Raw genomic sequence first — 66,380 nt, 5'->3', positions numbered from 1 at the left:
TTCTTTTATGAGGAGAGGTCTTGTCATGAGTCACACTTTAATAAAAAGCTGTAAAATGTCCTACGTGCACGCCTGCAAGCACTTTGTAACCCAAGGTGTCATTTTTATAAATGTCTCGATGTCCTTAATACGAATGGAGCACTTTATTTCATACACCGCATTTCATTTTATAATGAGATAGCATAAATGAGGGATTCCTCTTATTTCTATAGACCCTTACAACTCAGTGCTGCATATTTATTTAGTCATTACTATAACAATAAATTTCCTGACCTCTTTTGCGATTTAGTAAATTGCACATTTGAGTAAATTGCTTTGGTCCTGTGAGAAAAGCGCTGTGTTTTTACTGTGATGGTAAAAAAGACGATATCCCTCATCTTCAAATTTAGGCAATATGTTATGGACAACGACTACTTGAATAGCCCTTTGTTTGCCAAATCAATATTTTCATATATGGTCAACGGCCGCTTTGAAATGCCCACCGGCGTCATAAATATTTTTCAAGGAATCTAATTTTTGCAGAAAACTCTACGACGTGAAACCTGAAACCTCACATGATCTCCATAAAATGATCCAACAGTTGCCTTCCAATGTTATTTTGCCGTGATATGTATCATAAACACACATGCAGCTACAATGCGATTTGCAGAATCTTCATTGATCACAGCGGAGTACAACAAAGATGGTGGGCGACACTCTTCCTCCCCGATATTGTCTTTCTATACTGCAGCTTCCCTCGTGTCTCTCTGCGAGCTGAGGTCCAGTTTCATTGCATTATCTGCATGTCCGGAGTGTCCCAGAGGGGCTGCAGAATGACCAGTGGCCCCGCTGACCCTCAGAGCTGCTGTCACCCTTCATCACCCCGCTCTCCATCTTGGATGGTGTGGTCACCTAGCAACCGGGGCCAGGGTTCGCCGCTCATGGACCAGAGGCTATTGGGAAATCAATCGATACGCCTCGGTCCAACCTAGCGAGCTGCCTGCCTGGCTGGCTGGCTGACTCCCCCCCTCTCCTCCTTACACTCCTCCTCCCCCTCTCCCTTGTTATGGCCAAATGAAGACGATGCAGTTCTCACTTTTCCACACCTCGCTGTATGTGGATATCCTGTTTCAGGATAAGAAATGCCTGTGCTTGCCAGGGGCTCGCAGCTCTCGGGGCTGATGTATCTGTCCTGTCAACTGGCCTCCATTTCCACCAATGTTTGGATTGAGAGGCGGAGAGACAGCAATTAATCAAATTTCAGAAGAGGATTTCTTTCCTATCACGGTACCGGCCATCGAGAACTGCTGACCAAAGATTACACTGGTGCACAATTGCAGCCCACCCCACCCCTACACCACATTTATGAATTTCTTTCAGCACATTGGAGCACTCTGGTGTTTCTGAGAGCAATAACTCCACCACTCCAATCCTCCCTTGGCTCATCCTTTGGATCATTTCCACATGGGTCTATGTGAATCTAATTAGAAACCTATCAGACATGAACGCAAAGATCACTTTCATTAGCAGAACGATGATAAATGTTAAAGGGATTACAGGATCCCCAAAAATAAAGAGAGAGTTTTTTTAAGCTCATAGAAACATCTCGAAGGTCAGATCTGTAGCAGGACCTCTATTTATTATGGAGGGTCCTCCACAACCTTTACAATCAGGTTGGGGTCAGCAACCCTTGATCCCCTCCGACCACATTGGGAGGATGGGCAAAATTCGATCACCTTAAACAGTTTAAGACAGAAGGCTCGGGGAGAAGGAGAGGATGATGAAAGGATGGGGGAGGATAGTGGGTGGAGGAGGAAGAAAGAAGGGGAGGAGAAAAGGGAGGAGGAGGGGTGAGGTTAGCACTGACAACAAACCAGTGCTAATCTGTTCTCCGATCAGAGCCATCAAACTGAACGGCTCAGCTAAAAGAGAATCTGGAGGTCCATCTGGACTGCCGAGTGACCCCCTGTGCTCTTCTGCACTTTAGAGGAGAAAGCCTATTTAAAAACACCTTTAGCCTTTTAGGGATTCCACTTCAGTTGTACAGTCCAGATACAGATACAGTTATTCTCAGTGTATAGACCCATGGAAGACAGCATGTATTGCAATTAATTGACAAACTGAAAGAAAACAACAATTTTCATAATCAATGAATCAGTAAAGTTGTCTAAAATGCCACATATACTCTGGTTGTAGCTTCTCAAATGTGAGATTTTGCTGTTTTAAAACATTTTAAATTGTCTGTTGGCAATCAATCTGAAAATGTTGCGTTGACCTCTGGCAAATCGTGATGGGAATTCTCCCTATACAGCTAAACTGTACAGTAAAGGAGAGATTGTGTATATCTACAATCAATCAACAAGATCAGAACATTTGTGAGGTGCAAACACAGCACTGCATTGCATTAAACAGCAGATGCGCGCCGCACTTGATGCCAAACAGGCAGCTGCAGTGCCCCCTCCCATCTCTCTGAAGATAAGGCTGACAGATTTCTTGACTTTTGTTGTTGGTCATCTCTGCCACTAAGAAGATGATGCTTACTCTGTTGTGGGGTCTGGCAGATCCCCAGATGGTCATCCAGCACGTGGCTGGAGGTGGGCCGTGAAATGACCCCCCAGCTGGACACTGTGGCCAGGTCACTGATCTCTGAGCCTCCCTTGACCCCCCTTCCTCCTTCTCTTTTTTTAGGGCCAGCTGCCATCGCAGCAGCCCTATCCTAATGGTGTTGGATCGCCCCCCCTCTACGACCCCCACATCAGCGGCTAGTCAGACCACGGGGAGTGTCCAGCTGCCCTCTACCCCTCCTCTTGCTGCATCCACAGGCCTTTCACTGGACACAGGAGAGCCTGGGGGAGTGGGGGGGGGGGGATGTAAAAGGATGGGCTTGTCTGATTCGCACCCCCACCCCTGTAAAAGATAGGAAGAGGGGCAGATGAGAGCAATAGCCACAAGGATGGGCCATGGCCACAGAGGCATGACATTGACACGGACGAAAGAAAAGAACCTTTTAACCATAAAAGTGGAATAGTCGCCTCTGGAAATCGGAGGCGACAGTAAATGTGTTGTGAGTGCCAGGGTGTCTCACTCATTGTCCCCATTACATGTCCCATGGAGTGCAGGAGAAAAGAGGGGGGACAGGCAGAAACTAGATGAGCAGAGGGAGGGGGTGATGCTTAAAAGCATTCTCAGTGACATATGCAGACATGCATCCACACAAAAAAAATACTGTTCAGTTGTGTGCAGCTAATGTGCTGCTGCTTCCAGAGAGCCTGGTACAGTTGGATGACTTGGCATGGGCCCACCCAGCGCAGGGGGAGGTATGCCTCTGCTGGGCTGGAGCCTGGCTGCCTACTGAGAGAGGGGGCTTCTGGGTTCGCTTGCCTGGAGTAATGTCGATAAATCAATAGGACACACGTCACTGCAGGCCTAGAGAAGCCACATGAAACTGTCATTGATCGGCATGAGGTGGAGTGTGTGTGGGGGGAATGGGGGGTAAGGGAAGGGGGGAGGTATGGATGGAGGTGTTGGGATGGGAGGGGTGAGGTTGTGGGGGAGGGAGAATCCAAATGTAAGGAGCCCAAGGGTCATCTATTCCCCCTGTACTCTCTCTTCCTCCTGCTCCTCTTTCTTCCTCCTTCTCCCCTCACAATGAGGCCAGTGCATGGGTGGGGTGTCAGAGGTCAGTGCAGTGGCCAGTGGCCCCTGAACAACACTGCAGAGCCACGTGCCCATCAATAGCTCACTGTCACAGCTCACAAAACACAGGCTGCCTCTGGTGCTAGAGGACAACCGCTGTGTCGTCGTCAGTGGTGCAGCTTGCCACTCGCTGACATGCTGCACTCATGCTCCAGTTTCACTCTGCTGTCATTCAAGCAAATCCATTGCGGTTTGTGATTTGACTGCTACAGCATAGAATACACCAGAATACACCAGGACAGAGGGGGAACCCTCAAAGTTAATGCATGTAAGCTGAACGCGTTGCACTCCTGAAGTACAACACTCTCCAAAACCGCCATTTCCTCCTCTGCAGCTGTCGGCAACCACTGCAGCCTGATACAGGACCACTGACCGTAGCGAGAAGCCACAGCTGATTGCTTTCCCTCCCACTCTCTCTCTCTCTCTCACGCTCAATCCTGCGTTTTCAGCAGTAGTTTCAATTGGCGATCAATATGGCACATGATCAACACAGGCCCAAGATCATAATATCCATCCCCTTCACTTAAGGCCGACCCAGCTCAGCGCCACTGCTCTGGAGCCAATGAGCCTCTGGTTCAAAGGGGGTTGGAAGTTCAATGCCCACCACGGTCAGACAGACAGAGATTCAGTGATTGTCTGGGTGTCAAGTTCTCCTGATAGTGTGTCTGACTCGGCCTGTTGGATTTTGATCCGAAGAGAGCTAACCTCGACCAACAACGGCGCTCCCTCCCTCCTGCCCGCCTTCGTTTCTCACTCCTTTTTTGTATCTACCCTGCTATATTTCTCCACTCTTGTGACTACAGTTGCTCATGGTGAGCTAATGGCCAGCACATTGATCATGCTTGCTCGACCTCCAAATTGGGGTCAACCACAAAAGAGGCCCCGTCTCCACTGTCAGGAAATAACTGCCGATTTCAAACGGTCATCTGTGCATGTTTTTCCTGAAAATAACCCAGAACCCAGGCACCCGGATTTGCACCCGACTTGCTGCAACCTAGTTTGCCTTCGAGCGTCCTTCAACCCACATCAGGGAGAGGAGGAGGTCGACAAAATCCCTCCAGAGCCCCCGCCCTCGTTCCATTTTTCACCTCTCTTTTCCAGTAAGCTATTAACCTTTATGTAATTTCTTTAATTGTGGAAGTTGACGCTGGGCCGGAGCCCCACGTCACCTTTGCATTCATTTCCCTGACACTTTCATTATCACAATAGGTATATGAAATAGACAGGTGCAAAATGCATGGCAGCCCTCTGTCCTTGCTCGGCCGGTTGCCATGGAAACGGCTGATAGAGTAGGTTATCGATCGCTGTGTCCAGTCCCCCTCCGTTCCCCCACCCCCTGAACTGACTTTTTTTCTGCAGTGATGGGCGTGGATCAATAGCCTGTATATTGTATGCTTTTCTCACCATTCGTCCTCCGTAATGGCAAAAAAGAGAGAGGGGAATTGTAAAAATGTACGCGATAGTATTTAACGTGAAGGAAGATTTGAAGATAATGTAATAAAAATTGAAAGGAAGAACGCTTAGAGTCTAATGACATGCATATACAGTAAAAGTGTTTTCGTGTTTTGAGCACTGAGAGCCCTTTCTATTTTGGGATAAGGATGAAAAGAAAGAAAGAATGAAAGAAAGAAAGAAAGAAAGGAAAAAGGGGTCGCAGGGGCCTTTAGCCTTCCTCCTGTTTTTTTGTCAGTCAGAAATCAGCCCTTTCTTCTCTCTGGCACACTATTTACACATACATGTCACGGCACATTTACCCCCATATGTACATTTTTTTTATATCAATTTATCCAAATCTTCTCTTTTTAATTCAAAAACATTTTACAATCAACCATCAGAGAGGCGCCAATTCGTGTCTTTAAAAACGTGACAGTGAATAGAGGAGCCGCGGCGGACCTGGGGGAGCTCGTTTAAATCTCGCCTGAGGGATCCCTCCAGCAAGGGGTCATGGTTGAAGTCATGGAGCAGCGGATTTAAAGGTGGGCGCTCCTCAAGGTGTCTCTGTCGCCCCGAGGCACGGTCATCACAATTCCAAGAGAGGTGGAAATAAAAGTGCACTGAGGACACAAAGGCTTTTGGACACTTCTGGAGAAATTAGCTGGCCAGCTCACTGATGGTCAACAACCTTGGCTTAGCAACAAACCGCCCCCACCCCCCCGGTCTACCCTTCTAAATGACTTGATCCCATACATCACAATTCATCTCACCATTTCTCTGTGCAATATTGATAAAACACTGACATATGAATGTGAAACAGACAGTTTAGCTGTAATGATTCCAGGGAATAAGTCTAAAAAGCAGGCGAACAAAAGAGGATATTGTACACATTTTTACTCCAACCTGCCAAGCAATACAATATATGCATCACCACAAAACTCACAGATCCTCAGATTCTATAGGCATATTTACAGATACATGAGAAACACAGCACATGTTGACTGAGGTTTGGTCTATGCGGAGACTCACGCTGACCATTCTCCTTCTCCTTCTGCACCAGGCTGATATCATATACAGTCTCTCCCCCTACACACATATGTCAATATGTTTGGTCTTCACTGGGAGGAATGTGCCCTGAGGCTCCCATATAAAATTAGCAGACCATTCCCATGTTGGCTCCCTTTCATGCCCCCACTTGCAAAGCGGCCGACGCCACTGTATCAATAATTCAGCCACAATTTAGTTGTAGTTGGGCCACATGTTACGGGTCAGTTGTAACAGGCGCTATTTCCACAGGATGCCTGATCCGTCTGATGGACTTGTTGGGGGTTTGCGGTCAAATGGCCTGATGTCCAACCATTGTGGTTTGACTAGGCCTACATGTAAGCCTGCTGTCAGGCTGTGAAGAGCTTTGTTCACACGTTTGAGTCTTTTAAAATACAACTATGCATCATTCTCGGAGTAAAAGTAATAACCGAAAAGCATGGTCTGTTCCCCCCAATTACAAAAATAGATTTTTCTCACTTACCCCTATCAGTGTCTTAGACATGCATGTAGTTTGGTTTTATTTGCTTTTTTGAGACATTCACCAACACAAAGGCATTTTAGTTGTGGTGCTCAAAGAAAAAGCTTTTAAAACTGTTAAGACTATGTCCTGTAGATTGTCCGGAGAAACAAGGACACAGATTTGGGGAAAAGGACGATGATGATAGTGATGCATTTTAAAAAAAATGCAATTTGAATGCTTTAAGCCCCACAAATCAAACCAAAACCAGATACCACTATAAGCAGTTCATGAAGTATCCTACATTTGGTTTTAAGGTTTTGTTTTGTGACGTGTTTTTTGCTCCAGTTAATTTACAATGATTAGAGGCAGAAGAAGAGAAGGTAGCATCCGCAGTGACAACCTCCATTCTTCTTCCTCCAGGACAAAGGAAACATACTGTATACAGAAATGTAACCCCTGATTCGTTCTGAGTCGCAATGTCACTCCTAACAATATATAGTGAATAGTGTAACGACTATGAAGTGAGCCTAGAAATAAAAAAAGCAAGAGGCCTTGGGTTCAAGAGGTTAAACTTTATCAGCCTTCACGATTAAAACTTGTAAGGACAGCTGTATTTGATGTAGAGAACAAAGAAAATCCCTTACAACAATTCCCCAACAAAAAACTGTTCGTACAGTTGACACATTTAAATGTCTTTTTCCTTACGGTGCAGATCTTGCTAAATGTGAGGCCATCAAGTTGACAACGAGCTGACACTTCACAACACAGCTCATCCGAAACAACCACGTGTGTTTTGAGGATTCATCCATAGAATCCACAGCGGCCTCAAACAAGTCTTGGGGGATCTTCTCCCCCGCATGCATCCCACCAACACTGCTAGATGTCTGCCCTCCTGTCTTAAGCCAGCCTTGGGGTAGTGGAGCTGCTAATCTCGCGCTATAGCTAAAATGGAAATCCGTATGTGTATGTGCATGCTGGATGGGAGGAAGGGGCTGAGAGAGGAGAGAAGTGGCTGCCCTTGCACCTTGGCGAGATGAAAAGCTCTCAAAGCCTGGAGAGGAGGAAAACACTGGCAGGGCAGAAGTCAAACTCCCAAGGCCGTCAGCGAGAGAGAGAGAGGAAAATCCACCAAACTTTTTCTTTTGGCCTCCGGCAGATTGTGTATGTGGTCAAACTGAAGACCCAGTGTGGAAACTCTGAGTTACTGTATATGAAATGTACATTCGACACAGTTGAAAACTTCTGGGTAACTTGTGAAAGGCTGCCAGACTGCCGTGACCTGGTTTTGTGTGTTTCACTCTCTCTCTGACGCTGATGCTCACATTTCCAGTACTGTTTTAATCATTTGCCTTAGGTTTTACACCATGTAAGGCTTTTTTTATATATATATATATAATTTTGGGATTATGGACAAGCTGATAATGAAATGTTACTCTGCTCTATGTGGGTCTTGCATTCATGTGCATAAAAAAAAGTGATCTTATAAAAAAGTTTTCAGTCTCACCGTTTTATAGACAACTGAGATTGTTTTTAAGGATTTACTAGAAATCAGTGACTCCAGCCTGATTATAACGTACACAGAAACACGAACACATGAATTAATGCCCATTAAAACGTATTCTTATGTCATTTTCTTACAATAAAGATGGGCTTCTCCTCGAACACAACATAACCTTCGAAAGACAGGCATATATTGGATTCATTCATTCATCTTCAATCGCTTATCCCGGGGTCGGGGTCGCGGTGGAGGGGCTGGAGCTGATCCCAGCTGACATCGGGCGTGAGGCGGGGTACACCCTGGACAGGACGCAAGTCTATCACAGGGAACATAGAGACGAACAGAGACAGACAACCATTCACACCTAAGGGCAATTTTTAGAGTCATCAATGCACCGAACACCTGCATGTCTTTGGACTGTGGGAGGAAACCAGAGAACCCGGAGAAAACCCACGCAGACACAGGGAGAACATGCAAACTCTACACAGAAGGGCCCAGGCCGGGATTCGAACCAGGAACCCTCTAGCTGTGAGGGGACAGTACTAACCACCACCATGTAGTTCTGCAATATTGGATATTCGATCAAAAAATTTCATAAGAGATCTCTGGATTTGTATTATTCCTGTGCAGGCGATGTTACTGTAGGTATTTACGAGATGTCAAATCTGAACAAACCACCCCCCCCCCCCCCCCCCACAGTGCTGGTGTTGAGTGTTAAACTATTATTCATTTATATAATAGACAAAGTTGTTGTCTGGTTATTTAATCACATATAGGTAATGTTTCAGAGAAGTACTTCAAGTCCCCCTCCGCTTTAAAACTGTGTTAAGCTCATTGTTCCTTCACCTGGATGTTTGACCTTCATTGTGCAGAATGATGTTTGTGCAGTTTGACACTAGAAGGCTGTTTTCACATTAATCTGCTGAAGGGGAACAGTACATTTTTTAAACTCTTCCAGCACCTTACAGCTCTGCTAAATGACATATGTATGCACAGCACATATAGTATATACAATAAACTGATTATTTCACTTCTTCAGCACATTAAATTAGATTTTATTTTCAACAACTACCTTTATGTTTCGTGACAGCGCTCTACATAAGGGTGACAAATCAAAGGAAAAATCGACATGTTTGTAAGTGCACTTGGCTTCCTATATACCCTTACATTCAAGCCGTTTCAGGCACTTTATTCAAAATCCAAGTACTTTTCAAACCTTGAAAACACCACATTAAGATTCAAGTGTTTTCATAGTTTTCCAGCACCCGTAGGACCCCTGCATGTACCAAATAAATATGAAATAAGAGATTTATTTGCATAATCACTGATTCTGGATTTGTCAATTAAGGAGACAGTAGTAGATGCAATTGTACGAATGTATTTGTGGAAAAATGACACCAGACGTAAAACATTAGCAGAGTAATTTCAATGCCTTAAAACATGCCTGAGGTCTATGTTTGTTTAAGACTGAAGCCAAATTTAGTCCAAAACAACCACAAAGTTGATGCAGGTTGAGAGAGGAGAAAGAGAATAAGGTCAGACCTCCGCTTTAGCATCTGTGATAATGTTTGGTGACACCCATGCAGAGTATCGATACCATATCACAGGAGAGCACATCATGACATATCGCATTATTGATTATTTGTCGCACCTCTTTTGTAATGAGGGTTAAAAACACTAAAGTGAAGCCCTTCTTAACGCTCATTTGTTTTCTGGCAAAAACTCTTCTGGCTGGAATGCGAAGAATCAGGAAAACATAAATATAATGGATCCATTTTTTTATACAGAGCTTTTCTCAGTACTCAAAGACGCTGTACGCATAAAAAACATAAAATAGACAATCAAACAGGAAATGTGATTTCTGTTCGGAGCATTTCTTGTCACTCAGACATATTTTTAGTCTTCCAATTATAATGTTTACTTATTTATAAGTTCCCAGCCATCTCAAGTATTGCGTCTCAGTCCGGTATGGGACTAATTTATCTAATCGTCACAGTTCTTTAGATGCAATGACACGCGAGCAAGAGACTTTTACAGCCCCTGATGTTAATGATGTCATTTGTGAGCTAGTTCCTGGGACTATTTAAAATATAAGGTAGCTGATTACATTAAATTAGCCCCACATTTTAGTGCATATGCTGTGCCTCTCTCACAAATTACTTCCTGAATACTGAACCACTGATACACTCGCTTTAGTGCTAAAACCTAAAAGTTCAAATTCACTCCTGCAGCTCTGACAGTGTTGGCCATAATAATTTCTTTGTCCATTTTCTATATTTTTCAGAAACTACAGTAAATTCACCCATTTAAAACGATCAATACGGAGAAAAAAAATCCACTGCAGATGCCTGAACAGCTCTTGCTGGAGGTTAAGTGTTCCTGAGTACACATAGAGGTATGTGTGCTAAAAAAAAAGAAGAAAAAAGTGTAAAGAACAGAAATGATGTATGTCCTTAAGCACCTCGGTGTGCTTTGCTGGCACCCTTGATGAGTTGTTGCTATGATTGGGTGGAAAAACAAGTCTAAGTGATGTGGCCCTCCAGTCACCTGACCATCAGCACAGCGTGTCTGCCACTGTTGGCCCCTAGCTGGGCCGAGTCTGCATGGCACGGCGACGTATTGCGCAGGTATACGCCAGTCAGTAGTTATTCATCATCCATAATGTTAACGATTACAGCATGTCGATAACAAACCCAGGAGTTAAATGAGTTTGTGCACTCAGCTACGCCTGCGCCTTGGCGGTTCAAGGTCACTCCCTTCCTTCTCTGACAGGAGGGATGATTCCCGGGCCAGGCTGCAAGCACACACATCTTGACTCAAGGTCAAGTGTGCCACTATTTAGAACAAATAGATACATAAAACACTCAATCTTGTGGGTTGGTTAAGTATGGGCCAGGACCTTGGGCTGGGATAAAGTTGGCCGGCAGCTCGTATATTTCGTCCTGTACTTGTATTTCAGCTTGACACTTCACCCCACACCTCTCCCCCTTCTTTCTCCCCCCCTAGAAACTGCTTTAACGTTTTGAAGTACCTTTTATGTGACTGAAAGCAAAAAGTTAGCATTGATTTTTGTCATGTAAGAGCTCACCGGAGTGCAATGTGGACGGATCTCGAGCGTCTCAGGATGACAAACTGTGTTTATCATTCAGCCCGGTGGCCAGCTGAATTTAGACTCTGCAACCTCCTTTAAGCTGCTCTGTCAAACATACCATGACCAAAGCTGCTATTCACCTATGGATGCTTGGAAAAAATAAAAACACAGAGGGCCTTTGTGTTTGAGCAAGAGCAGGACAAGGCTAGGGCGCGTGGCGAGAGGATACACTTGATTTGGAGTCAGTTAGCAGCTCATGCCTATCGTAATGGACAATGGGGCAAGGGCAAGTGTCTCCCTCCCCTTAGCTTTGCTCTCTCCCTCTCCCTGTCTCTTGGCGAGCTCCCCCCAGGAGACACGAGCCGGGGGCTGGGCGCTCTGATGGCCAAGCGTGACATTTAAACCCCTGCCCTCCGGTAGCTTTGGGGGGCTTTGTGGAGGAGATGGGGGGGCGCTGAGAGGTCCATCTGAGCACAGAGAAAGAAAAAAGGGGGTACGGACAGAGGCTCACCCTGTAAACCCCCTATCCCTCGATGCACACGCATTCAGCCCCCCCCTGCAGAAATCCTCAATGTGTCAGTGCGGTGGGGGCCCCATTGTGTGCCGGCCTGCCGCTGAAGAAAAGGGCCCTTTTGGTGGTAAACAATTCAGCTGTCCACTCTGATCACAATGGGGGCACATCCCATTGCTTTGAGCATCTGTTTCGAGTAGGTATTGGTCCCCTCGCCCGCTCGACAGCGCTGACCATACATACCCGGTGAGCGACTAAATCCCTGAATCTGCTGGCCCACTACCACCTGCTCTCAGGCTCCCCTCCTTTTATCATTCCTTATTTGGATCAATACTGTTGACTCCACTGCAGTGTCTCTCAAAAGACAAGTTGAATAGCCTCGTGTTGGCTGTTTAGTGGGATCGCATGCTTTTTAAATTGTGTACAGTGGGAAGGCCAACTGTACGAGCTGATTAAGGCATGCATGAGGAGGAAGATGCTTTTTCTGTCGTGACATAAGGCAGCTGGAGTTATCTGTGAAGGCCTCATTCTTGCTGCTCATTCCATGGCTACTTATCGCCCCCTTGTGGTCTTTCAGGATATTTCATTCCTTCTTGTAAATTCATCCGTTGCTGTTACAGGTCGGGTCTTCTCTGTGTACACTAGTGGAAGAAGTATTGACATCCTTAGGTTAAAAACACCACAGTGTGCTGCTCTGTGGGTTCTTTTGAATGGAGGCTTAAAATGCTGCTGCTGCCTTTTATCAAAATACAGTTGAAACCATTCATTCATAGTTTGCAGTGTATTGAAAGTGCATTGCACTTGCTTATTTCTCTCTTCTACTACATTTGGCTCTTTCACATTATCTTTGACTTTTTATTCTGCCTTGTATTTCTTTTATATCTTGTTGTAATGTTATTTTACGTATCACGTAGAGCACTTTACGGTTGTATGCAAAGATACTTGCTTTACCTTACCGGCAAAATGTACCTCAATATTAAAAGTAAAAGGATGGACAGCTTGTATTATTGTATATTAGATAATAGATAGATAGATAGATAGATAGATAACTTTATTTATCCCCGAGGGGAAATTAGGTCAATATGTTGTATTGATGGATATACATCATCCTTTTTGGATACACATCATGCTGATGCACCACATTTTATGAGCTGTTAATATACTTTGTAAGTCAAAGTCTGATCTGCAAAGTCACTATAGCTGCAAAATAAATGTAGTGGAATCAAATGTACAACATTTCCCCCTGAAATGCAGTGAAACAGAAGTTTGAAGAAGAATAAAAGGGAAATGAAACAGGTAAAAAGTGCATTGAGGTTGAACTTACAGGACTTGAGCACTTAGTTGCTTTTAACCTCTGGTAACATACATTGTGTTGCTGTTTTATAAGTGTATAAGAGAGTATAAGAATGTTTCGTCTTCTTGAGCATTTATTTAAAAAAAAAATCTGAATTCAGTGAATGTTTGTTTTAACTTGTTTGACTGACACATTTCCTGGATTTCATCCAACGTCCCTACTTGATTCCGAAGGGTTAAGAGTGAGCGGGCTACTCTACTGGGGAAGCACTAATCAGCTCGGAAACATTTGCTGCCCTTCTGGCAAGGTCGAAGGGGTCACGGTCCCTGGGCTGGATGTCCACTCCATCCCTCGCTCTTCCCCCTCCTGTGGTGAAGCCCAGCCCCCCCTCCTCCCCTTGGGGCCTATAGGCCCTGCAGGCACAATCACCGCACCACAACTATAGGCTCAGAGAAGCTGGCTTTAATCTATATGGAGCCCTGGGATGGACTGCGGCTGTCTGTCCATCAGTGTCTTGCCTTGACCGTACCCAGGCGGCCCTGGACCTAAGCTATCGACTCAGACAGGCCGAACCCAGATTTCTGATTGGTCTGCAGAGGCGTCCGTCGGGCCCCTCCTGCTGTTTGGTCAGCTGATTGATCTGTTAACACTGGCCGCTGGACGTGTGTCCCTGAATTTAATTTCAGAATTCATTTCTGGGAGACGTGTGTGTACAGAAATGATGTAGAGTCCCGGGATCGGAGTGAAGGATTGAGGGTGGAGGCGAAATAAAATTGCAATTTAGATTGCGTTCTTCCCTCCATCGTTGGATATTTGGAACGTGCTTGACGGGAACACCGGTCTACCCTTAAAACATGATGTTGTTTTCATCTTATGTTAACTAATGTGATTGAGAGTGGCCCACATTCAAGTCTTTGTGCCGACAACTTTCTGCTCTCCAAGGGTTGCATTCCTCTGGGTGCCAGACAATTTCTCACTAAAATGTCTTTCTATCTTCCATGCCATTGGATACATTTTGCCTTTCGGGCACTGTTTATCCGTCTGTTTCTGTGATGTAGTGTTGTTGGAATGTCCAAGATACTGGTTATCTACAATACACAACTAGACCTGCAAAGGTGCCTTTACCCTCATTGCATTTCATCACTTATTCCCAGTGAACCGCCTGTTGTCAAAATAATAACAAGTGTTAAAAAATGCAACGTGCGTCAGGCTGTGAGGTTAGCTAGTCCGGATTCATTTTACAGCTCATAAAGCACAACAATGAGCGGGTGTGTGGATATTGTCCACCATGGATTTCCAAGTCCATTCTGCCATACGCTTCTCTGTTATCAGAAATACCCATAAAAAACACACAGACAATGAAATAAATGCGGTGGCCGAGACAATGCCCGCGTTAGGAAGTGAGAGCTGATTTGATGGAGTCTCTCGTTCTCCCCCCCCCCCCCTCTGGCCTGCTGCAGACACAGATAGGTGGGGGCTGCTTGGATATGCATCACAAAGGCTTCCTGCAGTATTGATCCGCAGTGGGTTAAGGCAGTCTATCAGCAAATGTCCCCCTCTCTGGGAAAAACAATAGGAGATTAAAAACACACAGCTTGCCGGGCGGGAGGCTGCCGATGGGCCCTTATCTGGGCCCAAAGGTCACTGTGTACAGATATAATCCACTTTCACTTAACAGCTTCATTTAAGGCACCTCACATGCAAATAGTGGCATTTCTTGGTCTAATCAAAGATGGAAGGTTTGTTTTACAAGAGGCGGGCGAAGCTGAATTTTCTGCCCCCCGGGGTTTTCACTGGCAGGAAGCTGAAACTGTTAAATCTTTAAAACTGTAGAAGACATCTGCATTTCCTTTTTTTACCAACCACGAAGCGAGCAAAGGTGTGTGACAGCGTCTTTGTGCCGATGGAAGCAGCAGCTAAGCATTACGACTGTGTGGCCTCAAGGCTGCACTTATCAATCAGGGTATTTTATTCTAGTACACAGGGGCAGAAAATAAATAAAACACATACTACACATCACACAGACCTATCACATACAATTATTGCAGGTAAAATGTCATTATCAACACCCGTCTTCAAGATGCACAAAGACTCCTGCTGCAGTCAGACCGAATGTGTGCAGTTCCACTATGTTCTCCATCTTCTCTTTTGCACGGGCGGTACATTTATACAAGGTCCCTTATCACTGCCAGCTAATAAAAATATGACTCACAAAATCCTGGCACGCACCGCAGCATCGTCATGGCATCACTGTAGTCTCTGCACACTGCTCTTTTTATACCTACACCATTGGTTAGATGTGTATAGAAGCATAGCAAGACCCTGTTGCTCTGAGCGTAATGTCTATATTACACATTAGGTAATTAGTAACATGATGACCATATTTGACATCGCTGCTTATTAACTTTTTCGCACTATATTTGAAATAACACGGTGATTGTTTTGGGAGCAGTGTGGCACAAAAAATATATAAGCAAATCCTCTGTGATTGTGATAAAAACATATATTAGTAAAACACGTCCAATTTTACAAGCATTTACGTGCCCACATAAATCATCCAAATGTCAGTTAAAAAGGAAACTACCTTTAAACTACCTTTGTAAAACTCAATTGCTGACATGAAAACAGAGACAGCACAAGCACATCTAACCTACAATGTCTCTCAAACATTCATTCATTCATCTTCAACCGCTTATCCCGGGGTGGGGGTCGCAGGGGGGCTGGAGCCAATCCCAGCTGACATCGGGCGTGAGGCAGGGTACACCCTGGACAGGACGCCAGTCTATCACAGGGCACATAGAGACGAACAGAGACAGACAACCATTCACACCTACGGGCAAGTTGTAGAGTCATCAATGAACATAACACGTGCATGTCTTTGGATTGTGGGAGGAAACCCAGGGAGAACATGCAAACTCCACACACAACTCACTTGACTTTATAACCAAGTGTCATAAACTGTGACACCAGACGAGGCGGGATGCATTTTTGTATTTTATTTAAGTATGAAATGCAGCTTTGTAAACAAGTAATAATAACAGTAAAACAAACATGTCCATTGAAAGTCAACTGAAATACTGTGAACATTTGTACGTCAGTATACTGATCTGTCCACATGTTAGATTTGTGTCGCATTCAGTTAAACTGTAGAGCAAACAAACTGTTATATCACAACCCCAAAATGAATGCAATGAGGAGTGGAAGTCTCTTTAAAAAACAGCTTTGTAACTTGTGATCAAAACTGAAGAATTAAATAAAAAAACATCAACGTAAATCACTACAGCAGAGCTGCTGTGTTGGCAGCGGGGTGTGAGGTCAGTAGCGGTCTTTGGGCTCGCTGAATTTGCGCTTCTTCTTTGGTGCGGAGGTGGACGGTGTATCCTGGCTGTTGGGGATGTCGTACTGTGAAACCTGAAAGACAGCAGAGGAAACGCCCGGTTGGCAAGAAGTGAAGCACAGAATCGTATGTGTCGGCTGAAAGACAACATCCCACTCTGAGAAACCAAAGCCGTGCTGAGTCATCTGTGAAACAAACAGGGCTCCTACGCATTTTCCATGTCAAAATCCTTCTTAAATCTTCAGTAGAAATGCTTTTTTATGCAAAAGGACAGCTTTCAGAAACGAGGAACGGAGGAAATGTGTACAATGTATTCAATTATGTGAATTTAAAACTGCTCTATGCCGGGAATTAGGGAATGGCTCCAGAGACCTTGAAACCAGAGTTTATTAACACTGTAAAGATGAGTTTCTCACCGTTTTGTCCTTCATAGCTGCCGGCTTCTTGTTGTTCACAGTCAAGTTTGTCTCCTGTCCACACACACACACACACACATGCCACACACACACGACACACACACACACACACACACACGACACACACACACACACACACACACACGAGAGAGAATCATCTGCTGTGCTACATAACTTTATCTCCTTTTCTACCACCAACATTTGAATATTTAATAACTGCTTTCTTAAACCCTGAAGACTCTCCTTGTGTGTTTAGAAATAAAGTATGGCGTTCTCTCTTCCCGTCTGTTCTAACTTGGATCACAGGGCTACGTTTACATATTCTTAAATAGCCCAGCTGTACTGTAGGTCAATGCATGTGAACATTAAACATTAAACGAACATTAAAATAACATGAGCAAACTGTTGAAAAGCCTAGTTGAGATGCTCAAAGAGCATTACAGGTACGCTGTGGCTAACCTTTGCTCACTAATAGAGATCAATACTGCTGATTGATTAATTCATTAACAAAACAAAGAGAGCCAATCACAGATCATAAAATAGTAAGTGAACGATCAGAGCTTAGCACATGAAAGTGGACTATTTCCTTATTTATTATTTATGGTTGTGTTTTTTTTATTATGATCTCCTTTACTTTTTAAATACAACCAGCTCTACATCGTTGCAAACAGCTCTTTTGCGTGTAATTGTGTGTCTGTGCGTATGTGTTTTTACACGTGCTCCAGATCAAATAGAACAATGTGTGAGGAGATAACTGGTGGCTGTATTTGAGCTTCGAGTGGCTGACTGACCGTAGTGGACTTGATGATCCGTCCACTCCTGGTCCTCTTCAGGCCCACCTCCATGTCAGAGGTCTTCTTCACCAAAGTGTCCATCTGAGAGGGGACAGATGGTCCGTAACGCGACCGACCGTTAAGTGCACTCCAAGTGTCTGTTTGCTTCGCGTTGACACAGAGCCTACAGTCATTGTGTAACCCTGTAAACTCTGTGGACCCTCAGCATGATTTGGGGATTTCTTTTGCACATGAATAGTAAAACCAGCGATTAAAGGATTCTCTTCACGTGCGTCGTGCGTGCGTCTCTGCTCACACCGGTCGTTATAAAAACAAACCTTGAATGAAATTTATTGTGAAAATCTTTCTTCAAAATGCTTTGTGTGGGCTACAGAGTCACCTTGAATGTTTCATATTTAAGTATGGATGATTATAAAAACAGGATTAGGGACTATTTGACCACTGAATGCACATACCCTGTTACTCAACACGGCTCATTCATTGGTTGATATAATTTGCTGGGTTTGGTTCTTTTATGTGAAACTTTTAAAGCTGCTTTTTTGGCCAGGGTTCCCTTGTAAGAGAGTCCAAATCTCTCAAATCGTAAAATAAATACCCAACATGCCCAGATGGAAAATGGCAGACAAAAACAAACGACAAATATATTTTTTATATATATACGTTTCTCTTTTCCTCCATGAGGCATTTACTTGCTGGTTATGTTTTGAATTTTCACCCATTTCCACTTGAGAGGAAACAGTGATGAGTGAGTCACGCTAGGGTTGCACTCATGGATTTGAGTAAGTTGAAAGAAAACATCAGTAGAAAACTGCACTAAAAGAAGCAGAAAGCAGAACTGAGTATACTTTAATATCGACTTATAAGGCAATATTAAACATGTCATATCACACATTTCCTTGATATCATGCAGCGCTAAAAGGATATAGTTATTAGGTTGAGTTTATGTATTGTATAATTTAATGTATAAATCTCCCACATAGTGTCCAAACTTAAATATGAAACCGGTCTTTTTTATTTTCTGACCTTAATGTATATATCATATATCTGATGAAGGTTGTAAAGCTATAAGCAGACAGTGTGTGGGAGTCTTTCGCTGTTTTTATGATTACACTTTCCTCCGACGCACCCGTCACACATTCAGGTGTGCAGAGCTTTCCTTCAAAAATGTGTCAATCTCGCCTTCTGATGCAGAAGGTTGAAATAATCTTGTGTGTAACGTGCTCACAATGTGAGGTGTAGTTACGTCACCCCTACCTCTGTGGCTTCCTCACAGCTCTCGATCTTCTCGTGGCAGCTCATCTGGATCTCTTGGGTTCATAAAAAAAAGATGATGATGTTCAGGTTAGTTCAATAAGTCTTAGTCAATATTCTGAGTTATTATTTCTGGATAATAAGGGTCTCTGTAAGTTTAACAAACTTGAAGAAGAGAACTCACGCTATAACAACACTTCAAAATTGGTAAAAGGGTAAAAAAAATCAACAAAGACGACAGCTGATTATAATAGCATTCAACCCCAAGTGAAACCTTCAGTTAACATACTTTCTAAGTATTAAAGTACCTGATGACACTCTTTTGAATCCCTTTTATGCAGTTCACTCTAAGACGACTACATCTACCAGTTTATTGTGATCTTGAACATGTTTAAGATTTAACTTCTCCTAAAAACCTGCAGTCATTTCCTGCGTTTTGGAGACATTATACAACACAAACAAGGACAAAGTGAACCCTGGAGAAGTGAAGATGAACTCAGTTGATGTGAAAAAGGAGGAGAATTTACCAGTGTTGTCCAACTCCGTGTTCTCGTCGTCAGGCTTCTCCACGTCTTCAATCACATGAGTCTAAAGATTGAAAACATGTTGTGATCACAAAACGTCAACACGCTGACCGCGACAACACACTGCTTCTGATAACACACATGCTGACTCACACGTCTGACCTGAAAGCCTCTCTTGCGTTTGTAACATTTTGGCCAATTCATGTGTCAATCACAAAAATGTTCAAATCAGTGTAAAGTGTCTTTATTACACCTTTGACTAAAAAATGTCACACTGATCCTAAAACTGTTAACGCAGAGAAAATGACCTCAAAGCAAAAATTATTGATTTACTGCAGATATAACATGTAAAACCTAATACATATAATAATACTGTCACATTGGAGAGGTAAGACGCGTTCCATTATTTATTGGTCTATTGTTTGTGTGCTGACCTGCGTAAGGGCGCTCTCCTCCTCCTCCATGCTCAGAACCCACTTCTCTGTCACATGAACACTCTCCTCCACCTGCAAACATTTAGCAACATGCACAGCTGTCAATCACATACCGGCTCCCAGAAGGGCTGACTTTATTGAACCTTGTTGATTAGGAGACAAAGGCCAAACGCTGTCCGTTAGAGGGGTGGTTTAACAATAACTCACTGTCTCCTTCAAGTGTGGTTTAATGTGTTATTTCTGTCCTTCTATCTCATGCTTCCTTTCATTCACCTGCTCCAGTCTTTGTCTCTCTGTGGCCATGTCCAACTTCAAAGTGTGGAAGGGAGTGACCACCTCGCCCATGGTAAGTTTGACCGGTTCCTTCTCAAACTCCATGGTGTCGCCGTCAGACTCCTTGAAGCCCGGCGGCTGGTAGTCTTGAGGAGTGACTGGAAAACAGACAAACAGAGACAAACAGTGTGAAAAACAAAACCTTAACAAGAAAGAAATAGCACGTCGGGCCAAGCCTTTACACACACATTTTCTCAGCCCAGCCAATTTCTTCACACATTCTGATTAATGTGGTGCCGGATTTTATAAACAAGGAATTCAAAAGAGGTAAGGATGTCTGCCACATTAAGCACAGTAAGGGCGCACTCACACTGTCCTAACGCACCGGGCCAAAACAGGTTTTTCGGGTCAAGCCTAGTGCGTTTGACCAGTGTGAGTGCAACTGTTCCGCGCATAACTGCTGCCAGCTGGCCGTCCACGGCCCGTCTGAGAGAGAAGGGCTTTTGTAGAGCGCGTTTGCACATGTACGAGCACAAGCGTGCGCTCGTGTACGAGCACGAGCACGAGCACGAGGCCTACGGTGCTTCTGACGTCATTTATGTGCGCCTGTTCGGACATACGTAGAAAATAGAAGGTCGGACCATCCACGGACATTTAAAACAATGGCGGCGAAAGGTTCACGTTGGTGTGATGCGGAGGTGGAGTGTTTACTGCAGATTTGGTCGATGAAAATATTCAAAAACAGTCGACAAGACGCACAAAAACTCTGAGGTCTATGGAAAGATTTGTAAACAAAGCGACGCATCGCGATGACTTCAATCAATGCGTGTGATGTGTTACGGCGTGATAAGGTATAGGCAGCAAGAAGCATTTGCGCAAGGCCCAGGCAGTGTGAGTACAAACGGGCCTGGGGCGCGGGGGAGAGGGAGGGGGCGAGTGTGAGTGCGCCCTAAGAGTGTTCAAGCAGTGCAGCTCAAGAAATTAGGTTTGGAATATTAAACATGTACAAAATGTTAAAAATCTTTTGCTCAGTTCAATTTATGCTTCACTTGCAGAAATGATGACTACTGGGGGCTTGTGTGTGTTTGTCTGTTACCATTTTCGTAGTAAGCCAGCTTCATGTTGAGGCAGACATTGTCTGGCAGAGGGCCCAGGTTCTGCATCAGAGTGTACAGCTTCCTCACCAGCAGGATGCTGGCCTTCTTAGTGTTGCCGCATGACATCGTCGACACGTTGTTGTTGTTGTTGTTATTGTTTTTGCTGATGATGAAGAAATTAGGCAGGATGAGAACTGAAAAACAACAACTGCTCCTTCACTCCAGTAAGCATAATGGTAAGTGGTAAAAAACAAACAGGTTTTCTTGTTAAGTTCTGAGGTGAGACAGCCACTGTGGATGTTGGATTAGAAAGTGCAGTCACACTTTAAAGGTGCTCAGGTGGCATGAGACTAATTATGACTGGAGTGACTAAAACTACTCAGATTTTAAAAACTCTACCCAGTTCTGCTGCAACTACAAGTCGCTGAATTAAGTATTTTAGCCTCTCAAGTGTGCCAGGTCCATTCAGAAAGATGGTTTTAAGGAATTACAGGCTTGAAATGGGTTAATTCTGCTCTTACTGAGACAGAAAATCAAGTTAAATCCTGGTATGTAAACGTAAAGTCATGATTCATACTTGCATTGTCCTTTTGTTTCTTCTCTGAATAGATAAAGGGTTTATTCGTGGATAAAAAAAAAATCTTACCTTTCAAAGTCCATCCGTGCTCCTTTTGCTGTGTACTGGATCCTAAACTGGTAATACTCAGTCACTTTCTGAAAGACAAGACAAGACAGATGCTGCATATGAGATACACAGTAATCATTTGAACAGCTTGCTGTACATTAGTCTAGCATTGTTCAACACCAACAATAGCAATAAGCTAACACGTATATTACCTGGGGGTTATCGGGGTCAGTGTAGATCTAAACAAAAAAGGGCCAAATGGGAAAAACATCAGCACCAAGAATATTTCTGGCCTCAGAGAAAAGATTACGACACGCTACAGTTCAGAGTCTTTGACTGCTAATAACTTTACTACAGTAACTTTCCCAAGCAGGCTCCTCACAGTGTATTTATCACATTTTAAACATTCAAAAAGACCACACAGAATAAATAAAAGATTAACAAAATACTCACAGACATAATGACTGTCCGCAGCTGGTGGGGAAAAAAAAAACAATAACTTAGACCACATTAGTTATTATGAGTCACAGGAAATAATATGTGAACAAGGACTTACTCTGCTGTTTATGTTCAGTTATGTTGTCTCATTCATAATGACTGGATCTGACGTACAGAACAAATCTTCTTACTCATGAAAACCTTGATTATGACTTACATACTTCTTCTGAATGGCCTCGAAGCATCCCTGCATCCTGGAAGAATTGAAAAACACACACGTCTAATTATCTGTGACACATATCCTCCAACAGTTTCCCACATACAGTGGAGACTGTTTTTGACCCTTATCAGCGACTGAGGCCGGTGAGTATCTAGTTATTTATAGTTATTTACCATTGAATAATCTGAGTGGAGCCAGGGCAGCTGCGCTCCTCTCTTAGGATCATCACTTTCTGATCTGTGGGAAGAAAGAAAGGGGAGGTAAGAATCTTTGTAAATATTTCCAAACTGTGAAATAGACCTTGATAACCACTGTGGTGTGCAGACAAATAAGTGTCCATGTCTCTAACCTTCAACATATTTGCTGCCGTAGGCTTTCTCTGGGAACAGGCCCCGGAGGTATGTGATGCCAGACATTGCGATGGCCAGGAGCTTCTTCATAACAACCAAGGACTGCTGCTCTGAGAGAACCTGATTCGGCAACAGCTGAGTATCCTGCACGAGTGAAACAAATGAATCACATACGAGTACTGCTTACTCATTAGTCAGCACAAACACTAGAAAGCAACCAATAGCTGCATCTGAACAAGTGAGCCTGAAAACAGAGACTGGAGAAGTCTGAATATTTAAAAAGACTCCATGATATTAATATTTGCCAAGTAATGAAAAATAAATGTTCAAAGATACAACCAGAATATAATTACCGATGGACCATGCTAGACAAGCCCTTCTTTCACCACAAACCAAGTGGTCTCAATTGCAGGTTACGAATGTATAATAATCCTAATCTGCAGAGTAACTATTGCCTACTTCAAGCACTCAAACTAAGGTTGTGAAGCAGATGTATAAAGGAGAATAAAATGGGAATAAGTTCTAGTAAGTTACATGCGTAAATTTAGTCACAATAACTAACATTACTTTTAGAAATACGGAGAAAATGTGGAACAGCATCAATAGACCAAAACAGTAGCATGTTGCACTTGAACCAGCTAGTTAGTTAGTTAACTATGTTTGCAGCATCAAAAACTACTGTTTCTAGATTAACGTTAGCTAATCCGGGATTCTCCGGGTTCTCCGGTTTCCTCCCACAGTCCAAAGACATGCACGTGTTAGGTTAATTGGTGACTCTAAAATTGCCCGTAGATGTGAGTGGTTGTCTGTCTCTGTTCGTCTCTATGTGCCCTGTGATAGACTGGCGTCCTGTCCAGGGTGGACCCCGCCTCACGCCTGATGTCAGCTAGGATCGGCTCCAGCCCCCCCACGACCCCGACAGGGACAAGCGGTTGAAGATGAATGAATGAATGATAATCCGTCTTGAGTAACTTCAACATTACCTGTGAAGTTCTAACTTGTTGTACACAAGCCATTGCAGTGTCGAGAGAGCCCTAAAATAAAAGCTGCAAAAACAAAAGAGAAGAATTAAACCTGTGAGGATAAAAAAGTGCCCTACAGGAGTGATGTGGCTAGCTAGTTTAGCACCATTATAGCAGCAGTGAGTAGCAATTAAAACACACACTTTATAACATGTATGCAGCGTTCATAACATAAAATGCAGCTCAAAGTGTTTTTCAAAAGAAATCAGTAAAAAAAACAATGCAATAAAACCCCTAAACCAGGGGTCTTCAGGGTTTTAGGCCAAGGACCCCTTCGCTGAAAGAGATCCTCTTCTACAAATACTGTATTAAATTGAGTTACACATTAAATTGTGCCTGTACACACAGCTTTTTGTGGTGCATACAATACCAAGATAGTACCAAGTAATGAGCATTAATAACATATTCATGTATTTAAACAAATATAATACATTTGAAAGGCACACTGAATCCTTAAACTTAATGTGTGCATGGCTTTCTAAGTGGCTACCTTGCCTATAAGCCAGTATCATCAAGGTTGTGTAATATTTTAATATAATATACACATTGCATTCATGTTAATGTATATTTTCAGACATATTTAAAAAAAATAAAAATAAATGCAAAGTTGGAAAGATTGTCAAACAACCCCCTGTTGAACATTTCTGCCCTAAAGAAATTAAAAAGATAAAAACAGAAGTAACACTGGTAATAAAACCTATTTGTAAACAGTGATAAAAACATGTTTAAGCTATTTACATTAGCTGTGCTGTATCACCTTTAGCAGCTAACGGAAGTTCACTGTAAGCTACAGTTAAAATCAATAAAAAATAGCTAATTATCCTGTTACATTTAAATTATGCAGCCACCTGCCGTGTTGACAGTGAACTTGTACTTACATCACAGCAGTGGAGGTTAAAAAATCACCCAAACAACAATATTAAACAAGCAGTGAGGCTTTTTTAACATCTAGTTTTAAGCTAGCTAACGTTAATTTGTGCTAATGTAAAAAAAAAGGAACGTTCCCGCGAATTGTTTGATTGACAGGTCAACAGGTTCACAGGCAGCCAATCAGAGGCGAGGGGGGCGGTGTCCAAACGTCTTTTCTCTCTTTCTTTCTTTCTTTCTTTCTTTCTTTCTTTCTTTCTTTCTTTCTTTCTTTCTTTCTTTCTTTCTTTCTTTCTTTCTTTCTTTTGTAGTTTTTTGGCGGTTGGGAAACAACTTTTTTGGTGCATTACCAACTGTTTAAGAGTGACTGTATAAAAAATAAGATTAAATAAATAAAATAACTTATATCAAAAAAATGTTTTAATTAAAAACCAAAAAAAAAAAAAATTAAATTAAATACCAAAAAAATAAAATACTAATCATGAAAATAAATATATTCCCAGACAACTTAGTTACCCTGAGAAAATGCTAAATAATTTGATAGCACTCATTTGAACTATTTTGTAAAATATTTATTAAATTAAAATGTGCTTTGTCTCTTCTCTTCCTCACACCTCTCATAATGTATAATGGCATGCTCTATTGTCCCTTCTTGCCCAAAGTAGTCACTTCGGCTTGTATCATGCTTGCCTATTATTAAAAAAAAGTGTGCAGCTGTTCAGACCATTGTGTCCAAATGTGATTCTTGAAACTACTGTCTCCTCTTCTCTGTTTTTTCCTGCACATCTCATTTCTCCACTTTGTCCAAAGGTCCAAGAAGACTGCAACAAAAAACAAAGAGAAGAGAAAGACAGAGCTGCTGATCATGTCATTTAACTAGTTATGCTGTATCCATTCTTTAATGCAGCACAGAGTATATAAAATTAAAAACCAGCATGTTGCATCGATAATACATATTTTGTGTTGGTCGGGTGCTTTGTGTGTTGTTGTTTTTTGTATTGTAATTTATTGAAAAGATTCAAGATTCAATCATTTGTTTTCATCATTTGTCCAAGAGTTATAAGATATTCCTTTATTAGTCCCACAAAGGGGACATTTCCTTATTACAGCAGCAAACATAGAAGAAGCATCGATAAGAAACAATACATTGTAGAAAATATAGAAAATATATTTATATTTATAGAAAATACATTTTAAATGTTTTAAATGTACACCACCAAGGTACAGAGGGAAAATATATATATATATATATAATTCCCAAAACAAATCTAAATGTAGAAAGAATAATAACATAAATTAAAATGTACAAAGAGAATATAAACTATAATAACAAAAAGGGGTCTGCTAAACTATAGGGGAGTCCATTTGAAACGCCTAAATGATCCAATAGTTTTTGCCAATTTATTATTTTTGAGTTTTAAGTTTTCCTTAGTGGTCAAATATGATTTAAAATCTGAATATTTACAAATATAAAAGGAGGGTAGGTGCTTAGGCCGGCCCCAGTCTCCGTATCTGTAAATTCATTGGTCGAGGGACCTGTCAATCAATCAAAGCTTAGTCCGGCCCTAGTCTCCGTATCTGTAAACTCATTGGTCGACGGAGCTGTCAATCACCGTAGAACGTTTGCTGTTAACGGCATCCCATTGGCTCCTCTTAACCCAGTACTGCTCGCCTATTGGTTACTGTATATCTCACTCACAGGTAGGACACGCCCCTCTCATTGGTGATGTCACAGCTCGTTACGCCATTTTTGTTGGGGAGCAGTCGTGTCCAGAAAAGGAGGATTAGATTCAGAACAGGTACATCAGTCGGTACCGCGTATATTTTAATTTCTCCGAGCTGTCCGCCACACGGGACAGTCGCTTGTCCACCGCACGCACACAATGTCGTCAGAAAACCTGGACTCGGACACTCAGGTGGACTACGAGGACGAAAAACAGGTGGGTTTTCTGACTGCTGTCTTGATGTTGTTGGCTAACCACCGAGCATGCGAGCTAGAAGTGGCTAATATCAGCTAGAGTGTGTGCTCAGCGCTGCACCAGAGGCAGGGGAAGACTCCTGCAAGACATGCAGGGCTGTGACAAGCTGCTCCGTGGGCTGACAGTGCTTTTATCGCAGCTGTCCCACCACACAGAGCACCTCGCCACTGTGTCACTTTGTTGTGTCCCTTGCCTTGTCGTGTCATTGGCTGGCGAGTCCACAACAGCTCGGGCCTCATTGGTCTGTCCTGGAGGGTCTCAGGACGTGTCCGTGGTGGGCCCACAGTCTCCAAATAAAGACATACATGGGTGGTTTCACTCATGACAATATGCATTGAAAACACTGTCTGCGTCCTGACTTTCACATGGTTTGAGGTTCCTGATGGTCTTCTCCTGACAGTGACAACAACTGCAGTGTGACAGTGCTTCCGCATCTCCAACAACTTCAGTGATGTTCAACACTTGAATGAATTAAAGGGGGGATTCATATGCTTAATCATCTGTTGACATCAGTATGGGCCTGAACATGCGTCCACTGTGATCTGTGTGTTTGGTTTTACTGCTGAGGTTTGTTGATGATCTACAGTATACACACACACACACACACACACAAACATGTCAGGAACTTAAAGAATTTAGGGAGAAAGTTTTAGTTGGTTTGCTTTAATGATTCAGGAGATATTCATATTTTTTTGCCTGTCGTTTAACATAATACACACACACATATATATCTGAAATGCACAAAAGAACCTATACACGCATCAAATGGAAGAAGAAGAATTCCTTTATTAGACCCGCAATGGGGAAATTTGATTTTTCACTCTATTATTAGCAGGGGTTCGGTGCCTTGCTCAACAGCACCTCTACAGTGCCCAGGAGATGAACTGGCAGCTCTCCAGCCACCAGTCCACGCTCCCTTCATGGTCCACACAGGGACTCAAACCGGCAACCCTCCGGTTCCCAGCCAAGTCCCCTATGGACTGAGCTACTGCCAGCCCAAAAGATGTCAGAATGGGACTGCCATGCTATGCAGCGTTCCTTTGCTCAGGAGCACCTCAGCAGTGAACACCTCCATACTTGATTGATTGGGATCAAGTCCCAAATACAGACCAATTCCCTACAGACTGAGCTACTACCACCCCAAACGGCCCACATTCAAATGTCTATATGTTTTACAAAACGTCAACAATACAAGAAATATAGATATAGTTTATACATATGGATTTAAGGCCCAACCCTTTATGCACCTCCTGATTGACTGCACAGCAGGTTCGAAGTTTCACTCAAGCAGATACAGTATTGTCAAAAAGTGTGAAAGAAATTATGTCTAGCTTTGTTATGGCTAACTTTGCCACTACATAAGGGTATTTTTACACTTCTGTACAGAACTTTTTAAAACTCGGCTGCACAGAGAACGCATTGTTGGATTCTGCAGTTTCCTTGCATGGTGCCAAATATAGTAGCTCATAAATTTCTCGTCATGGAAGCAAGTGAATCCGCACAGTCGTAGCCACACGCCCCCCACCCCCTCCTGAGGGAACGCGTTCATCGGCTTCTATGTCCTGAGTCACATTTTATCCCTGCCCCAGCAAGATTTGCAGCCCTATCTTGTCTGCATAGTGGAAGTAGGTCTATGCTGCGTGCTGCTCGATCAATGTGTATGTGCAGGGAGTGCATAAATGGCCTTTGGAGTTTGTCCCCTGTAGTCTTACGTGCACTTTACATTTACGATTCCCTCAGATAGCTTTAGCATACAGTCGAAACACTTGATTCACGCTATGATCACTGACAAGGTGTGTCCTGGTTGACCAAATTGCTGACCTGAATATCTACCCGACATGGACTTGAATGACTGGTATCGGACCAGTTTGGCCAGTGTTTGTCAGTGGAACTAGCATAAATACCTACGCTGTCTTGACAATTGTCACCTCATGCTTCTGTAATCCCGTCCTGGTGTCGTATGAACTCGAAAGCATTGCTGTGTTATTGTTTCTCGACCACAATCCCCATATTCTTTCCAAAAAACAACACATGACAACATCATCAATTCCTTCAAATCAACAGACAGCAGGGGGATCATGGTATTTACTGTAAACGTTATTTACGGCAGCCGAAGCGTGACTCTCACAAGAAGCAGAAAACAAAGTTTGTTGTGTCCACATTAGCTGAATGTAGAAGGCATGTTACAACTTGTGACTTAACACTTGCATGTCATGTTTAAATGGATGTTACAGAATCTAACTGTAGGCACTTCAAGTTCTCTTATGTAATACTATTTTGCTTTACAGTGCTAGTTTAACATAAGTAGATCTGTTTGTTGACAGGATTTAGATTTGTGAGGGTCCGAGTTCATTCTTCATCAACTAGTTTTAGCTTTGACAGATGCAAGCTTGACACTCTTGGGCACCCAAATCCATTCCCAAAGACTACCCCGCTTTGAGTTTCATTTCGACTTATTTCCTGTCAGGCATGATGGTAATATGAGAGACTGTAATAGACGAAGATTCATGTTGTGACTCATACTATCATGAAGTATCTCCGGTTCCCACTAGTCATTGTCAGAGCACTTAGCCCACTTCACTGCAGAGGTTTTTAAGCACAGTTGAAGTATTTTTGAAGAGTGAAGTGGCCCTGTTTATCACAGTCCACTTTACTGCAGGAGTTTAGCTGTTAGCAGCAGGGTTTTTGGAATTGTAGGGTGACCATAAATGAGTGCCTGTCACAAAAACTGAAAAAAAATGTCATTTTAAAATTTTCTGACGATTTATCAGCTGACGTTTTCCTCCTGCTTTCTGCAAAGGACGAGTGTTTATGCCCGTTTGTTCTCGTCTCCACAGGACTCCCAGGAGAAGAATGCAAACCCTGTGAAGGCAGAAGAGGCCAAGCTGAAGGCCAAGTATCCCGGCCTGGGCCAGAAGCCCGGCGGTTCAGACTTCCTGATGAAGAGACTACAGAAAGGGGTAGGTGACCGTGGTTTGTTTACAACGTGGTCAGAGGTGAGAACTGCGTGGGGAAAGGACGGACTGTGTCTCAGATTTGATCCCCACAGCAGGCGTGTTTCTGTCAGCACACCAATGAATCCTTACCTGCTCATACATAACAGGCTGCATTTGGTGACTGGCAAACAAAATAGAAAAAATGATTTCAGCTATCTAGTCTAGCAGATTTTTCTTCTGTGATCAGTCATGCTCCAACGCATCACTGTCACTGTAAAATCACCTTGTAAGACTTCTTCCTTCTAAAACTAATTGTTCTGTAAATTATTTTATATTTGTTTTCATTGTGCACATAACCAGCCTCGTAGACATCATGTTGTGATTTTTTTTGGTTACAATTGAGTTTTATCGTATCAAACTTTCTTCACAGCCAAAGAGCAAGAGCTTCAATCTATAGTTGCCATTTTGTAGTGCGTTCAACAATAACACACATCCGTTAAAGCAGAGGGAGAGATCATTTCTCCACCGACTGAACCTCAGTAGACCAAAATGCCACATTGGTGACATCTGAAGTACAACCTGTTCGACGGATTATTTTTGTTTGTAATTTGAACGGCAGAGCAGAGCACAGAAAGGCATCGCTGTCTCTCCTCTCTCACTTTTTCCTTGTCTGGAAAAAGTGTTGCTCTCTCCACCTACATGCACTGAATTTGTTACAGAGAACTTCCACCTCTGGAGATTGTTGAAAGTCATTCTGGTAAATCGCTGAAGAGGAGTAGGAGTAGCCGAGGGGAAAGCCAAACAGTAAATTGCAGTACTTAATCATAAGATAACTCTCAGATTGGATATCATCAAAGTGTGTGTGTGCGTGTGAAACTTAAAGAATTGAGTCATTTCATCTTTTGCTGTTTAAAGAGTAGGATAAAAAGTTTCAGGTCTATCTCAACACAGTGCTCTTGCTGTAATAATTCTTCCTGTCCATACTGCCTGTGAAAGTATTCTTCTCCAAATGTGATTTCTATTTAAGACATGGAGGATTAAATAAAATCCATGTTTCTATTTACAAAAATTCACTCCAGGATATTTTCCTACTTACACTTGAAACACAACAACTTACAAACCATGCGCACTGTTCGAAACAACTATTTTGCGAATGCCCGTGCGTTTGTCCGGGATTTGCCATTGCTTCCTGAGGCCGTAATGGGCCCGGTGGATGAATCTGGAACAAGCCAACTGTGGAAGAAGAAGGCAGGAAAAGCCACAGGCCATAGACCAACAAGCCCAGCATGAGAAGCATGCAACAGGCTCGTGCAGCTGAAGCCTCATATTATCTTGAGCTGAACTTTGGAATATATATTGGCACGCAATGAGGACTGTGGATTTTGTAATCCATTTCTCATATTAGGATTGCATTATGAAGGGGCCTTCACAGGGCCAGAATGGACAGAAGGAACAATTGCAGGGACTGATAACTCTTTCAACATGCATAATAGTCATGTGAGTAGAATGACATTCATTAATCAGTTGTTTGGAACGGTTATGTTTTCAAGGTAAGGAACATGTTGAATGCTTTGTTTTCAGATTAATCTGGTGTTTCATCTTCACCTCACTCGCATAAACCAAAGATTTTTTAAAAATTTGAATGAAAAGATCCCACCGACATATTTGTTTGTCTCCTGGCGTCTCTTGCCAGACGCGGCGTGAACGTTGGCTAGATTGAAGGGCACCTTAACGAAAAGGGGCAGGTTTTCCATTCTGCTGCTCACCGTCATACTGCTCATATAATGTGTGTCATCATCACCTGACCTTTGTCTTTCTGTTGTGCACGCACATTAAAGGTCGCTAGCTAACTGTTGTACCTGCCCGTCAGCTACTAGAGAACAGGTTGATTTTGTTATCGCTTTAGCAACATGTTTGGTTTAGGTACGTTGAAGTTGCTTTAGATTTACTCATTAACATCTTCTTGTTGAAAATCACAGCTTGTTTTCTTTTCCTGACTGAAATCATTCAACAGCATGTTTCTAAAGATAAACGCGTCTTTTATCTCTTTTCTCACAGCAAAAGTACTTTGACTCAGGCGACTACAACATGGCCAAGGCCAAGATGAAGAAGCTTCCCGTGGCAGGGCCCGACAAGAACCTGGTGACTGGCGACCACATTCCGACGCCGCAGGACCTGCCCCAGAGGAAGTCCTCCTTGGTGACCAGCAAGCTAGCCGGCTAGCCTCCATCCTCCTAGAAACACCCTCATACCCCACCTGGGGCTTCCCTCAAATGTTGCTCCTCCTCGCCCGTGTCCCCACTATGTCCATCCCCTCCCCTCTCTTTCCTTTTCATCCCCAGGCACCACTGGCTTTAACATGTCGGGCAGAGTTGTATAAGTTTAAACTCCATTTGCTTGTATGTGGGTGGGGCGGGATGGGAGGGATGGAGGTCCAGGCGGCCCACAGGGTCGCAGCCTTCTCTGCCTTCCCACCAGGCACAGCTCTGCCCCTCTGCGCACTCTGCTCTACCGCCTCTTTATGTCTTGGTTTTTGGTGTTCCAAGATGCATCACAGTAGGTGTCATCAGGCAGGGGTTGGATGGGGTGAGTTAATGCACTTTGTAGTCCGTATAGTATGCTCTGTTCTTTTTTTGCATCCTAAATGACACCAAAATAATGTGTGTAAGGGAGTTAGGAACCATGATCGCGGCGCATTCTTTGATCTTTATGTTCCCTATCTCCGCTGGTGGCTCGCTTCGGCCGGAGCAGTTCAAAGATGTATGTGAATAATTGCTTGCATACCGAGTCTGTGAGTGGCAGCTGCCTCGCTTAAAGAGTTCTTTAGCATTCACCATATCGGGAAATGAATGGAGTCTTCCTTTCATCTCATCCTTCGGCTACCTTTCGTCAAACAGAAACCAGAGGTCATCTGCTGCAGCTCAGCCAAACGGGGATTTTAAGCACCACTTTTCGTTCCCTGTTGCTCTCTGCTCGTGGTGCTTTAATTCTTGACTCCTTTTGCTCCTGTTCTCTCTAAATATGCTGCATGATTGTAACAAAAAAAGAAACCTAACATTTTTCTTTTTTTTTAAACGGGACAGGGGCATCTGCTTAGTGATAGAAAGTATCAAAACAAAAACATGGAGCCCTGAAACGTCCACGGTCACACTTCCTTCCTCCCTTTCCTTTTTTGCTGCCCCGACAATCCACGTACACGCGCTCCTGTTAGCGGCCCAGGACAGCATCCAGCTGAGTATACCCTTGTATTATGTTGAATGGATGGGAACCTTGCCAGTCTCTTGAGTTCAGTCTTAGTTTGTTTGCTGTTGAGTTGCATCAAGGCGTGTGTTTACTATGAACCTAAAAGATTTGTGGGAGCATTGACGCACCCTCCATAGAGTATATGCTTCTGTAAATAGTACACAAACAAGCATGCAATTCCCGGTAAGCTCGGCGCTTTGAGAGAATAGGTAGTGCTAAATCGACTCACTTGGGACGACAGCCTGGGATTTCGAGGCTTGGAAACTCTATGCTTTACCATCCGAGCTGAATTTTACACTGCAGCTATCAGGCTCAGAGGTCGTGGGTCCCCTTGTCTTTCCATTGTGACGTCCTTTTAGTCAGTTGGCTCACATTGGGATGAGGCAGACTGCAGCCTGAGTTGTACTGGCTCATACTGTGTTTGTTCGGATCACATAGAGGTATGAAAAGTGATGTGACTTAGTTTTCCTGTCCCCTTGGAAACACAGATCCGAACACCGCTGAAGGTTAGCATATCAATGTCACACGCAAACACATTTTGACTAGACTGCTGTATCTGATCACAAAAGTCCAACTGAAGACAATTATTCTTATTCTAGCTGCTTGTTAAAGCTAAAGGAAGTTGATTTCTCATTCTGTCGTTGGAGACTGTTTACTCCATGTTTCAACACTCTCAGAATATATATATCACAGTCAAACGTAGTGGTTCCCTTGACGTTCATGTTGTGAAACACTAACTTTAGTAAAATAATACAATGACTTTGCTTCCTTTCAAACCTTAGCCGAAGTCTAGACCTGCTCCTACGAGCAGCACCCTGTAGAACAAAGTGTTTTATTCCCAAACTGACACAACACAGACTGATCTTTGATCTCAGGGGTGTCAGAGGGTACGCAGCAGGCAACCTGGTAACAACAGGTGTCACCCCAGCTCCCATGATCGTCATCGCAGGCTTAAAGCGGGACACCGCATGCCTGCGGGATGCACTCACTCCAACACTTGGCAAAGCAGAGAGAGATTTTATAACACACGGAAAGAGGGCAAAGTTTGAGGGCCCTATTTCCACCTGTTAATGTGGTTCAACCTCTGAAAGAGGTGAACGATGTGATCGACAAATCTGCAGACTTTGAATGCGGGCCGTCCACACATTCAACTATCTGAACTGGACACCGGCGCTCGCTCAGAATCAGCCTCTTGTATAATACTGCTTCAGGGAACCTTTCACAAACGCACACTCCACCATGTAGGCTAGGTGTTAGGGTGCATGCACCATCACATTCTCAACCTCACTTCTTTTTCATCCAGACTTTAAAAGGTGTCAAATGTGCAGTGAGTGAAAGAGAACTGACCTGTATGTATGTATGTATGTGCTTGTTCTGGTGTTTTATGAATGCACTGCTTTTCTTTGTTCCAGCCATTGTAAATAGACTTCGACAGGAAGGGATTTTTGTGTTGTTTCCCACCTGCTTTTCACTCGTTCATAGCCTGAGCTGTTTTCTGATCCAATGGTTCCGCTCTCCTTTCAGTTTAACACGACTTCTGCTCGCTCTTAGTGAATTGCAGAGGCTCTGTGGATCTGTATCATATGAAAATATGTGTAAATGCTGCTGATTCAGTCAAAGACAAATCTTAAGAGATGATACCCTGTAAAGAACACCTGTCCTCTTGATTCTAGCAGTCCGTCTCTGTTCTCCCTGAGCGTCTCTGTTTCAGAGTCCTATAGCTCCTGCGGCCAAGTCGATTCAGTTGAGACCGCGGTAAACCTTCATGTAAATTTTAACACTAAATTTTGAAGGTTGAATTACTGTAGAATCGACTTTTTGTCTGGCCAGGGCAACAAAAAAAAAAGTCTGGAACTTTCCTTTGTCACTTAACAAGAACAGGCCGTTTAGCGTCATATCGTGTTTAAAAGCCTACACTTTTGTGCTTTAAGAAGTAAAGATTGCGAAAAGAAATGGGTGAATAAGCTACAACGTGTTCTACGAAGAGCAGTGGACAGGAGTTCTTGAACGCTACTCAATGTTTGGCTTTCCACAGAGCGGTTCGGCGGGAGGAAGCGGGGTACGTTTCAAACCCGACACAGGGTGGTTCTCGTTCAGCTATATATCAACACGTGCCAGAATGTATAAAGGAATGACAGGCTGTGTGCTCCGAAGTACTTTCGTGCTGCTTTTACCTTCTCCGTTTTCTTGTTGTTTTGCAAGTAAATGTTTTTTTTTGTTTGTTTTTTCTCGTGTTCTCTTACTGCATACTTAGTATATTTCATCCTGGCCCGAGATAACTGCAGGGAAATCAGAGGCGCCCTCGCTTCCAAGGAAGAAAAAAAAAAAATCAAAATAAGGGTTTACATGATAAACGAGGATGACGTGAGAACACAGGAATGATTTTAAGACTTCAGAAAGTACAGGAATACTTGGAATGTTTCAGTTGTGTGGGAGTAGGTGAGAGGATTTTTGTCAGTATTTGAAATAAACTTTTACATTAATAAGACATCCTTTTGTTGTTTGTTTCGTGGTTGTTAGGTGTGTGTGCTCTTGCGCCATCGATGTACTGAATTTGTCGGCACCTACACGCCGACACCCCGGGCACACACGCACTCTAATGAGATAAGGTCCATAGAAGTCAAAGGCTGAATCTTATGGGTAAACCTATAAACCATGGGTGTCAAACTGATCCAGTAAAGGGCCGTGTGGCTGCAGGTTTTGATTCCAACCAAGCAAGAACACACCTGACTCGACTTACTCAATCACCTGAACTGTCTTCACACAGTTGATTTGTTGGACCAAGTGTGTTTTTGATTGGTTGGAATGAAAACCTGCAGCCACACGGCCCTTGTTACAGTTTGACACCCATGCTATAAACGATGTGTGGAAAGTACAACCTCCCTCTGACCACCAGGGGGGAGTGCGATCATTTATATCTGACATACTGCCCTCAGTTGAGGTCCAACATTCCTGACATTACTTCGGTATTTGTATCTGCGTAGAGAAGAACCACAGGTTTAAAGAGCTCACAGACTGAGGAGATGAAGATGAGAGCTCTGCTGTTGTTATACTCGAGCAAAGGTGTATCACCTTAATGTGATGTGATATAAAGGTTATGTGTGCTCTGTGTCCTTTATGGATTTTATTGCAGCAGATAAATAATGTCAGTGCAGCCTACAGCCAGGGTTGCTTATTCTTTACTAGTATAGGATCAGTGTCAGAGAGAAACCAAAGTTTTCTGTCAATTATTAAAACAAAGACATATAAAAGGGTTTAAAATAGCAATAAAGTCCTAAACATGCAATGTCACGATATGGATTGGGAAAATAGATTGGTTTGAACTATTTAAAACCAATAGTTCCAGACCTCATATACCTTTTTTTATTATTATTATTATTATTCCCAGAAGTAAAATGGCAGCAGTCAGTAGCCTGCTGCACTGTAGCTTCGACATCACCCCCTTTAACCCCCCTGTACCCGTCCATCTGTGCCGTCATTCCTCAAATCCACTTCCTCTGACACACTGTGAGAGCAGGTCAGCCTTTAAACTCACAATCCTCAACATCATATTATAACTTTAATGTTTTATATACAGAGAAGAGAGGTAGGAAGATGACTTGCTCTTCTTCTGTTGCAGCGAGTGTGTCTGCTACCACCAGTGGGTGATTCACGAATCACTCTAAAGAGACAAGAGAGAGTGTGATTATTGTTATTTGATCTACAGCTATTGTTCTTATTATAGCCTCTACCACTGTCATTACGTTTAATAATCTCCTCGTTGAGGATGTTATAATTGATTGATGGGCATTTCCGGTACTTCCTGTTCAGTTTACAAGTTTGATGTCATGGAAAAATACAAAAATAACCACATCCATCACAATCTCTGAGCCTCCTACTTCCTGTGTTTAGCTTCAAAAGCACCACAACTCCGAGTAATAGTTATAATAACAATAATAACTTTAATTTCATCTTTGAAAACAAAAGTTTGCAAAGTGCTTTGACAGACAGAGCAAAGACAAACGCATGTAAATCCATACACATCAACACAAACAGTAAAAACGACAAATTAACAACGGACCTTTTCAAAGTTGTAAACATAAACATTCTTTATTTCCTGTTTCGGTGTGAATGACGACAACTGACAGGAAGTAAACAAGGACCGAGACTGTTGCCTGGTAATGGAATTCCATTAGAAACGTCTATAAAAATGAAATTAACAATTAATTAAAAAAGAAGATATCGCATAAAAGCAAGTCCACTGTCATCAGTGTGAATGTCTGTGTGAATGGGTGAATGTGACAAACACTGTGAAAGCGCCTTGAGTAGTCAGAAGACTGGAAAGGCACTATATAAGTACAAGTTAATTTACTATTTACCGTCAAACCATATGATGAGCATCACATTAATAACAATTGGATAACAAATGGACATAACAACAAAATAAATAAATAAATACATAGAAAGAGGTAAAAAAATAATAATGATAATTTTAAAAAAAATGATATCAATGAGGATATTGACTTGAAATACACCTCCAGCTCTTTCATGAAAACACAAAAATGGGTTTTACTTTGGAAAATTAACACATGTGGGTGTAAAATTTTGCAAGAATTAAAAGGAGATTCATTAAAAATGAGCGTTGAAAAGCCGTTTTTCTGTTTTTACATTTAAAAAGTAGCCTGAACAAAGACTTAAAACGGTTTAAAACGCCGTTTTTCTGTTTTTACATTTAAAAAGTAGCCTGAACAAAGACTTAAAACGGTTTAAAACGCCGTTTTTGTTTTGTTATTATATTTAAAAAGTAGCCTGAACAAAGACTTAAAACGGTTTAAAACGCCGTTTTTGTTTCTGTTATTATATTTAAAAAGTAGCCTGAACAAAGACTTAAAACGGTTTAAAACGCTGTTTTTGTTTCTGTTATAATATTTAAAAAGTAGCCTGAACAAAGACTTAAAACGGTTTAAAACGCCGTTTTTGTTTCTGTTATTATATTTAAAAAGTAGCCTGAACAAAGACTTAAAACGGTTTAAAACGCCGTTTTTGTTTCTGTTATTATATTTAAAAAGTAGCCTGAACAAAGACTTAAAACGGTTTAAAACGCCGTTTTTAAAAAGTAGCCTGAACAAAGACTTAAAACGGTTTAAAACGCCGTTTTTGTTTATTATATTTAAAAAGTAGCCTGAACAAAGACTTAAAACGGTTTAAAACGCCGTTTTTGTTTCTGTTATTATATTTAAAAAGTAGCCTGAACAAAGACTTAAAACGGTTTAAAACGCCGTTTTTGTTTATTATATTTAAAAAGTAGCCTGAACAAAGACTTAAAACGGTTTAAAATGCCGTTTTTGTTTCTGTTATTATATTTAAAAAGTAGCCTGAACAAAGACTTAAAACGGTGTAAAACGCCGTTTTTGTTTCTGTTATTATATTTAAAAAGTAGCCTGAACAAAGACACAAAACGGTTTAAAACGCCGTTTTTAAAAAGTAGCCTGAACAAAGACACAAAACGGTTTAAAACGGTTTTTTGTTTGGGGAAGTTGATGACGTATGACGACACTTACGTAATGACGTAGGCGCCCACCGCGCATAAAAGCCACTACAGAGCTCAACGTCTCACTTCCGTCTGAGTGCAACACGGCCATGGAGAGTAAGTGAACGTCGGAGAAAAGGCTAGCATTTTGTTCAACACAGGCTAGCAGGATTTATCTAATTAGCTTTTTTTTTCGAAAACAAGTACGCGTAATTTATTTTCAAGCAAAACAACCCAAAATGAATATCATTCCGACGACGAAACGGGCCGGTTTGACCGGAGGAGTCATGAGCTGTTTTATCCTTCCTCAAAATGGAGTCGTGGAGGGCCCGATGCACTACGGCTCAGGGGAGTCCTCCCCGCAGATCGCCATGGGCTCATCCAGAGACACCCTCAACGACTTCGGGGCCAAAGATACCCCGAGGCGACCCAAGAACCTCGGGGTGAACGGCTTCGCGACGAAAAACCTCCGGGAGGACAGCGACGACGTAGAGGACAGTTCGTTGCCGTGTACTCCGGAGCTCATGCAGACGGACAGCGAGGTCTCCAGTTGTCCGGCAGGGGACGAGGTGTTGGAGAACGACACGAGGCAACTCATGAGCCGCTTCCTCAGAGACTTTACTGGAATTTCAAAATCGCAGTGGCATGAGAGCAGAGATCTTGCGACCATGAAGAGGGTCGTGGAGGACGTTTTGGAGAAGCACAGATACGCATACAATGGTAGGTAGTGACGTGTGTGTGTGTGTGGGGAAGAGGGGGGTGGGGGGGTATTCTCAGACAGCTGCCTTTTTACCTGTTAAAGCTGTGTTTATTAACCCTTATTGTTTTTATTATATCTAATTCTAAAAACAGACACCATGTTTGGAACTGCTGTAGGAGCCATTTTACTCTCTCAGGGCGTAGAACTAAGTTAAATTAAAGACAGCAGTCATCCAGTTATAACTAATTTCAATGGAAGTAAGTTGGGACTTAAATTGATAGCCACACATCAATGTTTGCTTAAATGTACACACAAGATTTCTGACCCAGAACATGATTTTTATTGTCTTTATTTTAGGTATGATCAACAAATTGTCATTGGATGACAGACCGGATGACGCCTGTTTTGTCAGCGCGGTGGCCAAGAGCCTCTTCGCAGACGGAACCACCAACTGGGGCCGCGTCGCCAGCCTGGTGGCCTTCGGGGCGGTGGTGTCTCAGTACCTGAAGGAGAAAGGCAGGGAGAACTGTGTGGAGCTGGTGGGGCAGGAAATCTCCACGTACTTGCTCACTGACCAGCGGGATTGGCTGGTGAAAAACAACGCCTGGGTGAGTTATGACTAATGGCTGAATGACAGGATGTAGGAAAAATGTACTGGTTTGCCTGACTGCTCTCATTGTGCAACGACGCCTAGTCATCCAGTGAACGTGTGCTTTAGCGCTTCGCCCCTTCAGATTTCCCAACCTAACGTTTTATATATCATTTATTTCCAGGAGGGCTTTGTGGAGTTCTTTCGAGTAGCGGACCCAGAGTCCACAGTGAGGAACACGCTCATGGCCTTTGCTGGATTTGCTGGTATTGGGGCGACACTGGCCCTGTTGATCAGGTGAACCCTCTTTTTTTGGACACTCAGAGACTTATTTTCACATGGTGGATTCTCTTCTCTTGACATTTCCTCCACATTGAAATTGGACTTTGACGGACAAAAACTGCTGATCGGTGGTTCCTTTTCATCTTTATCTTTGGCTCTCCTCCACCCCCAACCGCAAATGAGTACAAACAAATTTGCTGTTGACGTAAATGGACGGACTTTACTTGCAGCAGTCAACCTTCAAGCGTTTATTTAAATTACAGAGGATTTATTTTTGTAAAATGTGTTTCTATGCAAATTAAAAAATGGGCAGTCAGTTGACCTGATTTTCGCTTAATTGTCGCCTGATTGTGTTTACTACTTTTTGTTCCCAATTGTATCACAATTCCACGGCAGTAATGGTGTTTTGTAAGTAAGCCCCAGGCCAAAGCAGGAAGGAAAAGTTGCATTTTTCCATGCAGTCATGAAGCCCATTTCCATAAAGCCCATTCATAACCTCTGGATCCACATCAACCGTGTGAGGACAGGAGGGGGGGGGGATTTGCATGAGTGTAGCTCTGCTTCCTTGTTCTGAAAATGTTGGATCTGCACTAGGAGACAAGAAGCAACCACATGCAGGACTTTTTGGCTGAACTGCAGCCTGGAAAGATTGAGTCTTTTTTTCTGGAAGAAATGAACAAGGACTGAGTTGGGAAGATACAGATTGTGCTGGTCGCCTGCACCAAAGCTGACAGTAGTTGTGGAAGGCTATTGCTCCTCAGATTGAGAGAAGACGACGATTAATAGTACAGATCCAGTTGTAAGCTAACAAATCTGTAGGTTGAAATAATAAAAAAAAGACATTTAATTCACATGGTTTGACGTTTTGATGCTGTCTCACTGTGCCAGGAACTTTGCAAACATTGAGGTTACATCTACACTCACACTGGTCCTGTTCTGATATAAATCGCCCCGCTCTGAATTAGGTTTAACGCCTCCGCACTTATCAACCCTTTCCTGTTTGTCACACCACAAACCCAAGACGGAGATCCGGCAGTCGTTTCCTAGAAATTTGATGAGGCTGTCGCAGCGCCTCCCATCACCCTGAGCTCAGCTGCATCCGCAGTTTTGCGAGTTGCAGTCTATCTGCAAAGAGCTGGTGCACAAGAGCACAATGCACAAGCTAGATTGTGAAACTGGGGTGAAAAAAACGTCCATAACACTCGAAATTGCACAACAGCGTCTGCTTCCTGAGTTCGCAAGTCAGTTGGTTGCCTAGAAACTGATGACTTGGATAGACTTGACTCATATTTTTAGTTTACAAAACATTATCAAATATCAACAAATATGATGTGTTGGATTGGGTACTTGGAGGTTCATCATGTGTCTATTTTTTGAGTATATGGTTTATTACAGTGCTCTGATGCAAAAGTACAATTTTCTCACCACTTTACATGTCTGATATGGTCGTAGTCAAAGGTTTCTAGAGTCTTCTAGACCCTACTTCCACCCTGCTCTGGCCTACTGTTACTTGAAGCATTAATCTAGACACACACTATTTTTTTTGCACTTTTCATCTAAAATCTCAAACCTCAAGCAGGGGAATCCTTGGTGATGTGTGGCTGCGCCCTTGTTTGTTCAGATCCTCCCGTCGTCTTGGGTTACAGGACAAACAACACTCGTCGAGGTCTTGCGAGGAAATGGAGTAGAGTCTCTCCATGGTGATGATTCACAGCAGACCTCCCCGTGTCCTCTCCTGCAGCTAATGATGTTAGCTACCACCCTGGTTACCCCTGCACGGTTCATTGTGAAGAACGGGCTGCTCCACAATGGGGAATTGAGGCTGAGGCAATTTTCTCGAGCAGCTTGCACCATACACAAGTGGATTGGGGGGGTGCACATAACAGGCAGCACTGTAGTGTCTCGGGGGCTGAATATGCAAAGCGCACTCGGTCTTTGAACAACCTTGATGTTGGTAACAAGCTGATTAGAGCAATATATTATTTAAGTGTGCATACATTATCTTCCATCATAAGTATTAAAGACCTACTGTTACTTAATAATCATCTGCACAGAGAAGCGTGTTAGCTTGTTTATCAATTAACAGCTCAGCACATCTCGGTAGGCTCTTAAACGTATGAATTGCTGTAAATGTGTACTTCATCCTTAGGCCTAAATAATGCACGTCAAACTGAGACGGTTGTGGTTGACGATGTCAACACAGCGATTGTTTCACTGTGGTTAGATGGTCTGTTATCTCTCTCAGCAAAAGAAAGCATCGATTAAGTTGTTGCCAATGTTTTTGAAGAAGGCTACAGAGCTCGTAAGAATATATGTATTTTCCCAGTTTCAGCTTTCACAGTTTCCAGCTGCAGGTTTGCCTAAAAGTGTAAATCATCTGTTGTGGTTAAACAAACCTGTCAAATGCAGCAGCTGTAAACTGGAAAGCTTGTGGGAATCCTTCAGTAGGTGAACACATTCCTATCATGGGATAGTTTTAAGGAGTGGTTCTGAAACTATTGTTTACGCACATACTTAACATTCACATACTGTAGGGAGTATTGATAATATCAAACTTGGCTCACAACTGCCCAACCCAGAGGAAAACAAGCTTTAATAAGGACTGGAATTACTTATTTAGAGTTCCTCTCTATTGAGCGTACATTTGAATGCCTGCAGACCTTTTTTTAGGGATGTGGGCATTCTGGTGGCTGCAACGAGGAAGTCTGTCTTCTTGACACACTTCTGAGAAATTCATACTATTGAAAAATAGTTCAGATTAGTTTCAGTGCCAGGTGAACTCCATTTCATCAGGTTTCATTGATCAACAAGTTGTCTTTCCTTCCACATAAACCAGCCCGATGCAGTTTACTGTTTCAGTTAACTCGAGCTCTGAGGAGCGGCCTTTTTCACACAGCCAGAGCATTGGCTGGAGGCCTCTCCGCTTCCCCGTAGCAACAGCCCGCCCCTTTAGTTTTAAAAAAAGCAACAGTTTCTGGGAAGTCAGCTGACGCACAAGTTTATCTTTAACAGAAGTACTCAGCTGCAGCGGTACCGCTTAGAAGCTGTGTATACTCCGAATTCTGACCCTGAGATGCAAAGATAGGTTGAGTATTTGCAGTGAGAAGTGCAAAAGGGAGAGAAACTGTTGAATTGAAAACTTGAGTAAGTGCTTTCAGGTCTCACCAACTTAAAAAAAATCCCCAAGAAACAGGGCGAAGTACTGTTGAAGTACAGAAGTACTAAACCGTCACAAAAATGTCTAGAGCTGCCACACTGGCAAATAATTCAACTTGTAGTCCTTTGAGCTTCAGACAGCGTCTTTAGTTACATCTTGGCCGACAGTCTTTGCTCTATTTGAATATGCAACTTGTTTATACAGACGTGCAGGGGACTCTGACTGCATCAAGTCACTTTGAGCAAAACATATCGAAATGTCTCAGAGCATCGCTGTAAATAATCATGTAAACACAATTTTCAATGCTTTTTTTTCTCTCAGCATGTTCCTTCACTTAGTTTTTGTAAAGTTCGAGTAGGTGGACTAAAAATCTACAAGGTTTCAGGATATATACACACGTGCAGAGGACTCTGACTGCATCAACTGACTTTGAGCAAAACACATCGAAATGTGTCTCAGAGCATCGCTGTAAATAATCACATTAAAGCAGTTTTCAATGCTTTTTTCCTTAACATGTTTCTTAACTTTTGTCAAGTTTGAGTAGGTGGAAAACTTTTATATAAGCAATTCTTCTTCCTAAATTCTAACCCTGTTTTTTAGAAACCTAAGCACCGCCACTTCTCGTTTGCGACAATCCTTTTCCCTGGAAACACCTGTCAGACGACGGGCTGCATCCATAATACTTTATGCAAAGGGCGTAAATTTGCATGCGCCGTCTCTCTGTACCTTATTTGCTTTGTCTGCTACTTTGAATTATACACAAGCCTTCCGCTCATTCCTTCAACGATCTATAAATAGGTGTAAACATTCTCCTGTTTAATCTGGTTTGATGTAAAGCAGACACATTCTGCCCATTGGCGCTGTGAATGTCCATCAACGCAAGGAAGCTTTTGCATTGATAAGCTCAGTATGTGGTGACCCAGAACGGCCTGTGAACGTATGTATAGATATTAGGATCCAAATCTGAGACTTTTGAGGCCTGTGAGGTAAAAAAGATGAAGGCTCCAAAGTAATCCTGCTTATCTCAGTGAGGTTTTGTTTTTTGGGGCAATTACTAATATTGAGTTGCTCCAAAAAAAAATCATAGATTATGTGATTAATACAAAAAGAGAACTCAAAATAGAAGTTGGATCAAAATCTCTGACATTGTGCTCCTTTGTGCAGTGTCACACTCACTTTGCTCTTTGTACCTGTAGCGTATAAGAGAAGGGCGTATGAGTCACGGACTTTGTGTGTTGGCTATTGTTCATACAGATGGCAGCCATTGCAATGCCTTTTTAAAAAGCTTTCCTGAGCTGGTTATTGTTGAACAGTATTGTTATGGGACACAGCAAAGGAAGAGCGCTTTAAATAGAGGTTTTAAAATAGTCCGAGATCATAGGTCCAAGGCTTCTCATTCATCAGCGCTGCAGTCTAAACTCTCAACATGCTGTGTGGTGGATACTTATCACATATCACATTTAATCCACTGGGTGATGTGTCATGTTCTTTTCTGTGCCCGTCTTTTGAAACTTTATTCTCTGACTGATGACTATAGTGCAGTATTAATAGGCAGCTTATCCACGTTGGCACTTCTGACCTGCAGGCTGCCCACTGTCTCTGTTACTGCAGCCTGCAGTTGTCCCTTATTTGTGTTTAGGAGATAAAGCACCATCTAAATAGGATTACGGGTTGGTGGTAGATCGAGTGTAACAATAGCCAGTGAAATACCAGCTAATTTCACTCAGGATAAATAAATAAAGCTTCTTGAATCTTGAAAACAGGCTGACACACTCCCCTCCTACCTATTGGTTAATAGCATAAAGCTTCTTTTTGCCATTGAGTGCATGAAAACTAGCAAGTAGAGAAGTCGAAATGGTTTGCTAAAAGTACGGTGGCCCTGAGAGCTCACTGCAAAAGAAAAAGGCATGCAAAAAAACAAAACGGAGTCATATTAAGAAAACCTCTACTGGGAAAACAAATGGCGTACTTAGGAGTAGTATGTACAGCTTCATGCAGTAGGAATGTTATTGGGCCATACAACTGGTCTTCATCTTTGACCCTCTCGTCTGCTCATATATCCGTTGCGATCCGTAGCACAAAATTTCATCTTGAGGCTGTCATGTCTTTCCTCTCTCCATGGCTCATTCGAAGTGACGTATGTATGCATGTATGCAGACAGACAGACACATTAGATTTTTTTCTGGCATGCTATACAGCCCTATAGTATTCACTTGCGTGGGTGGCACACGCTTGTGTTTTTTTGTGGCTTATGAAGTTATTGAAGTCGGCTGTCTGCCAGTGGTGTTGGAAAACGAGCTAAATGTTGGCATAACGGCACATGCTAACTTCACCCGCTGTCCCAGTATTACTTGGTTCTTAACTGATGACATATCAAGCGACGTGATAGGTTTATGTTTTTGTTAGTGATGTCAGCAAAACTGGTACCAGAAGTTTAACTTGGTCGTCCCCTATTACGGGTTATAGCCAGCTAGCGTAACGTTAGCCTGTTTCACAATTTAGTGTCCTGGCCTATTATTTGAACTGGCAGGCTAATAATAAACAAAATGCTAAAGCTAGGTTAACAGCAGATATCCACAATGAGACCACAATGTTAACATACGCAGGCCTGCCGCACAAAGCAAATAAATCAGTTAATCGCATGATGACTTTTAATGAGCTCTAACTTTTACAGCCGTGATCATTTAAATTTTTCTGTTCTCCTGGTGTCCCTCCATCAAAGAGACTGGAGGACAAGTGTTTTCACTCAGGTTCATCTGTTTCCACTAACCCCTTGCTTCCTCAGCATAATGAGGAATTAACCGAGGTCTCCTGTCGTGTCAGTCACTTGCCAGCTGCACAGACTGTGTGTGTGGGGGCGGACCCCTGATATTTCCCAGAGTGCAGCGGGAGAGCCCTGTGAGGAGCAGGTTAGAGGACGCGCTAGTTGAGGATTGGAGGTATAAAAACAAAGATGGAGTTTATTTCAAAGCTGAACGCCACAGCTGCCGTGTGGGAGCACTTGGGGTCCAAATCATTATCAAGTCACATTATCAGTTGAAAATGGTCTCAAAACGGCAATTTTATTGCTTCTCGCAATAATTTCTGGGACAGTCTATCGCCCAGCATAATTTGTTAGCGTGACACGTGTAAACATACGCCAAGAAACTTCCATTTTAGCTCATTTCCCAACGCCACTGAAGGATCGTCAGTCCAGTCTCCTGCTGTCATGTCATGGTTTTCAAATGAAGAGAGAGAAGAGGGGGCAACGGCTTGATACAGACCATGTTTCTCTATTTGCAGTTGGTGTTTTTTTCTTTAAATGCTGCAACTCTGCTGTTGAATTGGGGATATTTTCTTGATTCTACTGTAATAATAACTGTAAGGATTCATTTGGGTCTTTCTTCCTTTTCCCTTGTGATGGGAGTTTTCATGTTGTTGCAGTATTCTCTGCCGACTGCAGTGAGATAGCAGCTACGTGTCGTCTCTGCTCAGGCAGAAGTTGTTGTAACCGTCTGCTCGCTCTCAGTACACTGTGTACTCTGAGGCAGGTCATTGCCCCTGCATTAGGTCATTGCAGGCTTTCCATGTTTTGTTTCAGAGTGGAGAGCAGTTTTTGTAACAAAGCCAGCATTCTGTCTTGAAGGGGAGTTGACATTCCCAGCAAACTGCCCGGCTTGTTATAGACGGGAAGGAAGTATCGGAACATTTAGTCCATGAATAAATGCTGTGCCCCAGCAGTGTGAACTGGCACATGTTCAGTTATCTTTCTCCACAGTCAAGACTAAACATGCCACTGTTTTCCTTCTTCCTTTTTTCGTATCCAGTTTGAAATGTTGAGTCTTTTCTTTACTCATTTGCACAGACATAAAAGTGTAAAGGGAAAGGAAAACCATACAAATGATCTGTCTGTTCATTTAAATAATTTGCCTCAAAATGTTAAATGTAAATGTGACTGAAATGTTTTATTTCTGCATTTTGAATCTGGACCCTGGAGCAAAATAATTCAACTTGTAGTCCTTTGAGCTTCAGAAGGCGTCTTTAGTTACATCTTAGCCGACAGTCTTTGCTCTGCTATTTGAATATGCAGAACTTGTTGTGTCTCAGAGCATCGCTGTAAATAATCATGTAAACACAATTTTCAATGCTTTTTTTCCCTCAACATGTTCCTTCACTTGACCTTTGTCAAGTTCAAGTAGGTGGACTTTTAAAAAATCTGCAAGGTTTCAGGTTTTTATCCAGTTCAAGGTTCACTTCCTAGCTCGTCTGGAAAAATGTTAAGGGTCATCAGCAGATGACCAGCTGTAACGTGACTGAATGCTCCAGAAAACACAGGGACCTCGAGTTAACTTAAGTTTCGTTTTCTTTCAGCTTGTCAGCTTGTTCTCACTTTTTAGTTTGGCAGCTCGGTTTGTTGAAATGTACTAAAGTAACTGGCTTCCTGTTGGATTTCAGCAATAACCAGATTTCTTCAATGGGATGTTAAAAAGAGTTTTTTTCTGGTGTTTCGCATTCAACATCATACACCTGCCAGAAAAGAAGGGTTAGTAAAGAATGCAGGAAATACTTTGGTTGGCATTGTTTTTTTAATTGGTGCAAACTTATTTTAAAATAGTCAAATTACCAAAGCCATGACATGCAGTGAACTTGAGGCTTTTTTGGGCCCTTGGAGTGTGAGGCCCGGGGCAGTTGCTCAATTCAGCTGCGGTTAGGGACGTTTGTTTTCTGCTTAAGAAACGTGATGTCTTGGCCATTCTACCTTTAAAATAGCTACAGTATCCGTCCAAATCATTTCATCCCATCTCAGAATTGAGCTGACACCAAAGCTTAAGGCTGCATAAGTTGAACAGCAGACACATTTGCTCTGTAAAGTAGTTTTAACTACTCCTCCTCCTTTCAAATGCAAAGACACAAGCGGAATCCCCGTTATACTTCAATATGTCCACTTTAGTTTAAAATGTGGTTCACATAACATCTGATTCCTGACCAGCTGCATGTAACCACATGTTCTACAGTAAACAGGTTATTGCAGTGCCAGTTAACAGGTGCTGATTTCTTTTCTCCATGTAAACACAACATCGTACTCATTAGGTCTGCAAAACCCATCAAAAAAGACACATTTGAAACCAGCAGATAACAAGAGTAGTGGTAAGTTGAGTAGTTTTGTTGATAACACGGTTGTTAGGGTGTGAAACTGGGGGGGGGGGGGACATCTGAGATGTAGGTCACCTATTTCCTTTTGTGTCTCTGAACCCGTATGAACTGTGACGATGCGTTCATTCCAGTGCCTCCTGTGTTGTTTGCAGAAGCTTTTATGACTTTGTTGTAAGTCTTCTCTTTTCATTGACTTCTGGTATTTCAGGGTCAAACTGTGACAGGTCCGGGCATGTTTGACCTCAGTGCTCCCAAGGTGTGATGTTGTTATGTCTGGATCAACCATCAGGTGGGCGGAGGGTCAAATGGTCAGTGTCAGTTACAGCTCGTCCACCCCCCTCCCTTTCCGTCTTCACCTTTTGTTTGGAGATCACATGTTTGCCTAGCATTGACTGTGGTTTGTTGACGTCTGGAGCCTCCGACATACCACACATCATTCTGTGGAGCGCAGTGGTTCAAAAAGCCATTGAAACCAGCTGAAGGACGGCATTGTTTTTGAAAAAAAAAACAACCGTGTTGCTGATAGTCATCCATTTACGTGGTCATTTGGAGAAGCTCGGCATGTGGCTGTGCGCAATACATATGACTGTTTGTCATTTTGCCAACATGGAGTCATGCATCTTGGATCACATGGTTTTTGCCATGGTGACGGATAAATTGAGTCTGTTGAAATCCTTGTTTTAGCTGGAGGATGACTCGAGGAGAGGTTCAAGAGGTGACCTCATCACCAGAAAGATAATTATACCCCTTTCTTACCCTCATCTGAAGCTGGGATCAGCACGCGGTCGGGGAAAAAAATGAACACAGACCCTTTTGGGAATGAATCATGGCGATGCATCTCCCAGTGTTTGGGATCAAAAGTTACTACTCAAGCATAACCGCACATTTTTAGGTTGTCAGGCAAATGTCAGTGCTGCAGGGGCAACAAACACGATGACTCGTATCCTAGTAATGTGTACGATTTGGACAACAAGACCGATCAAACCAAGTTTGTTCTGTTCTAATCTGCCCTGTGTGAAAAAACACAGCCTCCACATTCATTTAAATGGAGCCAGTGCGGCAACTCAGTTGCAGTACCAATGCAGCGGGCTTCAGCAAAAAGCGCAGTGTCATCCACCAAACTTAATTTTATTTTAACACAACATCCTCTAGCAAGGCGCTGCGGTAGCCAGTGCTGGTGAATGTTTTGGTGTCTGATCTCTCAAACTGGACTTTCTGGATCCTATTTAATTGTCTTCTCAGTATCTGAAGCTACTCGCCCCAACCAACTCAGCCCCCTGCATTATTTAATACAGCTTTGTTTGTGGTTCATCTTCCTGCAGAGACATTTATCCTACCTACCTTTTATCCTAATTTTTTTTTGTACAGAATGAATTGTAGTTATAGACTAAAACTGCACAACTGAAATGGTGGGAATTGGTTCGAGTGACTTGGCCTTTAATTCAAACTCAGGAAACATCCTTTTTTCTCCATCCACGATTTAACGATTGGCTTTCCCCCCATTTCTTACCCATTTACCAGCACAGATTACAGCACACTGAACAACACCAGTTGATTGCCATGTGTTTTTGCCAGGAGTTTGGTTGCGTTTCCCAGCACAACTAATAAGGAAACTGAAACTAAATCAGAAGAATACAAAGAACTTTATGATCTAAACATTGAGCCTGAACTCAGGTAATTCAAACTTTTTTTTGTTCATTTCTTTTTTGAATTAATTTAGTTATTCATGCACAATCCTAAAAACAGTATCAATCAAATCAGAGAGTTTTAAGCAAACCCTAACTAATGTTAAAACGCACCTCAACTGTTTATATAACCTACATACAGTATGAAGTAGGAATGATATTTACTTTAAGTCAAGTCTCAAACCCATTTTCTCTGTCCTTGTTTGTTCGGCTGCTTCATTCATCACATTTAAGTGGAACAATTAACTTGATAATCTTGATTAACTTGATCTCGTTAACCTGTGTATAAGCACAGTCACGTATATGCTGAGAGGACTCTTGCCTAACATGCGTCACTTGTTTTTTTGGACGTACGGTGTGATCAGTCCTCGATAAAGATACAAAATGTTATTTCCAGCGCTATAATTCCAATACACTAGTTTTCAACCATCATTAGAGACAGCCTACACGGAAAATTAGATTGTATCATGTGGTGCGATCACACCTACGGTTTCTTTGATCTGAACCAGAGTTTTTTTAGGTTCCCAGTTATTTACAGGGAGTTTTTTATTAGTTTTGAGATGTGATTACATTTCATTGGTTCACATAGTCACCCATATTTCCTTCCTTCTGGTGATGTTGATGGTTCTTTATTTATTGTGCGCATGTTTGTAACTGGATTATGTCCAGACTATGAAGTGAATTGAATGTCTAGTTTTAGAAATGATAAGATGGCTGCATAGGTCTGGTGAGCTCATTTCTTTCTAACTGAACACCCCCACATTCTTTTTTTATTTTCAAACCCTTACGCCCAAAACAAAACATAACAAGCAGAAATAATCACATTTTTCTGCAACGTTCTTGAAGCATGTTCATGTGATTGGAGAGGAAATAAGTCAACAGGACTCAGTCACAGGACTAGCTAATTGGCTGCAGGTACTAGGGACTTAGAGCAGCGACAGTTGAAGGGACGGCTACGGCGTGCCAGAACAGTGTGCCATTGTAGACAGTACGGCAAACTCTCCCGTAGTAGACCGTTGGGCTACAACATCAAGAACCAATCGGAATGTTTCTCGAAGGCTGTAGCTGTCCCTTCAACTATGGCCCTATGTCCCTATTATCTGGCCGCACTTCACTGCAGAAAGTTAAACAAACTTTAAGTTTGACCGCAGTTGGCCACAGACCAGGCTAGACGAGCTCCGAGTGGGAGCAACTGTCTCAGGGTTTCATAGAAGCTGCATGGCAGCGTGTGTTTTTTTTACGTTAGTCTTTAACCCTAATCTTTAGAAACAGATTCTGCGTATGAAACCTGACTCTGCGAGATGGATTGATTCTCATTTGCTCAGCATATCAATCTGGAAACTCTCGTTTGGAAATCTTTTGAGAAGGAGCGAAAATACTGGTTGCTGATTGGATAAACCATCTGTCTATCACCAACATATGGGCCAAATCAACCAATCAGATCAAGGAAGCGTATGACAGTGTCAAAGCAAAGCTCAGAAAGTAAACAACATGTCGGTAAAGGATATTTGGCGTTTATGTAACGCAAATTTACGGGTAAAAGGCACAATTTCAGGTGCCCGGTCCATATTCCAACAGAAGGATCCAAGAGAATAACCGTATCGTAAAGCGATAGCTGCGCTTATCTCATCCGTAGAAGCCGCCATGTTGTTTACACTGAACTTGCGTAACATTTAAATCCACCTCAAAACCAACGCTGATTGGTTTGGTCACTTGGCTAACTTCTCCCAATTTTCTCCGCCACATGCTACCAGACTGATCTTCGAGTAAAATACAACGGAGCTCAGATCAGGATGGTCTCACGAGGCTAGTATTTACCGATCACTTTTAAACATGCTTGGCTTGCATGCAGGTAAACAGTCCACGTGGAGAGCAGAAGAGGCGGAACATATCAGCTATCATCTGATGATTTAGCCCTTACATTAGCTTTCTGTTATTCATCTGCATTCATACGCAGATATCTGTTTATAGAGACACCGTTTCTCAACTCCGTTCTCGCGTCTCATGTTGCTAACCAGACTGTAAACAAACGCTGCTGGGAAGAAAAAGTCTTGCCCCAGATATTCGCTGCTACACCAGAAAACACGAAATATTAGCCGTATGCCCCCAGAGGCTGACTCAAGTGACATCACCTGAGACAACGTACAGCATCAGATTCCACACATGCTTCCTCCGGAGACACAAAGGCTTTATAGGCTCCTGTATAAGCAGTAGTAGTCTCCCCTACACCTGTAAACACACTTAGATGTGTAAAATTGGTGCAGTGACTTAAAGGCGCCCTGAGCATGACTGAAGTCTTGGTGGAAAAAAAACCCAAATGGAACTTCAGAGGCTTGTTTATTGGACGGAGGATAACTTTCCTCCTTCAGTGCATTTGCGGTAACCAAAGTAGAACCAAACAATCCCACAGAATTACTGTTGTTACTCTGTGAGAAGAAATGAAACGTGATCAGGTGAGATTGTGGTTTTCCCTCATTTCATCTGGGTGGTGGTGTCACCACTGCAATTTCTTATCTTATCTCCTTATAAAAGTTTCTTTATAGTTGGTAATTAGATTTGAAAGCTACAGTTCAAATGTGATCAGATCATTTTATGGCATCTCGGATGAGGTTATAAATCCCCCGAACATGGGCGAAGGAGTAGACCTGACTTCAGATAAACGTTTTGCTCTGAACATCAAACTGCTTTTAGGTACTTTCCGAAAAAAACATTTGATGCATTTACAGTCATTTTCAGGAGTTATACACCTGGGGAGCTCCCCCACAGTCTGTCGGAGAATCACCTGGGGTCTCCCGATTGCTCACTCCGTTTCATTAAAAGTCATACTAGCTCAGCGCACACCGCTCAGCTGTGTAGGCGCATCTGCAGACAATGAAGACGACCTGTTGTCAGAATGTTAGGTGCTGATAAATGTTTTACTAGGCAGATGAAATTACTGTTTTCATTGCGTGGTTCCCCTGTGGCATGCTGCAGAGCGCACCTACACACCTATAAAAGAACCGATAATTAGGGACTTTTCTATATCTTTGCTATTGTTTTGTCTCTCAAGGCCTTTCTGTGAATTTGGGTCAGGGCTGAAGGCTTTCATCCTCCCCCATGGATGACGTTGGGGGGGATTACAGCACAGACAAAATAAGAGCTCAGCTGATAACCAAAGAAACAAAGAGGCCTGCCAGCTGTCGCCGTCATATCACCAGAAAGAAAGCTGTTTGGTAGAGTGTTGATCTCCGCGTTGTTAGTCAGTCATTTCACAGGGACAAAGAAAAGGTTGTTCACTGTGTTACAGAAAACACCATTTGAAACGATAATCCACTCAAATTCTGCCATAAAGGCTCTTCAGACAGATTTGAGAATTATAAATATTTGTGATATTTTGAACTGCCCGTCATCGGTTTAATCCGGTGTTTTAGTGTGTCTTAATCCTACTGTAGTAACATTCAATCAATGTTCCTTTAAAACAGAAAAGCGGTTTAGCTGTTTGGAAAGGGGTGTCCATAAGCAGCCAGTGTTCCTGTTTGATGGTCCTTTGAGCAACATCTTAAAGGGTACAGCTGCGGTTATTTCTTTATTTTTCTTATTGTCAACAAATCTCATGAAAAGAATATAAATAACAATGAATGTAACTACTAACAAGTATCACCTGTGGCCTGATATTTCTTATCGAGGTCCATGGTTTTCCAAAAAACATTAAGAATACTCAGAATACACACTGTTGCACTGGGTCACATGTTCCTTCATTACCATGAAAACACTGTTTTGATTCAATCACACTAACGCCATCCTGCTGCCAACGGTTTGTATTGATCCACTGCAGAAAGTAGTCCCCAACAAATATCCTCTTGTTTGTCTTAAATCAATCCACACAGGTATGATCCCTTTTTAAAGATTTAATAGGAACCAAAGTATAATATAATATGCATAATACACAAATAAGATGCAAGTTGTATTCTTTAAACCTCTGCACATCCACTTATATTACATTAACTAAATGACTTGTTATTGATGAGATATATTCATACTTTATCACTTAACTGATCAAGTAAGCGAGGAAGGAGTGAAACCTTTGTTTTGAGAACTGCTTTACAATCAAAATAAATCAACAATTAATGTTTTACTGGTTCATTGCATGACATTATAACAATGATTGATAATACTGTTAAGGCATACTCATAAAAAGTGTTGTGGCTGATCAATAGCTTACAACTGAAGCTCTGTATGGATGTTCACAGAACGTTACTGGAATTCTTTCATGTCTTGATAAGTTATTGTTTATCCTCTATGAAATGAAAGAACTGTAAAACATTAATTGGCCTGAGGTGCATTCATATTAGCATTATACACACTAGGTGTGAGATGGCTGTTGCGCCCCGCCCTGGGGCTAAACACGCGGCGTTAACAGGAAACCGTTGGCTTGAATCTGACATGGGAATATTTTTCTAAATGAATGCGGAAGCTTATCAGGGCTGTAAATCTGATCAACAGGACAAAGTTAGGGATCTAACTCTCTGAGATATGAGTGTGTGGGTGCAGGGATTATCATGATGAGGGTATGTGAAGCAATTATCATGGATCACTATCAGTTAACTAATTAGATCATTAACATGCTTCTTAGATTAGGTTATTAAAATGATTAGTTTGGTTCTTGGTTATTAAATGATTAGTTTTCCATATATATATATATAATATATATATATATATATATTCAATGAAAGCCTCTGTTGATGGGAAACCAATCATAGACAAGAATTTCCATTTTTTTTATTGCAAAGGGACGGCTGTTGAAGAATGGGCCGTCCTCCATTTGAGAGATTGGCGGTTCGATCCCCACCTCCCCCGGTCCGCATGTCGAAGTGTCCTTGGGCAAGACACTGAACCCTGAATTGCTCCTCGTGCTGCGCATGGGTGTGTAAATGTGGTGTGATGTCCACTGCCATCAGTGTGAACGTCTGTGTGAATGGGTGAATGTGACAAACACTGTGAAAGCGCCTTGAGTAGTCAGAAGACTAGAAAGGCGCTATATAAGTACAAGCCCATTTACCAATACATTTACCATAAAGTGGTGGTGTTTGTGGTTTTCTGTCTGCAGAACACAGGCACACATATGAAGTCATGTTGCATAGCTGTTTATTTATTAAGCAGGAGACTTAATGCAGATTTTGCCGTGGACTAGCACCTGCATGACAGAGATTTATTTACTTATTGTGTGTGCTTGATGAACAATAATGAAAACCTGCCAGGTGCTCTCCAGAGTCCTGCAGCATGAAATGTGAATAGATACACGCAGCGTGTTTGCCGTGGGCCATACGGTGCAGTATGCCATCTGATCTGAGCTGTTTGTGCATTTCGGTGTTTACTTGAGCTAAGATGTGTTTACACCCATATGGTTGGTATGAATGCAAGCCTTTACTAACGCAGTTCTGCTCTCTACATTTACTTGATTTAGCGTCATCAGTAATGCATTTAATCAATGTTGTCAGATTTCACGTCTTTTCTGAGGAACCACAAAGTCATAAAAAATAAAATGAAAGCCAGTTACCAATGTGAGGTAGCAGGTATTTGGCACTCACAGCTATTGAACGGAACGAGTTTCCACATGACACGGACGTTACCAACAGATGGTTTCTGATCACGAAAGGCCGCAGGAATTTGCTCTATTCATTCATTCACCCACAGACTAATTGATTTTCAAACTCGTTTTGCTTTTTAACTTGTTTTTACCGCTCTACTTGCACTCACTTCAGTCGGCTCCTTTCATGTAAAGCTACTTCAAATTTTCTTTTTAGGAAATAAAATGTCTATCCACCGTCTTCTTCTATGACCTGAACAAAGATGGCTGCCAAATGCTATTTCTGGAAAGGAGAAGCTACTTGTTGAACTTGTTTTTACATCTCTACATCAAAAGCTACATGACTGTACATCAATCAATACAATTAGAGGAACCATAGAGGATTTCAGAAATACCCCCAAAATGGTTTTAAGTCATGTCAGATTAACCTGTCATGTCATAAGTTTTAGATTTAGATTTTGTGGTGGTAAGCACTGTCGCCTCACAGCGAGAGAGTTTGCATGTTCTCCCCGTGTCTGCGTTGGTTTTCTCCGGGTTCCTCCCACAGTCAAAAGACGTGCACGTGTTAGGTTAATTGATGACTCTAAAATTGCCCTTAGGTAGTGAATGGTTGTCTGTCTCTGTTTGTCTCTATGTGCCCTGTGATAGACTGGCGTCCTGTCCATGGTGTGCCCCGCCTCACGCCCGATGTCAGCTGGGATCGGCTCCGGCCCCCCTCAACCCTGACAGGGACAAGCGGTTGAAGATGAATGAATGAAAAAAAAACATTGCTTATAAGAAAAGTTAGACATTTTGGCAGATACCCTGTGTCTTGACCACTCGCTTGTGGGCCTGTTGTCTTGGGTTGTTTTCATGCACTTTGCATACATACAACATCAAGTAGTGCCCAGTACTTTTTTGTGCAGACAGGCAGACGTATTTCAGAGCGTCCAGCAGCAGGGCAGACCATGAAGGCAGTGAAATTGTCAGTAAATGTACAGTTTGACTGTGAATAAACACTGCAGCTCCTCAATGTTCCCAGAAGTGAAGAGAGAGTCTGTGCTGAGAGTCTCTGCCCTGACTGCAACCACAGCACGCTCTGCCTACTCAGGATAGAAAATGTAAATAAACATATATATTCAGACTTTTTATTGGGCAACAACCTCAAGTTTGTGGTCATAGTGTCAAAAATATTAAACGCTTCAGGTTGCATTTAAAGCCGTCTGATACAGCTGAGATGCGGGCCTGACGGAGCTGGTGCAGACAGCTGAATACATTCAAATGAGAGCTTGAAACAGGCGAGAGAGAATGATATTGCCAATGATCGTGACACAGGGTTAGATGAGAAGATTGATACTGCTTTGACAAATCCAGACAGTTTTTCCACTGTTTCCACTCCTTATTTTAAGATAAACTACCATCTTCTTGCTCAATATCTTACAAGTAAGACGTTCTATTTGCCCCCCGAAACGCTGACTGGTAGTTGACCGTGGTGGTTAAGTTCAGGCAGAAAAACAACTTGATTAAGATAAAAAAAAAACCGGTGTGGCTTGGTTTAGTACTTCCGGGACATGAACACCTGTCTCCGGATGAAAGTCCTGGGGTTTGGGATCCGTCCACCGCTCTGATCCTCCTACATGACTTTAGTCCTTCTATACTACGTCACCCGATTACCGTCTTTGCTCTGGATGAATTTCATTGTTTTACATTACATATGAATTAGAGTGCATTACTTTCAATCGTCCTCCACTCGAAAGATTGGCGGTTCGATCCCCACCTCCCCCGGTCGAAGTGTCCTTGAGCAAGACCCTGAACCCTGAATTGCTCCCCGTGCTGGGCATGGGTGTGTAAATGTGGTGTGAATGGTTACATTAGATTAGATGGTCTGTAGATGTCCACTGCCATCAGTGTGAATGTCTGTGTGAATGGGTGAATGTGACAAACACTGTGAAAGCACCTTGAGTAGTCAGAAGATTAGAAAGGAGCTATATAAGTACAAGTCCATTTACCATTTACTTTCGTCATATGTACGAACAGGACAGCCTGAGAGTGGCGTCAGTATTCTCATGATCTATTTTCTTAGTTTCCTATAGTGATTACACAAGAGGCACAAACTGGAGCTGGAGTTTTACTGGCAACATATGAACTATCACAGACCTCCCTTCAAAGGGCTGTTGATATGCCGTATAAAGGCTCCCCGCTGATTTTGTGCCTTTTGAATTTCATGATACAAACGAGCAGTGAAACGTAAGCCACTGGGGTCGCCTCAGGGGCTGCAAACTAACATCCCATAGTAACATTTTTCATCTTTTATCTGGGAGTGTTGTTGCTTGATGCTGCTTCTAGAATCATAGCAGAAGTCTAGCGAATGGCTCGAGCGTCTCGCATAGAGAATAACACGACTCCGACACAGGAAATTGGTTTGAGTGGTTAAAGTGCATGTTGGAAATGGGCTATAAACAACTACCACCTACTCCTGACTGCACGTGAGTGGAGTAAACAGTCCTGTTCACCTCATTCTTTCCCTTTGCCCCACAACGCACACGCACACAAACACTGACACTGACAATGACTGACTACATATACGTTCAAGGACACCGAAAGAGAATATGCCACTTCAGTAGGAAGTGCTGTCACTGAGCTCGGCTACTTTAACATTTTATGAGCAGAAACAAGTGTTCAAACCCGACGACCGGAACTGTTCAGCAACTTGATATCCAAATATGGGCTTGTAGGAAATGAGATAGAATTACAGAACACTAAAACCTTGTTTTAACATTTCACAGTTATTTGATTTAGGGTATTTTACTCAACTGTATTTAGTTATAATGGAGCTGTTCAGACCTAACATGTGTATTTCATGTTTTGATTATTCTTAAGCAGCTTTAATGCAGTTGGTCCTGTGACCTCAGTTGCTGCTGACTGAAAGCAGATTCCTCTGATAAATCTGCGATAGGTTATCTGACCTCTGGGAGAACAAACTGCTGCTCCAACTGTTTGATCTTGAATGTGCTGCGTGCTGCATTTTATGTTTGTCTGAAGCAACACCACACTTCCAGCTAAATCCCCCCCCAGCAAAACATTTGTTACCGTTCACCGTTTCCCCCCCTGCTTTGATGAGCAATCGGAGTTAGAGCAGACTACAGATGAAACTTGTCCTGTGTTAGCTAATGGGAGAGTAAAACAATCTAGCTTATGATTATTATGTATTTACCAAAAGCAACTGGAGGTCTGTGACATCAGCAAAAATAAGTCAGACTGGACAGGATTATCCAAACCAATTCATTTTGAGGGAAAACTGCATTGCAAAATCACACTTTTCTCACAATTTAAAGCAAAATTCGGGCGTAAAATCTATCCCAGGGTCTTTTTCGGTAAACACACTGAAATACGCCATTGAGACCGTCGCTAACAGCCGAATGTGGCTAACAGCCGAATGTGGCTAACAGCCGAATGTGGCTAACACGGATTAGCTCGGGGCAGTACGGTGTTCTGAGTCCCTACACATAAAACGAAGCCCCAACAACGTAGTTAGAGAACCCAGAGTTTATTAAAAGGGTGTTTTGAAAAACGTACCAACTGGCCCCTGTACCAGCTCCTCTCATAGTGGAGTCCATTTCAACTCGATTACCAAAGTCAATCACAAAGGAAGGAGCCCATTGGTGCTTCGTTTTCTGTGTAGGGACTCTTCTCAATCTACTGCAGAGGTTTGGTGTTATTTTGAACAGCATTAGTTAAAAAAGATGTTTTAATGCCTTCACCGTACTGCCCCGAGCTAACCACTGTTAGCCACATTTGGCTGTTAGCGACTCTCCCGGATTTCTCCGCTAATAGTTATACAAAAAAATATGTCTCACTGGATTATTTGATGAGTGTATTTGCCGAAAAAGACCCTGGGATGATTTTACGCCTGAATTTCACTTGAAGTAACAAGCGTTCACAACCGTACGTAGCACTACAGAACTTTTTTTGTCATATGTGTCCGATCAGAAACTTTCATCGGAATAAATGTTCCATCATGGTGCACAGTATCCATTCCTCTTAATATGATAAATATGTTTTGTCTTCTGAGTATTCTGCCTAAAACTAACATCTAAATGTGTCATTCCTTGTTGAACTTATTAGCAATGTTGCGTCATTCCTAGATCTCAGCAATTACTTATATAATTATTAATGCAAACAATTGCAAAAATAACAAACACGTATGTATGTCAGGGTTGTTGATTGCATCCATGCAAATATGCAGTGAAACAATATTTACTCAGCTACTTAAGGTTCTTGTCATGCACCTTTATGCTTCTGCTCTACTTCACTTCAGAGGGAAGTCATTTGCTTTTTACTTTAACTTTAATCACTTCAAGAATTCATGCCAAAGACATTTAATAAGATTATAAAATACAGTTCATTGTGCTGAAACCTTTAGTCAGGGCATATTTCAGATGACTAAAGTTACTTTCTCACTGGACCACAATCCCATCAACATCTGTTGTTTTGTCTTTAGGATTTAATCCGTGTATTTATTACTGTAGAAGTTACATCCAGAGCAAAGAAAGAAAGAAATGCTGGTGTAGTATAAGAGCGCTAAAAGCCACGTGGGGAGGAGGGTCGGGGTGGAAGATGGGTCCCGAAACACAGGACTTTCACCTGGGGGACCGGTGTTTGTCTCTCAGACGTATTAAGCCAAACAACAGGCTTTTTTATAATCTCGCCCAAGTCCTTTTGTTGCCTAAACTTAATCCTCACAGTCACGTACCAGTCTCATTACCAGCGTTAAATGAAACGTCATATTTCATAAAAGATATCCCAGAAACCCGTGGAAAATTTTGATGATATCGCCAATATCTTAGCTTAACTTATCCCTCAGATTCATGCAGTTAATGTTGCAGAGAACACTCGTCATAGTCTCGTTGAGATCAGCTCATTTAATATTTAATCTAGTTAATATTGGCAACGTGAGATGATGTAGTGTCACACAACCATTTCTGCAAAGCAGGACCAAAGATCTGCTCTGACCAAGTAAATGTCAAACCGACCTGTCCCAGGGAATCGCCCCCGACATCCACTTATTTTCTAATGTGTCATCTTCTTTGTGATCCAACAAACCCCCTGAGCCTCCAACCAAAACACGGGGTTGACAGTCTCACTTGAGGAAATAGGTATCAGCTGAAACCGTATCAGGTTGTGGCGTTTGAAATGTGATAGGCGTGAGACAGACGGGACGGAGCGTTCCGGAGAGAACGGCCCCATGTGACGACACTGTGTAACGAGCACTGATTAATAATAGAGTGTATGTTCTCAGGCAAATGACGGCACGTGTTCAAAGGCACCCGTTCAAGGTCAAGGAGATGCTAATCACTTTATCTACATGATGTAACAAGATATGTATATTCATTTCTTTACTTTCCTTGTACGCGGAACAGCTTTTGACAGGTTGAGTTTGTGTTGGAAGATATCGTATAGAGAGCTAATATTTGGGGGCGCTTTAAAGCTCGAGGCAGGGGAAGTCAACACGCCTGTATTTCTGTGAAACTCCTGAAAGGATTAAAATTACAAAAGTATATTTGATTGTGCAGACAGTGGGACTTGCCAAGCAGGGCGTTTGATGCAATGCAGATAAAAAAATGTTTACTCCATTACATTTATGACCGCTTTAGTTACTTTACAGATTCATTTTATTAATAAAAATATGAATAGACAAATAAATTATGATATATTTTTAAAGATTAAGCTACCCAGCAGTATACAAAGTTATTATGAGCTCCACTTTTCCAATAATATTAAAAGGGATGAACTCATGAATGCATTAATTATTATAATTTAGCATTAAAACACAGTATATATGAATCTGAAATGGACAATTCTGCATATTGAGTACAATCCACAACTGAGGGATTCTCTTTTTATGTTATAAAACAGAGAAACGACATGTTGGAACCAGTGCATATTTGATGCAAATATTTTCTTCCTCTGCCGAAAGCCTGAAATCCAATCGGTGTCAGAGTTCGTTGGCCCTGCAGGTGTGATGACAGCCTCAGGTGTGTCACATGCATGGGCCCAAAGTGCATTTGCACTGCGTCGCATTAGCCCGGTGATCCGAGGCGTTTTCAGGCTTCACTAACGTCCAGCCGTGCCTCGGTGAGTCCATAAAAACAAGAGCTTAGTGTGAAGGAATGCAGAGAGTCCTCCACTGGACCCTGAAGGGGCTCTGCAGCGTACATAAGGAGAGCAGGAACAGTGTTGTGTTTCAGTATGCACTCCTCCTCCTCGGTCTGAAAAGTCTCTGTGGAGCTGCTGCAGCTTTATTAAAGGAGAATAGAAGTTACCTGACTGAACAAAAGACATGAAGCATATTTAAAACGTAGGTGCAGAACACTGGCCCTCGTGGCACAATTGTTGAGAAACGTGTGCTAAAGTGCCCTCTAGGAGCATAAATGTGTGCTAAAGTACCCTTTAGAGCGTGATCACACTATCCTTTTGGCCGCGGCCAAAACCGGTTTTTCAGCTAAAGTCTAGTACCTTTAAGTAGTGTGAGCGCACCCGCTCCGTGCTCAACTGGGGCCAGCTGGCCCTCCACGGCCCGCTTGAAATAGGTGGGCTTTAGCGGAGCCGTTTGCACATGTACGAGCACGAGCGTGCGCACGTGTACGCGCACGAGCACGAGCCCTACGGCAGTAGCGTTATGTCCGCCTGTTCGGACATGTAAATAGAAGGACGGACCATGCGCGGACATTTAACAACAACAACAATGGCGGTGAAAGGTTCACGTTGGTCCGATGCGGAGGTGGAGTGTTTACTGCAGATTTGGTCGGATGAAAATATTCAAAAACAGTCGACAAGACGCACAAAAACTCCGAGGTCTATGGAAAGATTTGTAAACAAAGCCACACACGCGATCAATGCGTGTGACGTGTTACGGCGTGATGGCGTATGGACAGCAAGAAGTATTGGCCGAGGCCCAGGTAGTGTGAGTACAAACGGGGCTGGGGCGCGGGGGGGAGAGGGAGGGGGGACAAGTACCCTAAAGTCCGGGTCTCGGTCCGGGAGGATAGTGTGAGCGCGCCCTTAGAAGCCAAACCATATTCTAAAGTGCCCTTTACAGCGTGCTCACACTATCCTTTTGGCCGCGGCCAAAACCGGTTTTTCAGCTAAAGTCTAGTACCTTTAAGTAGTGTGAGCGCACCCGCTCCGCGCTCAACTGGGGCCAGCTGGCCCTCCACGGCCCGCTTGAAATAGGTGGGCTTTAGCGGAGCCGTTTGCACATGTACGAGCACGAGCGTGCGCACGTGTACGAGCACGAGCCCTACGGCAGTAGCGTTATGTCCGCCTGTTCGGACATGTAAATAGAAGGACGGACCATGCGCGGACATTTAACAACAACAACAATGGTGGTGAAAGGTTCACGTTGTGTTTACTGCAGATTTGGTCGGATGAAAATATTCAAAAACAGGCGACAAGACGCACAAAAACTCCGAGGTCTATGGAAAGATTTGTAAACAAAGCCACACACACGCGATCAATGCGTGTGACGTGTTACGGCTTGAAGGCGTATGGACAGCAAGAAGCATTGGCCGAGGCCCTGGTAGTGTGAGTACAAACGGGGCTGGGGCGCGGGGGGGAGAGGGAGGGGGGACAAGTACCCTAAAGTCCGGGTCTCGGTCCGGGAGGATAGTGTGAGCGCGCCCTTAGAAGCCAAACCATGTGCTAAAGTACCCTTTAGAAGCCAAACCATATTCTAAAGTGCCCTTTAGAAGCCAAACCATGTTCTAAAGTGCCCTCTAGGAGCAAAAACGCGTGCTAAAGTGTCCTCATGGGGGCCAAACTGTGTGCTAAAGTCGCCTATAGGAGCCAAAACGCATGCTAAAGTGTCCTCATGGGGGCCAAAACATGTGCTAAAGTGCCCTCTAGAAGCCAAACCATGTGCTAAAGTGCCCTCTAGGAGCCAAAACGCATGCTAAAGTGTCCTCATGGGGGCCAAACTGTGTGCTAAAGTGCCCTCTGGAAGCTAAAACATGTGCTTAAGTGCCCTCTAGGAGCCAAAATGCATGCTAAAGTGTCCTTATGGGGGCCAAGACATGTGCTAAAGTGCCCTCTAGGAGCCAAACATGCTAAAGTGCCCTCTAGGAGCCAAACGTGCTTAAGTGCCCTCTAGGAGCCAAACGTGCTAAAGTACTCCCTAGGAGCCAAAACACGTGCTAAAGTGCCATCTAGGAGCCAAACATGCTAAAGTGCCCTCTAGGAGCCAAACGTGCCAAAGTGCCCTCCAGGAGCCAAACGTGCTAAAGTGCCCTCTAGGAGCCAAAACACGTGCTAAAGTGCCGTCTAGGAGCCAAAACGCGTGCTAAAGTGCCCTCTTCAGTGGCGACAAAGCGCTATATGTGCCCTTTTTTCTCTTTTCGCCCCTGCCCTTCAAAAAGTCTGTGCACGCCACTGGTGCAGAATCTGAATCTGCTAAGAAAACAAAGGCATCTGGTACCAAAATAATGGGGAAAATTGTAATTTTCTTGCGAAAGATTTAATGTTCTATGAATACAAATGTGGCCACGTTTCCTCTTGAGGGTATAGGCTGTTGTTTCCAAAGATCATGTATCAAATATCAGTCTGTATCCAAATCCTGTCTCAATCATAAGGCATGTGCCTCAGGCTGCCATGATGTAAATACTGACCCATTTAAGACAATTTGTTTCCCAAAAATATTTGTCTGTGGTATCAAATTTTCTTAAATTTGAGCCATTTCCGCATCACGGCCTCGGGTCACATATAGAAAAGCGTGTTTTTCTGGCGGCTTTCCTGTAAGAGTGTGAGCTTGATCAGCCCCGCGGAAAAATGTCCCCGCTTCAAAAAAAAGATCTTACACCTTCAGTGTTTTGAGTGGAAGACAGGCCAACTTTTGCCTCCCACACTCACATCTGACTTAATTAAAGGGCCTGACACTGGAGTCTGCCGAGAGGGGAAATACACTTCTCTGTGTTTAAAAAATGTGAGGCACTGTTTGGCTGTCTCCCCACATTCTTTCACTATCCTCGCCCACGCTCTTAAAGGCACAGTGTCGCGGTTTTATAGACACTCCTACACAACTTTCAGACCTTGCTTTTGCTGATAAGAACGGCTGTGTTAAAGGGATATTCCGCCTAAAATGAATGTTTATTATGATACACTCCGCCCCCACAAAGTTTTGGTTTCATCATGTCGAATAGACATATGTTAGTTTCCTACAGCAGCAACAACATAGTTCAATAACAAGACTTCTGGGCCTACTTGCTTCATATCCGCACATCTGATGTATAATAATCACTTAGTGACTGCAACAAACCTCCATACATCACATCACATCACATAAAAGTATGATAAAATATGGACAACTCAATTAGGGCGCAGTAAACCTGCACGTGGATGGTGATGGCAAGGATACCACGCGTGGCGTTACCTTTAATCAAAGGGAATGAATGACTCATGCATCAATAATAACCTGATGCTACACGTGATCCACGATGATGAAGATATGTTCATTTCAACACTTAGCTTCTACAGGGAGGATGAACAAGAGTAACCATTTTTACAGCCACCTTTAAAGCCCACGGGTACTGGATGGTGTTTGTGTTGTTTTAAAGGCGAGCTCATGATTCACCTTTGTCCTTCTATCTGGTTAAGCATGAGTCAGTCGGCGTCCATGTGAACTGAAACCTGCTTACAGTAATTCAAATGATGCTGCTGGTGCCTTGAACTTTGTCCAGACCCCCCCCCCCCCCCCCCCCCCAGCATATCAGATTAGCCAACTATGGAGCATCCGGCAGTATCACGCAGGAATCACACAGGAAATGAGTGACTGCGTGACTGAAGGATGTCCGCTTCAATCAGCTGTGCGGTCAGCCTTTTCTGCTGCTTATGGTCTTTATTTTGCATTCGTCTAAGCAAAAACTAATGTGGTTTAAATCCACATGTAACTCATGGGTTTCATTTCTCTCCCTTGTTCCCGCTGGCCCAGCGTTCTCATTGGACGAACAAACAATGAATGAATTTCCCCCTCATTGTCTGATTCCTGTTTTTCGGACTTGTGCTCCCTGTTGTCATGATCTTCTGCTTTTTCTTAAGCCTACGAACGCCGAAACTTTGGACCACATTCATGCTGACCCCAAGTTTCTCCCTGTTTATTCCTCTCGTCTCGTGGCCACCTTATAAACTGTTAGAGCTTGATGTGGTTTATGGCGTCTCGACTGGGCCGCCCTCTGAAGCGGCTGTTTGCTAACGCCGTCTGTTGTTTCCCAGCTCGTCTATCAGCTGACTGTGTTTGCTTCCTCCTAAAGCAAATTTACTCTGTGATGCGTTTGAAAGCCACCTCACAAGAGCGGGCTTGTCTTTGACAGTCGTATACCTGTTAATGCATGTCAGCCCACAGCTCCCTGTTTCATCTTTGCACCCTGAAAAAAAACCCCAGCTTTTTTTGTACAGTATTTCACTAAACAAGCTGCAAAAGTTTGACATAAAGTGTAGAGAGTGGAGCATTTTAGGAACATTGAGTACTAATGTAACTCCTGAATAAGGGTGTGTGGGACTGGATGAGGGGGATTGTGTGTTTGTTTGGAGGCTATTCAAGACCTGTATGGTTCAACAGGAATAGCCAGAGCTTTTTACTACAGCTGCGATGCATTAAAGCTTCTCACCCATGGCCTTTGTCCCTGCTTTGAATAGCAAGGTAGACTTTGAAGCGCTGCCCTGAAAAAGACAATAGAAAGTAAAGCAGCTGCTGGCGATGCAACTGCCATTAAGTCAAGATCCAACCTGCTCTCTTCATTAGCAGGCAGCCGGAGTTTGGTTTTTCCAGTTTTCCTTTTGTTTTGGGTAAACAGGAAGGTGTGTGTGTGTGTGTGTGTGTGTGTGTGTGTGTGTGTGTGTGTGTGTGTGTGTGTGTGTGTGTGTGTGTGTGTGTGTGTGTGTGTGTGTGTGTGTGTGTGTGTGTGTGTGTGTGT

The 66,380-nt window shown here is 42.8% G+C and overlaps 3 protein-coding genes across 3 annotated transcripts; 2 read left to right on the top strand and 1 right to left on the bottom strand.

Moving 5' to 3' along the window:
- Positions 1 to 16,325: 16,325 nt before the first annotated feature.
- Positions 16,326 to 23,785, bottom strand: hormad1 (HORMA domain containing 1; the record flags this gene model as incomplete). Its single annotated transcript, XM_083917931.1, has 15 exons — positions 16,326 to 16,421; positions 16,764 to 16,817; positions 17,555 to 17,638; positions 18,812 to 18,864; positions 19,336 to 19,396; positions 19,767 to 19,838; positions 20,040 to 20,197; positions 21,136 to 21,299; positions 21,783 to 21,850; positions 21,974 to 22,000; positions 22,215 to 22,235; positions 22,417 to 22,453; positions 22,593 to 22,656; positions 22,769 to 22,913; positions 23,753 to 23,785. The coding sequence occupies 15 exons, from the start codon at positions 23,783 to 23,785 to the stop codon at positions 16,326 to 16,328; spliced, it is 1,137 nt and encodes a 378-aa protein (XP_083774057.1).
- Positions 23,786 to 26,422: 2,637 nt separating this feature from the next.
- ensab (endosulfine alpha b) lies at positions 26,423 to 35,304 on the top strand. Its single transcript, XM_083918745.1, has 3 exons — positions 26,423 to 26,598; positions 29,475 to 29,597; positions 31,632 to 35,304. Exons 1-3 carry the CDS (start codon positions 26,542 to 26,544, stop codon positions 31,794 to 31,796), a joined length of 345 nt encoding a protein of 114 aa, XP_083774871.1. The 5' UTR covers positions 26,423 to 26,541; the 3' UTR covers positions 31,797 to 35,304.
- Positions 35,305 to 38,424: 3,120 nt separating this feature from the next.
- Positions 38,425 to 40,233, top strand: mcl1b (MCL1 apoptosis regulator, BCL2 family member b). Its single transcript, XM_083917610.1, has 3 exons — positions 38,425 to 39,045; positions 39,383 to 39,633; positions 39,799 to 40,233. The coding sequence occupies exons 1-3, from the start codon at positions 38,565 to 38,567 to the stop codon at positions 39,913 to 39,915; spliced, it is 849 nt and encodes a 282-aa protein (XP_083773736.1). The 5' UTR covers positions 38,425 to 38,564; the 3' UTR covers positions 39,916 to 40,233.
- The last annotated feature ends 26,147 nt before the right edge of the window (positions 40,234 to 66,380 follow it).

Source organism: Echiichthys vipera (genome assembly GCF_963691815.1).
Source record: "Echiichthys vipera genome assembly, chromosome: 8".
NCBI classification, from domain to species: domain Eukaryota; kingdom Metazoa; phylum Chordata; class Actinopteri; order Perciformes; family Trachinidae; genus Echiichthys; species Echiichthys vipera.
This window is presented reverse-complemented; position numbering and strand designations above follow the sequence as displayed.

Excerpts from the sequence above, each read along its gene's own strand:
- mcl1b (XM_083917610.1), top strand. The coding sequence starts at position 38,565 with ATGAATATCATTCCGACGACGAAACGGGCCGGTTTGACCGGAGGAGTC. Across the intron at positions 39,046-39,382 it reads GCACAGATACGCATACAATG|GTATGATCAACAAATTGTCA; the intron begins GTAGGTAGTGAC and ends TCTTTATTTTAG. Across the intron at positions 39,634-39,798 it reads TGGTGAAAAACAACGCCTGG|GAGGGCTTTGTGGAGTTCTT; the intron begins GTGAGTTATGAC and ends ATTTATTTCCAG.
- ensab (XM_083918745.1), top strand. The coding sequence starts at position 26,542 with ATGTCGTCAGAAAACCTGGACTCGGACACTCAGGTGGACTACGAGGAC. Across the intron at positions 26,599-29,474 it reads ACTACGAGGACGAAAAACAG|GACTCCCAGGAGAAGAATGC; the intron begins GTGGGTTTTCTG and ends TCGTCTCCACAG. Across the intron at positions 29,598-31,631 it reads TGAAGAGACTACAGAAAGGG|CAAAAGTACTTTGACTCAGG; the intron begins GTAGGTGACCGT and ends CTTTTCTCACAG.